Consider the following 72,089-nt stretch of genomic DNA (forward strand, 5'->3'; position numbering starts at 1 on the left):
TGACCGCAAACTCAAAAATAACACACTCTGGACAAAACAGCAGAATTGTGTTTCAACAGTGTGTCACACAGGCCAAAAAAGAGGAAAAATCAAAAAACAAAAACAAGAAATTTGATCTAATGTAAACACTGTCACAGTGCAAATATAAAACTTCTGTTATTCGTAATTTCTTTACATGGAATAAGCAGCTTCAGAAAAGCTTATTGATGACAAAAAAATCATTTTAGAAAATTGAACACAACTGAAAACAGATTAAACCTTCAATACAGACTTTCATAAATGTCAACAAATTTTTTCTCTGTCAGTACTTAAAAAATGTAGCATAACTGTAAACAGGACTGTATACGACCACATCTAGAACCCGTGGTTCTCAATGGGTCAGCGTCCTAGTAAATTCATACACATACATAGTTGCACAGAGACCAACATGAAACATAAGAGAGTACACCTCCAGCAGCATCACTAAAGTACACAGTAAATTTGCAGAGTAAAATTTACTCTGCTGGGATAAGATTTGGTCCCATTCCAAATACACTTATATATACACTCTATCACTGGTGGTTGATTTAGCACTGGTTAGCTAATCTGCTAACCAGTGTTGCTAACTGGTTAGCCGGTTAGCTAACTGCTAATTATCAAAGATAATGTTTTCATTATCAGATTAGCTTTTCAGATAACTTTGAAAACCATCATCACTTTGAAAACCATCAAGTTTTGGTCTGATAACTTTTAAACCACTAACATTTTTGCTGATGTGGCTTTTTATAGTAGATACGCAGTTATATCCTCTACAAACAGAAGAGAGCTGGTTCTAGAGAAAACCACTCTATCCTCTGCAGGCAAAAGACAACTGGTCATAGGAAAGAAAAAAAATAATTTCTTTTGACCCCATACTAATACACTGGCAATGGCACCCAAGTTATCCAGAGGCATACAGCTTTAACTTATGGTTAGAATTTTAGATCTGACAGGTTTAGTTGTACAGTGTGTGTCAGCCACATGGTAAAAACAAGATTTCACACACGAACATTCCTGGGTCTGACACCTCGCTTTCTGATTGACTGCATGTCACATTTAGCTCCTCACGTCCTTTTGAGCAGATGGTTATCTGTAGTTTCCGATAAGTTTTTAGGCAGTTTATCAGTTTAGCAGGGGCGGTCGTGGAGGCGGGCCAATCGGGCAGCCGCCCGGGGCGGCATCGCGGGGGGGAGAAAAAAAAAGTAGTCATTAAAACCAGAAATTTGTTCTTGAAAATAGCTGTTGTGAGTTAATTTGTGGGATTGTGGGTGTTCTGGACGAAGTTAGTGTTTTCATGGGTGGTGGGGCGGAGGTGGTGGCCATGTTAGTGTGCGCGGGGGGGGGGGGGGGGGAGCACGCAGGGGGTTTCGCCCGGGGAGTAAATCACTCTAGGACCGCCACTGCGGTTTAGCGTTAAAAAAGATAATTTTTCAGTTAGCTGATTACCACTTATCGAAGCTAACTTTTTGATTAGCTGTGCAAGAGTTGTGTAAAATCAACTCTTATTAGAGTAGAAACACTTGATTTGGCAAGACAATAGAGGTGATTTCACTCTATAATAGTGTATTTTACTCTATTTAGACTGGGACCAAATGTTATACCGGCAGAGTAAATTTTACTCTGCAAAATTACTGTGTATGAAGGTGGATATGTAACTTTGTAACTGAATGACATATTTTTGGCCATAGCCACAGTGAGGTTCAAACACCAGATTGCTCTTACTTGAGACCAAGGCTCTACCAGCTCAGCCAAAGGGGAATTCCAGTCCCCACTAATCAAGATAGTAGGAACATCTTTTCAATCTGGACTTCACTTTGTTACATCTACACAAGGTCACAAACAGCAATTCATATTTTCTAAACATAAAACTAAGGACCCCTTCACACATAGCACAAATAAGTAGGAATCAGGACGAATAACAGCAATCTGACATCGCGAGGGACACATGGTCGCGCAGGCGTGAACGATCCCGCTGTTCAATGTTTTTGTGCTGAGAGCGTGAATGGCCACACATTTTCTAAGTGTCAAGCGAGCAGTGTTAGATGTTCATGTGTGTCACCTAAAATTTGGCCCGACACCTGCTGCAAGAGGGATTCGAATGGGCTCTCACAGGGCACTCTCTGTCTTTCAGCCACTGATGTGCACAAATTGTTGTAGTGACACATGTACGAGGCGTTGGAGGCAGCTCCGATTTTTCATGAATGGCATGCAATTCTTCCTTCATGCGCTAGTTGGCTTAAATCGTGTTACATGTGAAGGGGCCCTAAGGCATCACTTTAAAAAGTGCTTCATTTTGCAACATACACATTTGATATTCACTAAATTACATTTTTTCACAATGCAACAGGTTCTGTCACCGTTTCCACAAAAAAGGAACAAAAATAGATCTTAGAAAATTGAAACATTAAAATGAATAAATGGCTCAACATGATAGGATTCAGAGCTTGTCTATTCTGAGCTTTGTGAGGAGGAACCGATTCAGGAAATGAAGCATGAAAGCAGATTTTAAAAACACTGAGCTATTATGTACAATATAATCATCACCATTAGGTACATAACCTTGTGTCTTTTCTTCTGGTTGGATTTAGTAAAAGACATTTTCCAGTCAATATATACCAAAAGGCTTCTTACATTTCTTTTTTTTTTTCATCAGTGTACAAATGAAGGATTGTTCATCATACTGTCACATCACAGCTAAACCTTCCAATAACTGGCAAAGGTGCAGAAGACAAGTGTGGATAAATGGTGTGTGGAAAATGTATAAAGTATTTTGTCTTTCAGGACAGCTCTAGATGAATTATACAGTAAGTGCTAGGACCTTGTCACACCTTGACGATTTAGCCAGTGTATGCTGACCGTAGTAAAAACACTGGAATACGCAGGCATATGTCTAATAAATTATGTAGCTGTCACACCCTTACAATTTAGCCAGCTTATGCTGACAGCCCCATTTCCACCAAGTGGTTCGGGGTCAGTACTGCATGGTATGATACGTGTCGGAACAGCTAAGTCTGGCATGGTTTGTGTTTCCACTGTTGGCAGAATCCTTTTGTTTGAGAGGTGGAACACTTAAATTTTGACAAGCACACCATCGAGTGCGCGTATGCTGGGGCACGGCATCTCTTCTCCACACAGAGGCAAAACAGAGTAATTTAACATTATTTTATTTTGTCTGGGTGGATCATGGGATTTATTTTCATTGCGTGCAGAATGCTGAAGAATTGACTGATGTCTGTTGGAACAATTAATTTAAATAAGTTAATTGTTTTGTTTTGGGACAAAGCACCAGTGCTCTCTGATTCAGGCTGAGAAACGCACTGGAAGCAGAAAAACGATAGAGGGCTTGCTTTAAAATACTATGTTTCTTCAGCCAGACAAGGAACTAAAGTATTTTCAGATGTAGTTTTCTAAAATTAGGGACGCATTATATGGATAGGTTTTTGTCAGGCTGTGATAATGAATCTGACTGAATCAAACAGGTCAGATTAAGACTTTATATTTTTCTCAGTGTGTGAATGGTTTAAATATTTGAAACAGTCTGAACTGTTTGCATGAGGGACTGCAGCTTTGAGCCAGTCAATGGACGCATCAATGGATGTATTTAGACTTAGGGAGTAACTTACAAAACATGTGTGTCAACAATCACATAACTTACCTACAACTTATGCTCTGCGTATGGGGACATATTAGTCAATGCTGGCATACGTCACAAATATAGTGCTTTGCTGAAAATGTTTTGAGATACTCGCATATTAAGACGTATATCAGCATGCTCCTAACTTATACAAAACTTACCCATAACGTATTAGACATAAGCCAGCGTATGCCAGTGTTTTAATACGGTCAGCATAGCTGGCTATATCGTTCAAGGTGTGATAGGGGTGTTACTTCACAACGTGTTAAGTTCAGGATGATGTGTAATCTTCCGCGCCTAGCTTTGCTCCACAGAGAAGTTTGACTCCATCCTGTGAAACACAAAAATGAATGATTTATGTGAATTCATGCTGTAAGTAAGAATGTACGGTTAGTGATCTTACATGTCTTGGTGCTTGTGAATCATGTGGTTATACTCCAAAACAGGAGGGATGGTCTCCTCTTCCTCCGGAACCTGAGACAAGTCACATAAGCAAAAAAAAAAAAAAAAACAAAAAAAAAACATTTAGAAAGAAAGACAGAGAATTTCACTTTTTAAACAACTCAAAAAGCACTTAAAGGGGTGAGGGGGAAAACATTTAGGCAACATAAAAAGCATTCTCACCTCCCAGTAAACTTCATCATCAAAGCAGTTGTCATCAGCAGGGTCACCCCAAATAGGAATCTTCAGGATTAAACCTGGGGGGGGGAACAAAAGGTCAATCTGGCAATTCTGCTTCTAAATCACCTGATGATACAGTGATGTGAAAATATTCAGCTGTGGTAGGCCCACTTCTGTTAATCAGCTAACAGCTAATTAGAGATGCTAATGTTTTTGTAACCAGATTAGCTTTTCAACTAACTTTGAAAAACCATTGGCAGACCAGTATGCTTCTACTAAATTTATTTCAGCTAACTTTAAAACAGTTAACATTTTTTAAAGAACGTTTAATGAACAAGCTTAGTCCTATGGTTGTTTATGCACTAATTCCAATGGGTTGCCGTGGACTTTACATTGGGCGCCCTCTGGTGGACATATTTGGCCCCCTGAAAACATCACCAAGCTCAATACAAACATGTAATTTGGTCACCTTTCAAAGGGGTCAGACTCGTGAATAAAGTCAATTTAATGTACAATGGTTAATTTCAGCTCAGCTTGGTGTAAACATCTCATTGTTCCAGGCAGTGATAGCTGTTAGCTGTCTCTTAGAAGCAAGCTTGAGACAAAACAAAACCAGCTGATTTCAACAGACAATCAATGCAGCCTGTGCTTGTTTTCATCGGGCGGCCAGTCGTGGAGGTACGAATTCTCTCCTTCAGATTGGCCACTTAGTTTAGTGCAGCAGATAACTGAAACAATCGTGCAAATGGTGATACAAGCACCAGAGTTGGCACAAATACTCCTTAGACATTACTCTTTTGAAAAAGCCGACTGGCCACTTGAATTTTCAATAGGCGGCCAGGTCGGGGTCAGTTGAAGAATTACACAGGGGTCAAAATTAAAAATGCTCAAATCATTTTGAAAACTACACCACCTTATTTGTCTGATCGTAAAGATCCCAAAAGGTATAGTTTGGACGATCTGTGACTGAATGATCAGGAGTTATGGGGTAAAAACAGAAAAATGGTGACAAAGGTCAGTTTCAGTTTGTACACAGGTCAAAAGATAAAGTTCCTTCAATTTTGGTAAAAAGTGATGCAAATTATTGGTTGAGCTAATAGGATTAATAAATGGAATAGTTTTGATTGTGTTGAATGTTTGGTCTCCAAAGTAAAGGTCAAACAAGGTCAATGTCCACTGGATTCTATGACAGGTGACATATGTTACCCCATAACATGATAACTAAGGACCCGGTCCCACTGGTGTTTAGGAGGATTTGCGTATGGATTGCTCACAAAATTGGCTCATATTCGCTTAACATCCGCAATATGTGTGAAACATGCTTGTATGAGTCGGCTGACACCCGCAGACGTCCGCAATGATCCGCAGAGGCACGTTTTTCCGTTACCAGGATTTTTGGCTGTGGATGACATCCGCCTTACATACTCCGTACATACTCAATACATACAAATACTCAATCTATGCGCTGTATATCCGCCGTTATCCGCAACTAAAGGGGATTTGTGGCTCGGCAACAGACTGGGACAGTGTGTAAAATGGATATTTTGCGTGCCCATCATGTCCACATCATGAACTAAAAGAAGTTGTAGCGACTCACACACCAATTGACACACACCAATTAGCTAAACTGCAGGATTGTCTTACAGACATAAAGACATGGATGACCTCTAATTTCCTGCTTTTAAACTCAGATAAAACTGAAGTTATTGTACTTGGCCCCACAAATCTTAGAAACATGGTATCTAACCAGATCCTTACTCTGGATGGCATTACCCTGACCTCTAGTAAAAAGTAAAGTAAGTAAGTCCCTTCGGCTGCTCCCTTGTTTGCACTTGGGGTCGCCACAGCAAATCCAAGGTGGATCTGCATGTTGAATTGGCACAGGTTTTACGCCGGATGCCCTTCCTGACGCAACTCCACATTACATGGAGAAATGTGGCAGGGGTGGGATTTGAACCCGGAACCTTCTGCACTGAAACCAAGCGCATTAACCACTTGGCCACCACCCCTGCATACCCTGACCTCTAGTAATACAACCTGATAATAATGAATTACAATAGTCCAGCCTAGAGGAAAAAATGCATGAATTAGTTTTTCAGCATCACTCTCACACTCCAAGATTTCTCACAGTATTACCCTGACCTCTAGTAATACTGTGAGAAATCTTGGAGTCATTTTTGATCAGGATATGTCATTCAATGCGCATATTAAACAAATATGTAGGACTGCTTTTTTGCATTTGCGCAATATCTCTAAAACTAGAAAGGTCTTGTCTCAGAGTGATGCTGAAAAACTACTTCATGCATTTATTTCCTCTAGGCTGGACTATTGTAATTCATTATTATCAGGTTGTCCTAAAAGTTTCCCTGAAAAGCCTTCAGTTAATTCAAAATGCTGCAGCTAGAGTACTAACGGGACTAGAAGGAGAGCATACCTCACCCATATTGGCCTCTCTTCATTGGCTTCCTGTTAATTCTAGAATAGAATTTAAAATTCTTCTTCTTACTTAAGGTTTTGAATAATCAGGTCCCATCTTATCTTAGGGACCTCGTAGTACCATATCACCCCAATAGAGCGCTTCGCTCTCAGACTGCAGGCTTACTTGTAGTTCCTAGGGTTTTAAGAGTAGAATGGGAGGCAGAGCCTTCAGCTTTCAGGCTCCTCTCCTGTGGAACCAGCTCCCAATTCAGATCAGGCAGACAGACACCCTCTCTACTTTTAAGATTAGGCTTAAAACTTTCCTTTTTGCTAAAGCTTATAGTTAGGGCTGGATCAGGTGACCCTGAACCATCCCTTAGTTATGCTGCTATAGACTTAGACTGCTGGGGGGTTCCCATGATGCACTGAGTGTTTCTTTCTCTTTTTGCTCTGTATGCACCACTCTGCATTTAATCATTAGTGATTGATCTCTGCTCCCCTCCACAGCATGTCTTTTTCCTGGTTCTCTCCCTCAGCCTCAACCAGTCCCAGCAGAAGACTGCCCCTCCCTGAGCCTGGTTCTGCTGGAAGTTTCTTCCTGTTAAAAGGGAGTTTTTCCTTCCCACTGTTGCCAAGTGCTTGCTCACAGGGGGTCGTTTTGACCGTTGGGGTTTTTCGGTAATTATTGTATGGCCTTGCCTTACAATATAAAGCGCCTTGGGGCAACTGTTTGTTGTGATTTGGCGCTATATAAATAAAATTGATTTGATTTGACTGCATACAGATTGGACATGAATAAAGTGTTTTTATTACATCAGCTTTGCGTCTGCTTTGCATCTGATTTGCGGTGAGCAAATCAGATGCGGTGTTCACAGCTGACGCCATTCTTGTTCTACCGGCTGCCACGCGCTCTGTGGGATGCTACGTACATAAATAATTATTTTGTGGCGGATTAATCATTTTATTCTGCAAATTGCCTGTTGAAAACGGCTCTAATCACCTCCTGAATCACAGAGGAAGCTGCGCTGGGCTGTGCGAACGGCTAACAAGCTGCAGAAAGCTTTTGAGCCGTCTAAAAAGGTAATTCTATTGACTTGTTTGCATTGTCAAGGCTTGATGAAACAGTTGCATGTTTTTTCCTTCTTGTCTGCAGCTGTTACAGCATTTCTTCCTATGTTTATAACAGATTTACCTTCTTGTTATAATCGTTCAGACGAGCTGCGCTCTGATGCAATCCGCTGATGTCACCACTCGCCCGGTTCACTGCTTATTTACTCCAATCAACTTGTCCAGCAATTGCTCCAGAGGCTGTAGTGTTGGTGTGAATAGTGATGCCGATGGCCCGGGTGCACTTCTTTTATAACCGCAATGCAGATGGCGCGCACGCGCAACACGTGCGTGATGCATTCATAATACACCTGTAATACTGCCGTGATAATCGCAATGCGTCGGATGCATTTCCTCACTACATGCACTATACAACTGTGATTGTTCATCATATATTCGCTACATTATTAATATATCTGTAATTCATACTGGGACATTTGTCATTTTTGGCCATTTTTGTTGCAGACAACAACGAATGCCCGTACTCTGTGTACTCAATTCATGCGCAACTAATCCTCTCCCCAGTGGGACCGGGCCCTAAGCATGATACACTGTGCACGGATTCACTCCTTGAGCCAATACTTTCTTTGCTTTATGTAAATGATATTGTGTCTGTCTCAAAATTACTTAAGTGTATTCTGTTTGCAGACGATACCACTTTATTTTATTCTGGAGAAAATATAAAAGATGTAATGCAAATAGTAGAGAAAGAATTTCACAAAACTATGAAATGGTTTAATGCTAATAGATTGTCTTTAAATATTAGTAAAACTAAGGGCCCTGTCCCACTGGGGAGAGGATTAATTGCGCATGAATTAAGTATACAAATTGCAGGTGTTCGTTGTCGTCCGCAACAAAAATGGCCAAAAATGACAAATGTCCCAGTATGAATTACGGATATATTAATAATAGATAGAGAATATATGATGAACAATCACGGTTATATAATGCATGTAGTGAGGAAACTGATCCGACACATTGAGATTATCACGGCAATATTACTAGCGTATTATGAATGCATCGCGCACATGTTGCACGTGCACGGAATCTGCATTGCGGTCATAAAATAAGCTCACTCGGGCCGCCGGCATCACTATTCACACCAACTATACAGCCTCTGGAGCATTTGCTGGACTTGGACAAGTTGATCACAGAGTGTTGTCATGCGAGGGTTAACTGTTCATGAGTTTGGGGAGTGGGAGGGGTGTTTTTTTTTTTGAGAGTGTCACAGAAAACAGACTTCAGCCTGAGTTGTGGCTAAACAGCAACTCTTCCTTTTGTTGGTGTTAAATAAAAGTCCTGGATTGCAGCAGCTATTATGTCTTTGTGGATCTACACAGCTGGACCGGCACTGACTGGCAGGTATGTTGCTTTCTGCCACATATAATACTCTGGGTTTACGTGATGTGTTTCTTATGCATTCACAGATTGTCCGCAAATCAGCAGCAAAGCAGATGTAGTAAAAACGCTTTATTCGTGGCCAATCTGTATGCATTTGCTACAACTTATTTTAGTTTGTGATGTGGACATGATGGGCAGGCAATATATCTGTTTTACACACTGTCCCAGTCCGCTGCCAAGCCACAAATCCCCATCAGTTGTGGATATCAGTGGTTAACGGCAGATATACAGCACATAGAGTGACTATGTATTGTGTATGAATTGAGTATGTATGGAGTATGTAAGGCGGCTGTCATCCGCATCCAGCTTTTTGAGCTACTCAAAAATCCTGGCTGCAGACATGCGTGCCTCTGCGGATGCTCACGGGTGTGTTCAGATGACAGCCGACTCAAACAGGCACGTTACACGGATATTGCAGATGTTTGGCGAATATGGGCCAATTTTGTGCGCAATCCATACCCAAATCCTCCTAATGCCAGTGGGAAAGGGCCCTAAGTTTATGATTTTTTTGTAATAAAAAGAAAGAAATCGATGCATCATTATTGGTTCAAGGATCAGAGATTGAAAGAGTACATGAGATGAGAAGTTTTTAGGTGTTATGATCGATGAACACTTGTCATGGAAATTTCACACTGATGATGTCAAAGTAAAGGTATCCCAAATTATAGCTGTGATTCTCTAAATAAAAGTGCATTGTTTCTATTGTATAACTCATTGATTGTACCATATCTGCCCTATTGTATTGAAGTGTGGGGAAGTGCATGTAAAACCTATGTTAATCCACTTTTCCTTTTACAGAAAAGAGCCATTAGAGTTGTCAGTGGAAGTGAACATAGAGAGCCAAGAAATTCATTATTTAAAGAATTAAAGACTTTGAAATGTAATGAATTGGTTGAATACAACCTTCTAAACGTTATGTATAAAGCTCATAAAGAAAAATTACCAGACAATTTGCAAAATAAATTTGCTAAAAGAGAAAGTAAAAGGAACTGAGGTTTTTACCAAACCCAGATTTAGAACAACTTTAAAGGAACGATTTATTTCAATCAAAGGTGTCAGTTTATGGAACAGTCTCGGTTGTAAAATTAAAACTTCCAAGTCCATTTATATATTTAAAACATTTTGAAGTCTTCTTTGTTGCAAAAATATAACTCTGTAGAGTAGTATTGTTGTTATTATTATGTGTTGTTTGTTATTGTTATTATTGTTATGATTACTTGTCATTTTTTTTATGTTGTATATTCTGAAACTGATTAGATGTCTGTGTGAACACCTCTGATGAACTGGAGCTGTTGATTTTGTATCTTAAAGATAAGCTTTGCTTCTTTCTGCTCCTTTTTCATGATGAATGCTGCTGTTGCATTTGTCTTTTAAATGAATGAATAAATAAATAAATGAAATGAAATGAAATCCGCAGCAACCCATTGGCAGAGTAGGAGTTAAAGCCAGAGTAAATATATTCATTAGATTATTGAAATTGTTTTTAGTGTTTACTTTTATTTCATAATTACCTTGATGGAATACCTATTATATTTTTGCCCCTGTTTGTTTGTTTGTCTGTTGTGTGTGTGTGTGTGTGTGTGGTGTGTGTGTGTGTGTGTGTGTGTGTGGGTGTGTGTGTGTGTGTGTGTGGTGTGTGTGTGGTGTGTGTGGGTGTGTTTGTGTGTGTGTGAACAGCTCGGAGCCCACAATTTTTCATATATCCTAATGACATTTTTACTGAACATTCATATCTGGATGGGAAAGAACTGATTCAATTTTCAAGGCCAAAGGTCTAAGTCAGGAAAACTATGTACATTTCTGCACAACAAATTTGTCATTATTAACTTTATAGTGTTAAGGCATGTTAGTGTAAACTGTTAAGTTTCTGGTGTTATTTTCAAGCAAAATTTTCAGATGTGCGTCGATTCGATTCTGATGCCATTCTGCGTGATTGTGGCTATGTGTGACGGGGGTATTAGTGTTTAAATAACTATTTAGTCTGGACATATGCAGACCCTTTGTTCTGTTGTTAGGTATGATGACACAGACGCCATTGTGAAGCGGAGACAGCAGAGAATTTTCAGTGAAACACAGAAACAGGCTGAACAGCATTGTTAAAATCTGTTCAAAGATCATCTGAGTGAAACAAAGAGATTTAAACTTGTTCTGTAATCAACAGATCTTCCGGGAGGCTGAAAGCATCTTGTCGTTGTCAGGTCATGTTCTTTCACGGGAGTTTTCTCTGCTTCCAACAGGATGCTGTTACGAGGTCTGTCCAAAAAGTAAAGGACCTTTTTATTTTTTTCAAAAACTATATGGATTTGAATCATGTGTGATTGCATCAGCCAAGCTTGAACCTTCGTGCGCATGCGTGAGTTTTTTCACGCCTGTCAGTTGCATCATTCGCCTGTGGACAGGCTGTGAGTGAGCACTGGTCCACCCCCCTCGTCGGATTTTCATTGTCAGGGAAATGTGTGAATGATTTGGAGTTTTGCTGCATCAAATTTTTCCAGAAACTGTGAGAGACAGCCAGGTGGACACCATTCGCTAAATTCAGATGGCTTTCAGGGATGATTTTATGGGGATCACACAGATTGAGGAGTGTTACAGCCGGTTTAAAGACCGCCCACAGCAGCTGAGAGCGCGCCGCGTTCCGAGCGGCAATCGACAGGCTAAAATGACCAGATCATTTCCAAACTGAACGCTGTGTTGATCCGGGACGTCGTCTGACTACCACAGAAATGGCAGAAGACGTGGACATCAAGACTTTTTCAACACATTCCACTGTTACAGGAGTTTTTGTCATGGAAAGAGGAGTGGAGGAATGCGCCACCGTGCCGTGAATGGCGCGGGACAAAACCACAGGAATTCGCGCGTCGTGATGGAGCCGCATGGCGCAAAGCAACGCTGTGATGAAGCCTCACAGGACATGTTCTGGCATGTCCAGCTAATCCACAATTTCTCGGATAGTCACACGACTGAAAAGCCACCGAAAGCCGTCTGAAAGCCATCTGAAAGCCATCCTGTGAGACCAACACGGAGGTGGTTTTGTGCCGCACCATTCACAGCTCTGTGGCGCATTCCTCCGCTCCTCTTTCCATGACAAAAACTCCTGTAACAGTGGAATGTGCCGAAAAAGTCTTGATGTCCACGTCTTCTGCCATTTCTGTGGTAGTTAGATGACGTCTCAGATCAACACAGCGTTCAGTTTGTAAATGATCTGGTTTTGAGCCTGTCGATCGCCGCTCGGAACGCGCCGCGCTCTCAGCCGCTGTGGGCGGTCTTTAAACCGGCTGTAACACTCCTCAATCTGTGTGATCCCCATAAAATCGGCCCTGAAAGCCATCTGAATTTAGAGAATGGTGTCCACCTGGCTGTCTCTCACAGTTTCTGGAAAAATTTGATGCAGCAAAGCTCCAAATCATTCAGACATTTCCCTGACAATGAAAATCCGCCAAGGGGGGTGGACCAGTGCTCACTCACAGTCTGCCCACAGGCGAATGACGCAACCGACAGGCGAGAAAAAACTCACACATGCGCACGAAGGTTCAAGCTTGGCAATCACATGTGATTCAAATCCATATAGTTTTTGAAAAAATAAAAAGGTCCGTTACTTTTTGGACAGACCTCGTATGCTTCACCAGTTTGTAGAACAAGCGTTTTGTTGTTTGCTTTTTAAAAGTCGTTTATCCCTTCAGCGATTTGACTTTTAAATGCTCTGTAGGTTTGGCGTGTTGCTACCCATTTTAACTCCTTCTTAAGTCTATTTTTATCTGTTTTTATTAGTTTTATTGTTCTTGTATCTTGTTATGTTATTGTGTTTTTTTTATGGGCTACTCAAATTTTATTGCCCCTTGTGGATTAATAAAGTTGTTTGATTGACTGATTACGTGTTCTCCAAACTCACCAACAATAGCTCCCCCAACAAGCCCAAATGCAATCGCCACACACGTGCCAGCAGCCTGGAAGCCTCCCTGCGTGTTTACACTTCTGTCTGCAAAGGGTCCTTCAAAGTCAAATACCCGTACCAACCTAAAAATTTAAAAAAGACCCTCTTTTAAAAGGTTTTTCATACATTAATTTTTTGCTTTAATCATTCCATGAAGAACAGCAATATTTGTTATGAGTTACAGTAAACCAGCAGCAGTGTAGAAGACCTCTGCTGAGCAGTTTTAGTCACTACTCTGGAGTCACAAATAAGATTTTTAACAAGCTTTTTGACATCACTGATCTGACTCACCCTTCTGTACCGTATACACCTTCAGTTGCAGCTGCAGCAACGATGGCACCTGTGAAACCACCGAGCATCCCAGGTACTGCATGAAGGTTATGGATGCCACAAGTATCCTGGAGCTTCAGGTACTTCTCCAAGAAGGGCTGAGGAAAAGAAAAACAGTTTATAGTTGAATCAAAGTAGGCAGTAACACAATTTTGAGTTTTAAATTCAGTGTCTTTCTCAAGAACAAGTTAGCACTCAGGCTCGACACTTGACTCATCAGTTAGTGGACAACCTGCTCTATTAACTGAGCTACAAATGGCCAAGAGTGCAACCATTTAACACTGAGACAGAGACAAATGTCATAATTACTCTCTCTGTGGGTGAAGGGGCGATTGCATTGTATTTTATTTTTTTCATTGGCATACGTATGTATTGTCTGTGGAAAAGATGGCTAAAAACAGCTGGACAGATTCTCTTCAAACTTGGTGAGAATATTACAGTATATGGGTAGACAAAGAGTTTTGGAGTAGTATAGTTTCAGGTCAAGGAAAACATGGTTCAAAAAATGCCCTTTTTGGTAAATCTCAGGAACCAAGAAGTCTACAGGGATCAAACTGCCTGTCTGTCTGCCTACCTGTCTGTCACAACAGCTTACATCAGTTCTCCAGACTGTCTTCAATCAATCAATCAATCAACTTTTTCTTATATAGCGCCAGATCACAACAAACAGTTGCCCCAAGGCGCTCCAAGGCGCTTCACATAACTTTAAATGTATTATGTCAGTATGATTTTTTAATAATGTAGTTATATGCCTAAATTTTAATTACTGAATAAATTACCAGATTTTCAGTTGTTTCAGTTTACAGTACTGAAGTTAATTGAACTTAACAATTTTAAGTACAGAAACAAAACTTTTAGATAAAGCTGCGGCAGCAAGATGAAGTGTGAGCATTCCCTTGGGCTTTTCCACCCACTGGGGTCCTCATATTAACACTCAGGCACCTGTGTGGCACCAGTCACAGGCACTAATGGGTGAAGTTTCCAGATTAGTTTGAACCTAAATAAAATTCTTATTTATAAATACAGAAACTTTTTTTTTAATTCTCATATCAGAAGTTAGAAAAGTGTTGCCACAGTTACTTTGAAAAAGTAATCTAATCACTGATTACTCCTTGAAAAAGTAGCTTAGTTACTTTACTGATTACTCAGTTTTAAAAGTAACTAAGTTACATTACTACTTACTTTATTAGTTACCTTCAGCAGCTGCCGACAACACCTCCCTGCCACAACATGAAAATGATAACCCGTTTTTCCAATACTCACTTTATAGTCTCCTTTTCAATATAAATACTTGTTTTATAAAAAATAAAATAAAGACATCCTTCTTGACCTCAGATTTAACTGCTGACAGCACTGTAATGGTAAAACTTACCATTTCTAACCAACATTGTTTATAAATGTAACTATTCAATTCTTTCTAAACATTTTATCTGTTGAAATTATTATTATTATTATTATTATTATTATTAGTAGTAGTAGTAGTAGTAGTAGTAGTAATGTATGAAAAATGTCTTCAAAAGTGGATCTTTAATCTAGGGCTGTTGTAGGGAGCCACACCCCCCCACGCCCCTTTCCTACATGGATTTGCCCCTGACTTGCTGTTTCAGCCAAAGAAAGGATAACATCGATTTATGCAGAAACCATGACCAGATCAACAGGTAAGAGTTTTATCAGCGTTGTTTTTTACATCATGTCGTCCTCAGAAAGAGACTTTAGGTGCATTTGAGTGGAAAAAGCGTTAATATTTGTAACGTGTCATGGATCCGCTATTGTTAGTGAGGAGACAGAGAGCGGCTGAATTTTAAAGAAAAAAAATGTGTAAAACTGATTTGTAAAACCATAGCTCTGAGTGTCACTGTGCTTTGAGAGACAACTGTTTTTTCAACTTGGAGCTGCTGCCCAGCAAAGGAAAAGCTGCAGCTCGCTGAAAGTGGACGAAGTAGTAACACACACTGACTTGGAGAAGTAACTTTAATTTGATTACTGATTTGGACACGTTAGATTACTCATTATTGAAAAAAGTGGTCAGATTAGAATAACACGTCACCAGCATCAATGTTAGGGAATGAAGGCCTGCAGGCTTACCGTGACAACGAGGAAGCCAAAAGTGGAGATGACGCCACAGCAGAAGCCCACAATCAGTGAGCCATAGGGTGTGATCATGAACTCAGCTGCTGTTCCCATGGCTACACCACCAGCCAGCGTGGCATTCTGAATGTGGACCTGTCGGGTGAAAAAGAGCCTAAGTTGATAGAAAAGCAGCTTGGCTATGAGTTTGCATCCTCCTTATTGTTGTTTTGTGTGTGTGTGTGGTGGTGTGTGTGTCTCAGAGGTAGAATATTACCATGTCTAGTTTGCCTGTTTTCTGAGACATACTGGAAATGGCCACAGTGGTGAGCACAGAGGAAGCCAAGGCAAGATAGGTGTTGATGGCTGCTCTGTGTTGTCCGTCACCATGGTCTGCGATGGCCGAGTTGAAACTGGGCCAGAACATCCACAGGAAAAGTGTACCTGTGAGAACACAAAACACACAACAGATTCACAGAAGCAGTGTTATGCATATGATGTCATCATGTTTGTGTTTTATGTTGACTATTTATATGGATGCAATAACTTCAGATCAAAACAGGTTAATCAGCTGATATTTAAAATATGGGTAGTCTTTAGAAAGAATTTGAGCCGATTAGATTTGGGGGACGTTTATGCATAAAAAGATCATTTAGAACTAGAATATGTCATTACTATTGAATAGTAGATAGTTCAGATAAAATAATAGGTACCTCGTGTGGCGTAGGTGGTGCAATATGAGTGTCACTAACATAATTTTGTACATTTTCATTCCCTGCCGCCATAAGGTCAGAAGACGAATGTAGAAAAACTCCATTCATCACACTTTCTGGAGTCTATGATAACTTGGACAAACTGTATCAGATTGTCACCAAATTTAAACTGGACATCCTAAATCTGTGTTTCCTGGTGTAGTGTTGTGGTTCTGTTATTTCCAAATTCAATGTCATAACACAAAAGATGTGCTTCACTGGCTATTTCTCAGTGTGTGTTCAAAAGTGATAAAGGCCGCATCACCACAGAGGAAAAGAAGGTTAGAAATGAGATCTCAAAAATGTTTCATTTATTTCTCATAAACAACGATGTAGTCTGTGTGAAACCAAAATGAGAGTAATGACTTATTTCTCCTGTCTCTTTTGTCAGCAGAATAGAAAAGCACACAAAATCTCCTCAAAATAGTCTGCTGTTATGTCAAAAGAGATCTCAATCGGCTCTAAAATAATTATCAGAGACAAAATAGAAACTAAAATGAGGTTTAAGTGAGAATCTCTTTTGTCTCCCAAGCTGAAGACTAAACTTTGAGCAGTAAAATTTTCCTCTGAGATGGTACAAATTACTGGTGAGGGAGGCACCTTCTTGTTATTGTATTATGTGATTTTGGTAACCTACACAGTGTTTGGCATATTTATGTCACTGATACTTCACACGGTGGAGACTTTTAAATCAAGACTGGAGACCCACTTTTTTAGACTGTCTTATCATCAATTTAATCTGTTTGTGTTTGCTTTGTAATTTCTTTTTATTCTACTGGTTTATCTTTTTTTGTGGTTTTCTTGCTTTTTATTTTGATTTTAGATTAATTTGTGTTGTTGTGAATTGTGTGAAGCGCCTTGGGGCGACTTTGTCGTGAGTTAGCGCTGTAAATCATAAATTGAAATTAAATTGAATTGACTTCATGTGGAATAGATGTACAACAGGTAGGTCACTATGACATTTGTAGGAATTTACATAATAGAGATAACTACAGATTAACCATTACCATTTTCTTCATATATTACACTACTTTTGTGTGCCAAAGACTTTGGGGAATTTCTAGCACCAAAACAGTTCATCCACATGCATAAACGCATATATCAATAAATACTACCATTAATTAATGGTTCGATCTTAAATATGATCAATCTATCTTTATTAGTTGGCTATGTACCACAGGCTTTTAAGGTGGCAGTAATTAAACCATTACTTAAAAAGCCATCACTTGCCCTTCTTAGCTAATTATAGGCCAATCTCCAACCTTCCTTTTCTCTCAAAAATTCTTGAAAGGGTAGTTGTAAAACAGCTAACTGATCATCTGCAGAGGAATGGTCTATTTGAAGAGTTTCAGTCAGGTTTTAGAATTCATCATAGTACAGAAACAGCATTAGTGAAGGTTACAAATGATCTTCTTTTGGCCTCAGACAGTGGACTCATCTCTGTGCTTGTCCTGTTAGACCTCAGTGCTGCTTTTGATACTGTTGACCATAAAATTTTATTACAGAGATTAGAGCATGCCATAGGTATTAAAGGCACTGAGCTGCCGTGGTTTGAATCATATTATCTAATAGATTACAATTTGTTCATGTAAATGGGGAGTCTTCTTTACAGACTAAGGTTAATTATGGAGTTCCACAAGGTTCTGTGCTAGGACCAATTTATTCACTTTATACATGCTTCCTTAGGCAGTATTATTAGAAAGCATTGCTTAAATTTTCATTGTTACGCAGATGATACCCAGCTTTATCTATCCATGAAGCCAGAGGGACACACACCAATTAGTTAAAACTGCAGGATTGTCTTACAGACATAACTACATGGATGACCTCTAATTTCTGCTTTTAAATTCAGATAAAACTGAAGTTATTGTACTTGGCCCACAAATCTTAGAAACATGGTGTCTAACCAGATCCTTACTCTGGATGGCATTACCCTGACCTCAAGTAATACTGTGAGAAATCTTGGAGTCATTTTGATCAGGGTATGTCCTTCAATGCGCATATTAAGCAAATATGTAGGACTGCTTTTTGCATTTGCGCAATATCTCTAAAATTAGAAAGGTCTTGTCTCAGAGTGATGCTGAAAGACTAATTCATGCGTTTATTTCCTCTAGGCTGGACTATTGTAATTCATTATTATCAGGTTGTCCTAAAAGTTCCTGAAAAGCTTCAGTTAATTCAAAATGCTGCAGCTAGAGTATGACGGGACTAGAAGGAGAGGGCATATTTCACCATATGGCTTCTCTTCATTGGCTTTCTGTTAATTTAGAATAGAATTTAAAATTCTTCTTCTTACTTATAAGGTTTTGAATAATCAGGTCCCATCTTATCTTAGGGACCTCATAGTACCATATCACCCCAATAGAGCGCTTCGCTCTCAGACTGCAGGCTTATTGTAGTTCCTAGGGTTTTTAAGAGTAGAATGGAGGCAGAGCCTTCAGCTTTCAGGCTCCTCTCCTGTGGAACCAGCTCCCAATTGGGATTAGGGAGACAGACACCCTCTCTACTTTTAAGATTAAGCTTAAAACTTTCCTTTTGCTAAAGCTTATAGTTAGGGCTGGATCAGGTGACCCTGAACCATCCCTTAGTTATGCTGCTATAGACTTAGACTGCTGGGGGGTTCCCATGATGCACTGTGTTTCTTTCTCTTTTTGCTCTGTATGCACCACTCTGCATTTAATCATTAGTGATTGATCTCTGCTGTCTTCCACAGCATGTCTTTTTCCTGATTCTCCGCCCTCAGCCCCAACCATTCCCAGCAGAAGACTGCCCCTCCCTGAGCCTGGTTCTGGAGGTTTCTTCCTGTTAAAAGGAGTTTTTCCTTCCCACTGTCGCCAAGTGCTTGCTCACAGGGGGTCGTTTGACCTTTGGGGTTTTTCTGTAATTATTGTATGGCTTTTGCCTTACAATATAAGCGCCTTGGGGCAACTGTTTGTTGTGATTTGGCGCTATAAAAAAAATTGATTTGATTTGATTTTTTTAGACTTTTTAAAAATGAGGAAAGCTCAAAATCCTTATAATACTTTTTATTTCCACACATGCAACGCATTTGGAGCTCTGCACATTCTATTCCAAATCAAAACATGAAAAAATTATCAAATTTGTGATTACTTTACAGAAAGTGAAGAAAAACAAATTGGGCTGTAGCTTGCATTTTTCTTTGCAAACTCAAACATGTCACACATAGCAAGAATGTGCAGGAACTAGGCCAACAAATATGGTCATAATCTGGATGGAGTCAGAAGGAATAGAAGTGTGGTCAGCCGTGTCAGAAGGCAGCCTGACTGCCTCGTGCACACCTGCACAATGCAGCCCAAACATTTTAGACAACAATCAGATGACACAGATTGCTGTCAGATGCCACCGATACTGGTGCTGTCATCACTCACTCATTCACGCATGCAATCACATGTTCACCATTCCTCAATTGCCAGCGCTCACTGACCACTCATCAGGAGCAGGGTGTGCTAGCAGGAGTGTGTGTCTCTCACATGATGGAGTGCGCGCGTATGCGTGCATAGAACAGGTGATCAAGCAGGGTGCGAGTGTGTAGCTGAAATGTTCACTCTGCTGTGTGTATGTGTGTTCATAATGGCTGAATGAGCCGCTTTGCGTGTACACGTGGGGCGTGCGCGTGAGCCCAGGAGCTGTCCATCCACACTGTATGCACACACAAAATGGCTGATGACTGTCAGTGATCACCTGCTGTTGTACAGTCCAGCAAAAAAAATCCCTTTAGGTGTTTGATCAGTATAATACTCCGATCACTGGAGCATTGCTAGATTTTATTTGTCCGGCTGAACTCCATAACTGCTGAACTGTGCTGGCAGTGTGCAACATCTTCAGGCACAGCCAGTGAACTTTTTCTTCTTTTTTGTAACTCTTTTTTTTGCCAGTCCACCATTTCCTTTTTCCTTTTACGTGTGGCCATTACAGTGTACTTGATACGCATCTTAACACAACTCCAGTGGGATTCTCGATGCCTGACGACGCTTCACATGGGATGTATTTATGCCAAGGTGGATGATGCATTTGTGAGCTGATCAATGTTGCCAGCACACACCGCAGCCGGGTGAAAGGGACTTCACCACATGCTGTGGTCCCTGGCTGCTTTCTGCGTAGTTGAACAGAGGTGAGTTGCATGTTTATTTATGTTGTCATGGGCTCAGTTCCATGTCATACCTGCTACAGAGTTCGGAGGTGAACATGTAATAATATGTGTATTACAATGGTGACATCCCGTTCAGCTGTGTTGCGGGGCACTGCATCGAGCCTCACGCACAATGACGTACATCAAAGTGTCACATACATGTTATTGTATATCAACATTTCCTTTGCCCTCTCTGGTTGGGATCCAGTGGAGGTGGACATACGTGACACAACATGCCGTCAGGCTTTGCTGTGACGATCCATCTCAGAGCTCAACCACAATCAGATTGTTTCAAATGCTGTTATGATGCCGTCAGAATATGTAGACTGCAATGAGATCATGCAGAAACTGCACATAGACCGCCGTCGTATGTGCGTCCCATCTCGATGGCGCCAAGAGTGTTTTGAACATGTGCAACACTTAGGACAGCTGAGCAAATGGGACCAAATATGGAGATTGCTCATAGACTGCCATCCGTTGGTCTTCAGACCGCACCTCAATACTTCGTGACTGTGGCCGGATCCGGATGTGTCATTCTGATGCCATTTGGCCTCAATTGGCGTACGTGTGATGGGGGCTTTATGTATAAACTGAAAAATGCTTGAAGATTTATCTTTCCTGTGAATCACTGCTGTTTCTGAGAACTGCTTCACATCTGTGTTGCATGGAGTTGACCTTCTTGTGGCACCTGTGAACAGGTATTCCAGCCCTGGTAGATTGCACTACATTCCACAATTCCTCTGCATTTCTTGGTTTTAAAAATGAGAATAAGATCAACTTTATTTATCCTGAAGGAAATTATTTTGCCAGATTACTGAAACAGTAACAGTAAACAGGAGTTATACAGTCTGATTGCCACAAGTAGACCTGTGGCATTCTGTGGTGCACCTCAGTGTTGTTGTGGATGCTGAGCAGTTTCCTCAACATCCTCCTCTCTGACACCTCCACCACAGACTCTAGCTCAAACCCCAGGACAGAGCCCTCTTGATGATCTTGAGTCTGTTCGTGTCACCTGCCTTCATGCTGCCCCAGCACACTACAGCATAGAAGATGATGCTGGAGACCACCGTGTGATAAAACATCTGCAACATATTTCTGCAGACATTGAAATATCTGAGCCTCCTGAGGAAGTACAGTCAGCTCTGGCCTTTCTTATACACATCTGTGTTTACAGTCCAGTCCAGTTTGCTGTCGATGGGGACACTCATGTACTTGTAGTAGTCCACAATGTCCACCGCAGTTCTGCTGATGGTAACTGGGTTTGTACGGGTCTGCCCTCTTCTGAAATCCACCACCAGCTCCTTCGTCTTAGATAAGTTGAGTTGCAGGTGGTTGAGTCCACACCACTTGACAAACCTGTCCACTACATTCCTGTACTCAGTTTCTGGGGCCTCATGTACAAAGACTTGCGTGGACTTCCAATTAAAAGTTGGCATACCCCAAAACCCTGAATCTGCCATAAGCACACATATATTCAGATGTATGAAAGTGTGCTAGGTCAGGTTCCTTTATTCGTACCCGTAGGTAAATTAGGTTTGCAGTTCAGAAGAGAGGGGCATCCCCAAACCATGCACTCATACATACAATACAAAATGAATAAATAAACAATAAAACAAACCAGGACTTAAAGTGTTCAGAGTCAATTGTTCTTAGTGGCGCTGATTTTTGTTTAGCACAGATATTGCTGCAGGAACAAACTGTTTTTAAATCTCTTTGTTCTACATTTTGGAACGGAAAATCAGACGGCAGGAGCACAGAGAGTTCAGAGGGTGGGATTGATCCTGGCTGATACTAGAGCCGAGCCGCTGTAACTGTCTGATGTACAGTGAATCTAGGCTCAGCTATGGTTGCCCAGTCAGCTTACTCGCCCATGTAACTATCTTATTTAGAGAGTTCCTGTTCATCATAGATAATGACCCAAACCAATCCACTAAAGAAAATGATAAAATGGACTCAATAAAAGCACGATAGAACAAGGATATAAGAGTTCGATCAACATTAAAAACAGCCAGTTTCCTGAGACAGTACAGGCGCTGCTGTCCTTTCTTGAAGACTTCCTCGCGGTTGGCTACAAAGGTCAGTCAAGACTCAATTACAGTTCCAAGGTATTTGTATGTGGTGACCTGCCCCACAGTCTCACCTTTGATTGAGGTGGTCATGCTATGAGTTTGACCACTCTTCCTGAAGTCCAGTGCGTAGGCATGAATTCACGCACATTCCATTTGTACATCCCACTGAAAATTGAATCAAGCGTGGAACCAAACTCCTCCCTGGCCACGCCCTATTTAAATATGCATTTTCATGTAAATAGGCCCTTTGAGCAGGTTCACCATGATGCCACATCAGACAACATGAACACAGAAAGGAAATTATACTTTAGATGGCTGGAAATTACGTGGAGACACACAGGGACAGTTTATTCAGTGCGTTGTTAAATGGATTAATTGTGAAACTGGATCAATATTCGTGGGAGCTATGAAGCATGTGGATGTGAGGCCGCACACACACCCACACACACACACACACACACACACACACACACACCACACACACACACACACACACACACACAGAACAGTGCACACACTGAAGTTAAAAAGGTGAGGCGCAACTCCGCTGACCATTTACAATTTACACAAGCGTTTATTGACAAATATGGAACACAAGCTCTGCAGCTCACCATCAAGTGAAAATTTTAAAAAGACATGAATAATAATAATAATAAAACATATTTGAATGCACACATCCCCAAATGTGCGCGCACTGGTTTACCTTTCAGAAGAACTACATGAATAAACTATTTAAACACAAGCACCCCCCCATCGCACACCATACACCCTTGGCAGCACATATGATGGAATGAAAATGTTTCCTACTAACAGAAACACATTAATCATGTGATGGCGCCTTTATAGCAAAATGTGTGCAGTTAATAGCTCCGGGAAACCGGTTCTCACTGCAAAATGTGTTGTAATATTGGAATGTACCTGATGACATTTGGATGATTGCGGCTCAGCGCAAGGTTGACTGGCACACGCCTGACCGATCAGCCAGCTCACGCTGGAATGCCCCTGATGCCGAAGCACAGCGTGGTCAGCACCACTGTGGGCACAGACAACCCCTGGGTCCTCACCGCGTTGCGCTCTGGGCCGACCGCAGTTCTGTGCGCACCTCCAGTAACAGTGGCCTTGGTAATCAAAATCGGCATTGTCCAAACACACTCACATCGGATTGTGCCATTTGCAAGGTTCTCCCTCTAACAATGCCATTGTCAGTTCCATTTTACACATCACTTTGCACGTGCTTTTATATCCATCCATATTGCAAACATGTGGGTGTGTTAATTGTTCATCAGTGTGTTGCTGACGCACATCCAAAATGTCCTTGTAACTATCTGATCTTAACCTAACTGCTTTTCAAAATGGCTGACGCACTAAATGTCCTTGTATTTGGTAAAACTATCTGGCCTTTTTATAGATGTTTAATTGCTAAAACCAGTCAGCATGATGGAACACTCTGCTTTATTGTGTGACACTACATTACATAAACACACTCTTTACAACATCTAAACTTTGAAGTCCGTTTCCTGTCCAATTCTTTGAAGATCACTCACCATGATAAAAGAAACTAACACTGCGTCACCTCTACGTGTTGGCGGTGGAACAATAGCTGAGGAAATGTATGCACACCAGCCTGGATTTTTGTGTGGTGTACCGCACATTTCTATGCTCATGTCACTTTTGATCCAATTGTACGTGGACATGGAGATGGGCGTATGCCAGGTTTTTGTGCGTAAGCACACTTTGTACATGAGGCCCCTTGTCACTGCTGATGCAGCCCACAGGAACAGCATTTTTCACAGCACCCCACAAGTTTTCTGTTGGATTAAGGTCCCAGGACTGGGCTACTATGCCATAATATTAATCTTGTTGGTCTGGAACCAAGATGATGCTCGCATGCTGGTGTGTTTGGGGTTGTTGTCATGTTGAAACATTTGTTTCAAGGGTGTTTCCTCTTCGACATAAGGCAGCATGACCTCTTCGAGTACTCTGATGCATTCAAACGTATCCATGATCCCTGGTATGCGATAAATAGGGCCGACACCATAGTATGAGAAACATCCCAAAACATGATGTGTACTCCACTGTCTTCACAGTGTATTGTGGTTTGAATTCAGTTTTGGGGGGTCATCTGACAAACTGTTTGTGTCCCCTAGACACAAAAGGAACAATCTTGCCTTCATTAGTCCACAAAATGTTGAGGCATGTCTCTTTAGGCCAGTCAATGTGCTGTTTATAAAATTATAACCTCTTCAGCACGTCATTTTTTTAACATAGGACTTTACGGGGGCCTCTTGCCCATAGCTTGGCTTCAGATAGGTGTCTTCTAATTGTTATAGTACTCACAGGTAATTTTAGACCGTCTTTGATCACCTTGGAGATGATCATTGGCTGAGCCTTTGCCATTCTGGCTGTTGTTCAGTCTTTTTGAATGGTGGTTTTCAGTTTTCTTCCTTGTCTTTCTGGTTTTTATTGCCATTTTAAAGTATTTGAGATAATTTCAGCTGAGCAGTCTATTATTTTCTGTGCTTCTTTATATGGTTTCCTCTCTCCAATCAACTTTTTAATCAAAGTACACTGTTATTCTGTACAATATCTGGAATGAGCCATATTACTGATTTTCAGAGAGAAATGCACTACAACCAGCTTGTACAACATTTGCTGGCTTCATCAAAGGCCACCTGTAAGGGTGTAATAAGCGTCACAGAAAGAAAAATATAGACACTGCAATTTTTTTTTTTTTTTTTGTACAGCGTAATATTCCTTTTTCTTCAATTTCTGTAAAGTAACAAATTTAATAAATTTTTCTTCGTATTTTGAATTGGAATAGACTGTGCAGTGTTTCCAATGCATTTGCATGGGTGGAAATAAAAGCTCTTATAAAGATTTTGAGCTTTACTCAGATATTTTGAACACAACTGCATGTGTGGTTTTGAAGATACAGGTCACTTGAAATGAGCTTCTCCATCACTTTGTTTCACTTCCATTGCCTAGGTCTGGTGGCCACTGCTGCTTGTAACATATTTTTTGTAATGCCACATATTTCTGTATTTGTGTATGATTAACGCCACACTGAAGAATCAACAGCTACAGCACAACATTTCCAGCCTTACACATAACAAAGAAGACTGTCATCAAACTTTTGAAATTTAACATTAATAAAATAATGTAAGTGCTGAAGTAACACTGTTGAAAATTAGGAGAAAGCAAACAAAAACATAATGATGTCAGGTTTGTGTTCTATAAAGTTAATTTCTTCACTTAATAATTTAAATACAATGTAATATTTTTATATGTTCCTGTGCAACTCTTTTCAGTTCAAATGTGAGCTAGTGCTCACTCAGTGTACAAATAGGCTTACAAATAGGCTTACGTTTCATTAGTTTTTAAAATTTAATCACTTAAATAATTGTGTAAATAACTAGTTGTAGATGTTATATACCATAATCACTATGAGCTCTGTAAATGTGCAGTGGAAATGCTGTCACTCTTAATGTTTCTGCTCCATCATGTTATTTTCGTGAATTCACTGTAATCAATCAATTGTAATGTCATTTTTTAAATCTCAAACATGAACAATCACAACAAAAGATAAAAATAACTTTAATGATCAATTCCAGCTATACAGATAAACATCTGACAAATATCTCAAATACACAGATTGTCATGCTGTTGCTTTTAACAATGAATTTGCTTGGAAGAAGTGATGAAAGAAATTAAAGAAATAGCTGGCAATTGTATTATAGATACAGTTGTGCTCAAAAGTTTACATACCCCGTCAGAAGTTTTGATTTTATGGCTATTTTGCAGAGAATATGAACGATATAAAAAAAAAAACACTCTTGGTTAGTGGTTGGGTGAACCCATTTATTGTGAAACAACTGTGTTTACTCTTTTTAAATCACAATGATAACAGAAACTAAAGTCCAAGACATATTCATTTGGAGCTTTACCATCAGAGAACCTCGTCCACAACTACCACAAGACTCCAAGCTGTCATTGATGTTAAAGGGGGCAAAACACAGTATTAAGAACAGGGGTATGTAAACTTTTGATCAGGGTCATTTTGGTAGTTTCTGTTGTCAGCTGTTTGACAATAAACGACCTCACCCAACCACTAACCATGAGTGAGTGAAAAAAGGTTTTCGTGTTATCATTCATATTCTCTGAAAAATAGCCACAAAAAAATTTCTGCCAGGGTATGTAAACTTTTCAGCTTATCAGGCATGTAAAGAAAATATTACAAAAGCCTTTAAGCAGTCAAGTTCATTCACGCTAATGAACTCATTTTCATAAAATTAGGTAGACTCAGATATGCTAGGATAAGGACTGATATATGACCTCGTTGACCTGTCTAGCCAAAATCACAACTTCTTCTCATCTGTGGCCCCAGTGTGACTGCGAAGTTTGATCAAAATCTGATTAGGTGTTCTTAAGATATTTTACTGACATGCATACATCCATATAATAAAAAGGGAAGTGGCCTCTGTGTGTTTGTGTGTCTGGAGCATCAATTGAAATCCAGACAGAGTTGACGTTCATCCTTTGGCTTAGTTATGTATTTTTTCATGAGGATTCAAGTCAGCAAGGTGATCAGACCAATAGTTTTTGAGAAATCAGTAATTTTTGAAAACAACAAGCCTGCTTATTTCTACAATAAGAGACTGTATTTCAAAATAAAAACCTGTGAGGTTGCTGCAGTACAGACAGATTTTATCAGTCTGTCCATCCTCTAACTCCTAAACATCAGATTCCATCTGGACATTTTCTGTAGTATGTGACCGCAAACTCAAAAATATACACACTCTGGACAAACAGCAGAATTGTGTTTCAAACAGTGTGTCACACAGGCCAAAAAAGAGGAAAAATCAAAAAACAAAAACATAGAATTTGATCTAATGTAAACACTGTCACAGTGCAATATAAAACTTCTGTTATTCGTAATTTCTTTACATGGAATAAGCAGCTTCAGAAAGCTTATTGATGACAAAAAAATCATTTTAGAAATTGAACACAACTGAAAACAGATTAAACCTTCAATACAGACTTTCATAAATGTCAACAAATTTTCTCTGTCAGTACTTAAAAAAATGTAGCATAACTGTAAACAGGACTGTATACGACCACATCTAGAACCCGTGTTCTCAATGGGTCAGCGTCCTAGTAATTCATACACATACATAGTTGCACAGAGACCACATGAAACATAAGAGAGTACCCTCCAGCAGCATCACTAAGTACACAGTAAATTGCAGAGTAAATTTACTCTGCGGGGATAAGATTTGGTCCCATTCCAAATACACTTATATATACACTCTATCACTGGTGGTTGATTTAGCACTGGTTAGCTAATCTGCTAACCAGTGTTGCTAACTGGTTAGCCGGTTAGCTAACTGCTAATTATCAAAGATAATGTTTCATTATCAGATTAGCTTTTCAGATACTTTGAAAACCATCATCACTTTGAAAACCATCAAGTTTTGGTCTGATAACTTTTAAACCACTAACATTTTTGCTGATGTGGCTTTTATAGTAAGATACGCAGTTATATCCTCTACAAACAGAAGAGAGCTGGTTCTAGAGAAACACTCTATCCTCTGCAGGCAAAAGACAACTGGTCATAGGAAAGAAAAAAAATAATTTCTTTTGACCCCATACTAATACACTGGCAATGGCACCCAAGTTATCCAGAGGCATACAGCTTTAACTTATGGTTAGAATTTTAGATCTGACAGGTTTAGGGTTGTACAGTGTGTGTCAGCCACATGGTAAAAAACAAGATTCACACACGAACATTCCGGGGTCTGACACCTCGCTTTCTGATTGACTGCATGTCACATTTAGCTCCTCACGTCCTTTTGAGCAGATGGTTATCTGTAGTTTCCGATAAGTTTTTAGGCAGTTTATCAGTTTAGCAGGGGCGGTCGTGGAGGCGGGCCAATCGGGCAGCCGCCCGGGGCGGCATCGCGGGGGGGAGAAAAAAAAAGTAGTCATTAAAACCAGAAATTTGTTCTTGAAAATAGCTGTTGTGAGTTAATTTGTGGATTGTGGGTGTTCTGGACGAAGTTAGTGTTTTCATGGGTGGTGGGGCGGAGGTGGTGGCCATGTTAGTGTGCGCGGGGGGGGGGGGGGGGGGGGAGCACGCAGGGGGTTTCGCCCGGGAGTAAATCACTCTAGGACCGCCACTGCGGTTTAGGCGTTAAAAAAGATAATTTTTCAGTTAGCTGATTACCACTTATCGAAGCTAACTTTTGATTAGCTGTGCAAGAGTTGTGTAAAATCAACTCTTATTAGAGTAGAAACACTTGATTTGGCAAGACAATAGAGGTGATTTCACTCTATAATAGTGTATTTTACTCTATTTAGACTGGGACCAAATGTTATACCGGCAGAGTAAATTTTACTCTGCAAAATTTACTGTGTATGAAGGTGGATATGTAACTTTGTAACTGAATGACATATTTTTTGGCCATAGCCACAGTGAGGTTCAAACACCAGATTGGCTCTACTTGAGACCAAGGCTCTACCAGCTCAGCCAAAGGGGAATTCCAGTCCCCACTAATCAAGATAGTAGGAACATCTTTTCAATCTGGACTTCACTTTGTTACATCTACACAAGGTCACAAACAGCAATTCATATTTTCTAAACATAAAACTAAGGACCCCTTCACACATAGCACAAATAAGTAGGAATCAGGACGAATAACAGCAATCTGACATCGCGAGGGACACATGGTCGCGCAGGCGTGAACGATCCCGCTGTTCAATGTTTTTGTGCTGAGAGCGTGAATGGCCACACATTTTCTAAGTGTCAAGCGAGCAGTGTTAGATGTTCATGTGTGTCACCTAAAATTTGGCCGACACCTGCTGCAAGAGGGATCGAATGGGCTCTCACAGGGCACTCTCTGTCTTTCAGCCACTGATGTGCACAAATTGTTGTAGTGACACATGTACGAGGCGTTGGAGGCAGCTCCGATTTTTCATGAATGGCATGCAATTCTTCCTTCATGCGCTAGTTGGCTTAAATCGTGTTACATGTGAAGGGGCCCTAAGGCATCACTTTAAAAAGTGCTTCATTTTGCAACATACACATTTGATTATTCACTAAATTACATTTTTCACAATGCAACAGGTTCTGTCACCGTTTCCACAAAAAAGGAAAAAAATAGATCTTAGAAAATTGAAACATTAAAATGAATAAATGGCTCAACATGATAGGATTCAGAGCTTGTCTATTCTGAGCTTTGTGAGGAGGAACCGATTCAGGAAATGAAGCATGAAAGCAGATTTTAAAAACACTGAGCTATTATGTACAATATAATCATCACCATTAGGTACATAACCTTGTGTCTTTTCTTTCTGGTTGGATTTAGTAAAAGACATTTTCCAGTCAATATATACCAAAAAGGCTTCTTACATTTCTTTTTTTTTTTCATCAGTGTACAAATGAAGGATTGTTCATCATACTGTCACATCACAGCTAAACCTTTCCAATAACTGGCAAAGGTGCAGAAGACAAGTGTGGTATAAATGGTGTGTGGAAAATGTATAAAGTATTTTGTCTTTTCAGGACAGCTCTAGATGAATTATACAGTAAGTGCTAGGACCTTGTCACACCTTGACGATTTAGCCAGTGTATGCTGACCGTAGTAAAAACACTGGAATACGCAGGCATATGTCTAATAAATTATGCAGCTGTCACACCCTTACAATTTAGCCAGCTTATGCTGACAGCCCCATTTCCACCAAGTGGTTCGGGTCAGTACTGCATGGTATGATACGTGTCGGAACAGCTAAGTCTGGCATGGTTTGTGTTTCCACTGTTGGCAGAATCCTTTTGTTTGAGAGGTGGAACACTTAAATTTTGACAAGCACACCATCGAGTGCGCGTATGCTGGGGCACGGCATCTCTTCTCCACACAGAGGCAAAACAGAGTAATTTAACATTATTTTATTTTTGTCTGGGTGGATCATGGGATTTATTTTCATTGCGTGCAGAATGCTGAAGAATTGACTGATGTCTGTTGGAACAATTAATTTAAAATAAGTTAATTGTTTTGTTTTGGGACAAAGCACCAGTGCTCTCTGATTCAGGCTGAGAAACGCACTGGAAGCAGAAAAACGATAGAGGGACTTGCTTTAAAATACTATGTTTCTTCAGCCACGACAAGGAACTAAAGTATTTTCAGATGTAGTTTTCTAAAATTAGGACGCATTATATGGATAGGTTTTTGTCAGGCTGTGATAATGAATCTGACTGAATCAAACAGGTCAGATTAAGACTTTATATTTTCTCAGTGTGTGAATGGTTTAAATATTTGAAACAGTCTGAACTGTTTGCATGAGGACTGCAGCTTTGAGCCAGTCAATGGACAGCATCAATGGATGTATTTAGACTTAGGAGTAACTTACAAAAAATGTGTGTCAACAATCACATAACTTACCTACAACTTATGCTCTGCGTATGCGGGACATATTAGTCATATGCTGGCATACGTCACAAATATAGTGCTTGCTGAAAATGTTTTGAGATACTCGCATATTAAGACGTATATCAGCATGCTCCTAACTTATACAAAACTTACCCATAACGTATTAGACATAAGCCAGCGTATGCCAGTGTTTTTAATACGGTCAGCATATGCTGGCTATATCGTCAAGGTGTGATAGGGGTGTTACTTCACAACGTGTTAAGTTCAGGATGATGTGTAATCTTCCGCGCCTAGCTTTGCTCCACAGAGAAGTTTGACTCCATCCTGTGAAACACAAAAATGAATGATTTATGTGAATTCATGCTGTAAGTAAGAATGTACAGTTAGTGATCTTACATGTCTTGGTGCTTGTGAATCATGTGGTTATACTCCAAAACAGGAGGGATGGTCTCCTCTTCCTCCGGAACCTGAGACAAGTCACATAAGCAAAAAAAAAAAAAACAAAAAAAAAAACATTTAGAAAGAAAAGACAGAGAATTTCACTTTTTAAACAACTCAAAAAGCACTTAAAGGGGTGAGGGGAAAACATTTAGGCAACATAAAAAGCATTCTCACCTCCCAGTAAACTTCATCATCAAAGCAGTTGTCATCAGCAGGGTCACCCCAAATAGGAATCTTCAGGATTAAACCTGGGGGGGGAACAAAAGGTCAATCTGGCAATTCTGCTTCTAAATCACCTGATGATACAGTGATGTGAAAATATTCAGCTGTGGTAGGCCCACTTCTGTTAATCAGCTAACAGCTAATTAGAGATGCTAATGTTTTTGTAACCAGATTAGCTTTTCAACTAACTTTGAAAAACCATTGGCAGACCAGTATGCTTCTACTAAATTTATTTCAGCTAACTTTAAAACAGTTAACATTTTTTAAAGAACGTTTAATGAACAAGCTTAGTCCTATGGTTGTTTATGCACTAATTCCAATGGGTTGCCGTGGACTTTACATTGGGCGCCCTCTGGTGGACATATTTGGCCCCCTGAAAACATCACCAAGCTCAATACAAACATGTAATTTGGTCACCTTTCAAAGGGGTCAGACTCGTGAATAAAGTCAATTTAATGTACAATGGTTAATTTCAGCTCAGCTTGGTGTAAACATCTCATTGTTCCAGGCAGTGATAGCTGTTAGCTGTCTCTTAGAAGCAAGCTTGAGACAAAACAAAACCAGCTGATTTCAACAGACAATCAATGCAGCCTGTGCTTGTTTTCATCGGGCGGCCAGTCGTGGAGGTACGAATTCTCTCCTTCAGATTGGCCACTTAGTTTAGTGCAGCAGATAACTGAAACAATCGTGCAAATGGTGATACAAGCACCAGAGTTGGCACAAATACTCCTTAGACATTACTCTTTTGAAAAAGCCGACTGGCCACTTGAATTTTCAATAGGCGGCCAGGTCGGGGTCAGTTGAAGAATTACACAGGGGTCAAAATTAAAAATGCTCAAATCATTTTGAAAACTACACCACCTTATTTGTCTGATCGTAAAGATCCCAAAAAGGTATAGTTTGGACGATCTGTGACTGAATGATCAGGAGTTATGGGGTAAAAACAGAAAAATGGTGACAAAGGTCAGTTTCAGTTTGTACACAGGTCAAAAGATAAAGTTCCTTCAATTTTGGTAAAAAGTGATGCAAATTATTGGTTGAGCTAATAGGATTAATAAATGGAATAGTTTTGATTGTGTTGAATGTTTGGTCTCCAAAGTAAAGGTCAAACAAGGTCAATGTCCACTGGATTCTATGACAGGTGACATATGTTACCCCATAACATGATAACTAAGGACCCGGTCCCACTGGTGTTTAGGAGGATTTGCGTATGGATTGCTCACAAAATTGGCTCATATTCGCTTAACATCCGCAATATGTGTGAAACATGCTTGTATGAGTCGGCTGACACCCGCAGACGTCCGCAATGATCCGCAGAGGCACGTTTTTCCGTTACCAGGATTTTTGGCTGTGGATGACATCCGCCTTACATACTCCGTACATACTCAATACATACAAATACATACTCAATCTATGCGCTGTATATCCGCCGTTATCCGCAACTAAAGGGGATTTGTGGCTCGGCAACAGACTGGGACAGTGTGTAAAATGGATATTTTGCGTGCCCATCATGTCCACATCATGAACTAAAAGAAGTTGTAGCGACTCACACACCAATTGACACACACCAATTAGCTAAACTGCAGGATTGTCTTACAGACATAAAGACATGGATGACCTCTAATTTCCTGCTTTTAAACTCAGATAAAACTGAAGTTATTGTACTTGGCCCCACAAATCTTAGAAACATGGTATCTAACCAGATCCTTACTCTGGATGGCATTACCCTGACCTCTAGTAAAAAGTAAAGTAAGTAAGTCCCTTCGGCTGCTCCCTTGTTTGCACTTGGGGTCGCCACAGCAAATCCAAGGTGGATCTGCATGTTGAATTGGCACAGGTTTTACGCCGGATGCCCTTCCTGACGCAACTCCACATTACATGGAGAAATGTGGCAGGGGTGGGATTTGAACCCGGAACCTTCTGCACTGAAACCAAGCGCATTAACCACTTGGCCACCACCCCTGCATACCCTGACCTCTAGTAATACAACCTGATAATAATGAATTACAATAGTCCAGCCTAGAGGAAATAAATGCATGAATTAGTTTTTCAGCATCACTCTCACACTCCAAGATTTCTCACAGTATTACCCTGACCTCTAGTAATACTGTGAGAAATCTTGGAGTCATTTTTGATCAGGATATGTCATTCAAAGCGCATATTAAACAAATATGTAGGACTGCTTTTTTGCATTTGCGCAATATCTTTAAAACTAGAAAGGTCTTGTCTCAGAGTGATGCTGAAAAACTAATTCATGCATTTATTTCCTCTAGGCTGGACTATTGTAATTCATTATTATCAGGTTGTCCTAAAAGTTCCCTGAAAAGCCTTCAGTTAATTCAAAATGCTGCAGCTAGAGTACTAACGGGGACTAGAAGGAGAGAGCATACCTCACCCATATTGGCCTCTCTTCATTGGCTTCCTGTTAATTCTAGAATAGAATTTAAAATTCTTCTTCTTACTTATAAGGTTTTGAATAATCAGGTCCCATCTTATCTTAGGGACCTCGTAGTACCATATCACCCCAATAGAGCGCTTCGCTCTCAGACTGCAGGCTTACTTGTAGTTCCTAGGGTTTTAAGAGTAGAATGGGAGGCAGAGCCTTCAGCTTTCAGGCTCCTCTCCTGTGGAACCAGCTCCCAATTCAGATCAGGCAGACAGACACCCTCTCTACTTTTAAGATTAGGCTTAAAACTTTCCTTTTTGCTAAAGCTTATAGTTAGGGCTGGATCAGGTGACCCTGAACCATCCCTTAGTTATGCTGCTATAGACTTAGACTGCTGGGGGGTTCCCATGATGCACTGAGTGTTTCTTTCTCTTTTTGCTCTGTATGCACCACTCTGCATTTAATCATTAGTGATTGATCTCTGCTCCCCTCCACAGCATGTCTTTTTCCTGGTTCTCTCCCTCAGCCTCAACCAGTCCCAGCAGAAGACTGCCCCTCCCTGAGCCTGGTTCTGCTGGAAGTTTCTTCCTGTTAAAAGGGAGTTTTTCCTTCCCACTGTTGCCAAGTGCTTGCTCACAGGGGGTCGTTTTGACCGTTGGGGTTTTTCGGTAATTATTGTATGGCCTTGCCTTACAATATAAAGCGCCTTGGGGCAACTGTTTGTTGTGATTTGGCGCTATATAAATAAAATTGATTTGATTTGACTGCATACAGATTGGACATGAATAAAGTGTTTTTATTACATCAGCTTTGCGTCTGCTTTGCATCTGATTTGCGGTGGATGCAAATCAGATGCGCTGTGTTCACAGCTGGACGCCATTCTTTGTTCTACCGGCTGCCACGCGCTCTGTGCTGGATGCTACGTACATAAATAATTATTTTGTGGCGGATTAATCATTTTATTCTGCAAATTGCCTGTTGAAAACGGCTCTAATCACCTCCTGATCACAGAGGAAGCTGCAGCTGGGCTGTGCGAACGGCTAACAAGCTGCAGAAAGCATTTTGAGCCGTCTAAAAAGGTAATTATTTGACTTGTTTGCATTGTCAAGGCTTGATGAAACAGTTGCATGTTTTTTCCTTCTTGTCTGCAGCTGTTACAGCATTTCTTCCTATGTTTATAACAGATTTACCTTCTTGTTATAATCGTTCAGACGAGCTGCGCTCTGATGCAATCCGCTGATGTCACCACTCGCCCGGTTCACTGCTTATTTACTCCAATCACTTGTCCAGCAATTGCTCAGAGGCTGTAGTGTTGGTGTGAATAGTGATGCCGATGGCCCGGGTGCACTTCTTTTATAACCGCAACTGCAGATGGCGCGCACGCGCAACACGTGCGTGATGCATTCATAATACACCTGTAATACTGCCGTGATAATCGCAATGCGTCGGATGCATTTCCTCACTACATGCACTATACAACTGTGATTGTTCATCATATATTCGCTACATTATTAATATATCTGTAATTCATACTGGGACATTTGTCATTTTTGGCCATTTTGTTGCAGACAACAACGAATGCCCGTACTCTGTGTACTCAATCATGCGCAACTAATCCTCTCCCCAGTGGGACCGGGCCCTAAGCATGATACACTGTGCACGGATTCACTCCTTGAGCCAATACTTTCTTTGCTTTATGTAAATGATATTGTGTCTGTCTCAAATTACTTAAGTGTATTCTGTTTGCAGACGATACCACTTTATTTTATTCTGGAGAAAATATAAAAGATGTAATGCAAATAGTAGAGGAAAGAATTTCACCAAAACTATGAAATGGTTTAATGCTAATAGATTGTCTTTAAATATTAGTAAAACTAAGGGCCCTGTCCACTGGGGAGAGGATTAATTGCGCATGAATTAAGTATACAAATGCAGGTGTTCGTGTCGTCCGCAACAAAAATGGCCAAAAATGACAAATGTCCCAGTCTGAATTACGGATATATTAATAATAGCTAGAGAATATATGATGAACAATCACGGTTATATAATGCATGTAGTGAGGAAAACTGATCCGACACATTGAGATTATCACGGCAATATTACTAGCGTATTATGAATGCATCGCGCACATGTTGCACGTGCACGGAATCTGCATTGCGGTCATAAAATAAGCTCACTCGGGCCGCCGGCATCACTATTCACACCAACTATACAGCCTCTGGAGCATTTGCTGGACTTGGACAAGTTGATCACAGAGTGTTGTCATGCGAGGGTAACTGTTCATGAGTTTGGGAGTGGGAGGGGTGTTTTTTTTTTTTGAGAGTGTCACAGAAAACAGACTTCAGCCTGAGTTGTGGCTAAACAGCAACTCTTCCTTTTGTTGGTGTTAAATAAAAGTCCTGGATTGCAGCAGCTATTATGTCTTTGTGGATCTACACAGCTGGACCGGCACTGACTGGCAGGTATGTTGCTTTCTGCCACATATAATACTCTGGGTTTACGTGATGTGTTTCTTATGCATTCACAGATTGTCCGCAAATCAGCAGCAAAGCAGATGTAGTAAAAACGCTTTATTCGTGGCCAATCTGTATGCATTTGCTACAACTTATTTTAGTTTGTGATGTGGACATGATGGGCAGGCAATATATCTGTTTTACACACTGTCCCAGTCCGCTGCCAAGCCACAAATCCCCATCAGTTGTGGATATCAGTGGTTAACGGCAGATATACAGCACATAGAGTGACTATGTATGTGTATGAATTGAGTATGTATGGAGTATGTAAGGCGGCTGTCATCCGCATCCAGCTTTTTGAGCTACTCAAAAATCCTGGCTGCAGACATGCGTGCCTCTGCGGATGCTCACGGGTGTGTTCAGATGACAGCCGACTCAAACAGGCACGTTACACGGATATTGCAGATGTTTGGCGAATATGGGCAATTTTGTGCGCAATCCATACCCAAATCTCCTAATGCCAGTGGGAAGGGCCCTAAGTTTATGATTTTTTTGTAATAAAAGAAAGAAATCGATGCATCATTATTGGTTCAAGGATCAGAGATTGAAAGAGTACATGAGATGAGAAGTTTTTAGGTGTTATGATCGATGAACACTTGTCATGGAAATTTCACACTGATGATGTCAAAGTAAAGGTATCCCAAATTATAGCTGTGATTCTCTAAATAAAAGTGCATTGTTTCTATTGTATAACTCATTGATTGTACCATATCTGCCCTATTGTATTGAAGTGTGGGGAAGTGCATTGTAAAACCTATGTTAATCCACTTTTCCTTTTACAGAAAAGAGCCATTAGAGTTGTCAGTGGAAGTGAACATAGAGAGCCAAGAAATTCATTATTTAAAGAATTAAAGACTTTGAAATGTAATGAATTGGTTGAATACAACCTTCTAAACGTTATGTATAAAGCTCATAAAGAAAAATTACCAGACAATTTGCAAAATAAATTTGCTAAAAGAGAAAGTAAAAGGAACTGAGGTTTTTACCAAACCCAGATTTAGAACAACTTTAAAGGAACGATTTATTTCAATCAAAGGTGTCAGTTTATGGAACAGTCTCGGTTGTAAAATTAAAACTTCCAAGTCCATTTATATATTTAAAACATTTTGAAGTCTTCTTTGTTGCAAAAATATAACTCTGTAGAGTAGTATTGTTGTTTATTATTATGTGTTGTTTTGTTATTGTTATTATTGTTATGATTACTTGTCATTTTATTTGTTATGTTGTAATATTCTGAAACTGATTAGATGTCTGTGTGAACACCTCTGATGAACTGGAGCTGTTGATTTTGTATCTTAAAGATAAGCTTTGCTTCTTTCTGCTCCTTTTCATTCATGATGAATGCTGCTGTTGCATTTGTCTTTTAAATGAATGAAATAAATAAATAAATGAAATGAAATGAAATCCGCAGCAACCCATTGGCAGAGTAGGAGTTAAAGCCAGAGTAAATATATTCATTAGATTATTGAAATTGTTTTTAGTGTTTACTTTTATTTCATAATTACCTTGATGGAATACCTATTATATTTTTGCCCCTGTTTGTTTGTTTGTCTGTTGTGTGTGTGTGTGTGTGTGTGTGTGTGTGTGTGTGTGTGTGTGTGTGTGTGTGTGTGTGTGTGTGTGTGTGTGTGTGTGTGTGTGTGTGTGTGTGTGTGTGAACAGCTCGGAGCCCACAATTTTTCATATATCCTAATGACATTTTTACTGAACATTCATATCTGGATGGGAAAGAACTGATTCAATTTTCAAGGCCAAAGGTCTAAGTCAGGAAAACTATGTACATTTCTGCACAACAAATTTGTCATTATTAACTTTATAGTGTTAAGGCATGTTAGTGTAAACTGTTAAGTTTCTGGTGTTATTTTCAAGCAAAATTTTCAGATGTGCGTCGATTCGTCATTCTGATGCCATTCTGCGTGATTGTGGCTATGTGTGACGGGGGTATTAGTGTTTAAATAACTATTTAGTCTGGACATATGCAGACCCTTTGTTCTGTTGTTAGGTATGATGACACAGACGCCATTGTGAAGCGGAGACAGCAGAGAATTTTCAGTGAAACACAGAAACAGGCTGAACAGCATTGTTAAAATCTGTTCAAAGATCATCTGAGTGAAACAAAGAGATTTAAACTTGTTCTGTAATCAACAGATCTTCCGGGAGGCTGAAAGCATCTTGTCGTTGTCAGGTCATGTTCTTTCACGGGAGTTTTCTCTGCTTCCAACAGGATGCTGTTACGAGGTCTGTCCAAAAAGTAAAGGACCTTTTTATTTTTTTCAAAAACTATATGGATTTGAATCATGTGTGATTGCATCAGCCAAGCTTGAACCTTCGTGCGCATGCGTGAGTTTTTTCACGCCTGTCAGTTGCATCATTCGCCTGTGGACAGGCTGTGAGTGAGCACTGGTCCACCCCCCTCGTCGGATTTTCATTGTCAGGGAAATGTGTGAATGATTTGGAGTTTTGCTGCATCAAATTTTTCCAGAAACTGTGAGAGACAGCCAGGGGACACCATTCGCTAAATTCAGATGGCTTTCAGGGATGATTTTATGGGGATCACACAGATTGAGGAGTGTTACAGCCGGTTTAAAGACCGCCCACAGCAGCTGAGAGCGCGCCGCGTTCCGAGCGGCAATCGACAGGCTAAAATGACCAGATCATTTCCAAACTGAACGCTGTGTTGATCCGGGACGTCGTCTGACTACCACAGAAATGGCAGAAGACGTGGACATCAAGACTTTTTCAACACATTCCACTGTTACAGGAGTTTTTGTCATGGAAAGAGGAGTGGAGGAATGCGCCACCGTGCCGTGAATGGCGCGGGACAAAACCACAGGAATTCGCGCGTCGTGATGGAGCCGCATGGCGCAAAGCAACGCTGTGATGAAGCCTCACAGGACATGTTCTGGCATGTCCAGCTAATCCACAATTTCTCGGATAGTCACACGACTGAAAAGCCACCGAAAGCCGTCTGAAAGCCATCTGAAAGCCATCCTGTGAGACCAACACGGAGGTGGTTTTGTGCCGCACCATTCACAGCTCTGTGGCGCATTCCTCCGCTCCTCTTTCCATGACAAAAACTCCTGTAACAGTGGAATGTGCCGAAAAAGTCTTGATGTCCACGTCTTCTGCCATTTCTGTGGTAGTTAGATGACGTCTCAGATCAACACAGCGTTCAGTTTGTAAATGATCTGGTCGTTTGAGCCTGTCGATCGCCGCTCGGAACGCGCCGCGCTCTCAGCCGCTGTGGGCGGTCTTTAAACCGGCTGTAACACTCCTCAATCTGTGTGATCCCCATAAAATCGGCCCTGAAAGCCATCTGAATTTAGAGAATGGTGTCCACCTGGCTGTCTCTCACAGTTTCTGGAAAAATTTGATGCAGCAAAGCTCCAAATCATTCAGACATTTCCCTGACAATGAAAATCCGCCAAGGGGGGTGGACCAGTGCTCACTCACAGTCTGCCCACAGGCGAATGACGCAACCGACAGGCGAGAAAAAACTCACACATGCGCACGAAGGTTCAAGCTTGGCAATCACATGTGATTCAAATCCATATAGTTTTTGAAAAAAATAAAAAGGTCCGTTACTTTTTGGACAGACCTCGTATGCTTCACCAGTTTGTAGAACAAGCGTTTTGTTTGTTTGCTTTTTAAAAGTCGTTTATCCCTTCAGCGATTTGACTTTTAAATGCTCTGTAGGTTTGGCGTGTTGCTACCCATTTTAACTCCTTCTTAAGTCTATTTTTATCTGTTTTTATTAGTTTTATTGTTCTTGTATCTTGTTATGTTATTGTGTTTTTTTTATGGGCTACTCAAATTTTATTGCCCCTTGTGGGATTAATAAAGTTGTTTGATTGACTGATTACGTGTTCTCCAAACTCACCAACAATAGCTCCCCCAACAAGCCCAAATGCAATCGCCACACACGTGCCAGCAGCCTGGAAGCCTCCCTGCGTGTTTACACTTCTGTCTGCAAAGGGTCCTTCAAAGTCAAATACCCGTACCAACCTAAAAATTTAAAAAAGACCCTCTTTTAAAAGGTTTTTCATACATTAATTTATTTGCTTTAATCATTCCATGAAGGAACAGCAATATTTGTTATGAGTTACAGTAAACCAGCAGCAGTGTAGAAGACCTCTGCTGACAGCTTTTAGTCACTACTCTGGAGTCACAAATAAGATTTTTAACAAGCTTTTTGACATCACTGATCTGACTCACCCTTCTGTACCGTATACACCTTCAGTTGCAGCTGCAGCAACGATGGCACCTGTGAAACCACCGAGCATCCCAGGTACTGCATGAAGGTTATGGATGCCACAAGTATCCTGGAGCTTCAGGTACTTCTCCAAGAAGGGCTGAGGAAAAGAAAAACAGTTTATAGTTGAATCAAAGTAGGCAGTAACACAATTTTGAGTTTTAAATTCAGTGTCTTTCTCAAGAACAAGTTAGCACTCAGGCTCGACACTTGACTCATCAGTTAGTGGACAACCTGCTCTATTAACTGAGCTACAAATGGCCAAGAGTGCAACCATTTAACACTGAGACAGAGACAAATGTCATAATTACTCTCTCTGTGGGTGAAGGGGCGATTGCATTGTATTTTTATTTTTTTCATTGGCATACGTATGTATTGTCTGTGGAAAAGATGGCTAAAAACAGCTGGACAGATTCTCTTCAAACTTGGTGAGAATATTACAGTATATGGGTAGACATCAAGAGATTTTGGAGTAGTATAGTTTCAGGTCAAGGAAAACATGGTTCAAAAAATGCCCTTTTTGGTAAATCTCAGGAACCAAGAAGTCTACAGGGATCAAACTGCCTGTCTGTCTGCCTACCTGTCTGTCACAACAGCTTACATCAGTTCTCCAGACTGTCTTCAATCAATCAATCAATCAACTTTTTTCTTATATAGCGCCAGATCACAACAAACAGTTGCCCCAAGGCGCTCCAAGGCGCTTCACATAACTTTAAATGTATTATGTCAGTATGACCTTTTTTAATAATGTAGTTATATGCCTAAATTTTAATTACTGAATAAATTACCAGATTTTCAGTTGTTTCAGTTTACAGTACTGAAGTTAATTGAACTTAACAATTTTAAGTACAGAAACAAAACTTTTAGATAAAGCTGCGGCAGCAAGATGAAGTGTGAGCATTCCCTTGGGCTTTTCCACCCACTGGGGTCCTCATATTAACACTCAGGCACCTGTGTGGCACCAGTCACAGGCACTAATGGGTGAAGTTTCCAGATTAGTTTGAACCTAAATAAAATTCTTATTTATAAATACAGAAACTTTTTTTTTAATTCTCATATCAGAAGTTAGAAAAGTGTTGCCACAGTTACTTTGAAAAGTAATCTAATCACTGATTACTCCTTGAAAAAGTAGCTTAGTTACTTTACTGATTACTCAGTTTTAAAAGTAACTAAGTTACATTACTACTTACTTTATTAGTTACCTTCAGCAGCTGCCGACAACACCTCCCTGCCACAACATGAAAATGATAACCCGTTTTTCCAATACTCACTTTATAGTCTCCTTTTCAATATAAATACTTGTTTTATAAAAAATAAAATAAAGACATCCTTCTTGACCTCAGATTTAACTGCTGACAGCACTGTAATGGTAAAACTTACCATTTCTAACCAACATTGTTTATAAATGTAACTATTCAATTCTTTCTAAACATTTTATCTGTTGAAATTATTATTATTATTATTATTATTATTATTAGTAGTAGTAGTAGTAGTAGTAGTAGTAGTAATGTATGAAAAATGTCTTCAAAAGTGGATCTTTAATCTAGGGCTGTTGTAGGGAGCCACACCCCCCCACGCCCCTTTCCTACATGGATTTGCCCCTGACTTGCTGTTTCAGCCAAAGAAAGGATAACATCGATTTATGCAGAAACCATGACCAGATCAACAGGTAAGAGTTTTATCAGCGTTGTTTTTTTACATCATGTCGTCCTCAGAAAGAGACTTTAGGTGCATTTGAGTGGAAAAAGCGTTAATATTTGTAACGTGTCATGGATCCGCTATTGTTAGTGAGGAGACAGAGAGCGGCTGAATTTTAAAGAAAAAAAATGTGTAAAACTGATTTGTAAAACCATAGCTCTGAGTGTCACTGTGCTTTGAGAGACAACTGTTTTTTCAACTTGGAGCTGCTGCCCAGCAAAGGAAAAGCTGCAGCTCGCTGAAAGTGGACGAAGTAGTAACACACACTGACTTGGAGAAGTAACTTTAATTTGATTACTGATTTGGACACGTTAGATTACTCATTATTGAAAAAAGTGGTCAGATTAGAATAACACGTCACCAGCATCAATGTTAGGGAATGAAGGCCTGCAGGCTTACCGTGACAACGAGGAAGCCAAAAGTGGAGATGACGCCACAGCAGAAGCCCACAATCAGTGAGCCATAGGGTGTGATCATGAACTCAGCTGCTGTTCCCATGGCTACACCACCAGCCAGCGTGGCATTCTGAATGTGGACCTGTCGGGTGAAAAAGAGCCTAAGTTGATAGAAAAGCAGCTTGGCTATGAGTTTGCATCCTCCTTATTGTTGTTTTGTGTGTGTGTGTGTGTGTGTGTGTGTGTGTCTCAGAGGTAGAATATTACCATGTCTAGTTTGCCTGTTTTCTGAGACATACTGGAAATGGCCACAGTGGTGAGCACAGAGGAAGCCAAGGCAAGATAGGTGTTGATGGCTGCTCTGTGTTGTCCGTCACCATGGTCTGCGATGGCCGAGTTGAAACTGGGCCAGAACATCCACAGGAAAAGTGTACCTGTGAGAACACAAAACACACAACAGATTCACAGAAGCAGTGTTATGCATATGATGTCATCATGTTTGTGTTTTTATGTTGACATATTTATATGGATGCAATAACTTCAGATCAAAACAGGTTAATCAGCTGATATTTAAAATATGGGTAGTCTTTAGAAAGAATTTGAGCCGATTAGATTTGGGGGGACGTTTATGCATAAATAAGATCATTTAGAACTAGAATATGTCATTACTATTGAATAGTAGATAGTTCAGATAAAATAATAGGTACCTCGTGTGGCGTAGGTGGTGCAATATGAGTGTCACTAACATAATTTTGTACATTTTCATTCCCTGCCCGCCATAAGGTCAGAAGACGAATGTAGAAACATACTCCATTCATCACACTTTCTGGAGTCTATGATAACTTGGACAAACTGTATCAGATTGTCACCAAATTTAAACTGGACATCCTAAATCTGTGTTTCCTGGTGTAGTGTTGTGGTTCTGTTATTTCCAAATTCAATGTCATAACACAAAAGATGTGCTTCACTGGCTATTTCTCAGTGTGTGTTCAAAAGTGATAAAGGCCGCATCACCACAGAGGAAAAGAAGGTTAGAAATGAGATCTCAAAAATGTTTCATTTATTTCTCATAAACAACGATGTAGTCTGTGTGAAACCAAAATGAGAGTAATGACTTATTTCTCCTGTCTCTTTTGTCAGCAGAATAGAAAAGCACACAAAATCTCCTCAAAATAGTCTGCTGTTATGTGTCAAAAGAGATCTCAATCGGCTCTAAAATAATTATCAGAGACAAAATAGAAACTAAAATGAGGTTTAAGTGAGAATCTCTTTTGTCTCCCAAGCTGAAGACTAAACTTTGAGCAGTAAAATTTTCCTCTGAGATGGTACAAATTACTGGTGAGGGAGGCACCTTCTTGTTATTGTATTATGTGATTTTGGTAACCTACACAGTGTTTGGCATATTTATGTCACTGATACTTCACACGGTGGAGACTTTTAAATCAAGACTGGAGACCCACTTTTTTAGACTGTCTTATCATCAATTTAATCTGTTTGTGTTTGCTTTGTAATTTCTTTTTATTCTACTGTGTTTTATCTTTTTTTGTGGTTTTCTTGCTTTTTATTTTGATTTTAGATTAATTTGTGTTGTTGTGAATTGTGTGAAGCGCCTTGGGGCGACTTTGTCGTGAGTTAGCGCTGTATAAATCAATAAATTGAAATTAAATTGAATTTGACTTCATGTGGAATAGATGTACAACAGGTAGGTCACTATGACATTTGTAGGAATTTACATAATAGAGATAACTACAGATTAACCATTACCATTTTCTTCATATATTACACTACTTTTGTGTGCCAAAGACTTTGGGGAATTTCTAGCACCAAAACAGTTCATCCACATGCATAAACGCATATATCAATAAATACTACCATTAATTAATGGTTCAATCTTAAATATGATCAATCTATCTTTATTAGTTGGCTATGTACCACAGGCTTTTAAGGTGGCAGTAATTAAACCATTACTTAAAAAGCCATCACTTGACCCCTATCTTAGCTAATTATAGGCCAATCTCCAACCTTCCTTTTCTCTCAAAAATTCTTGAAAGGGTAGTTGTAAAACAGCTAACTGATCATCTGCAGAGGAATGGTCTATTTGAAGAGTTTCAGTCAGGTTTTAGAATTCATCATAGTACAGAAACAGCATTAGTGAAGGTTACAAATGATCTTCTTTTGGCCTCAGACAGTGGACTCATCTCTGTGCTTGTCCTGTTAGACCTCAGTGCTGCTTTTGATACTGTTGACCATAAAATTTTATTACAGAGATTAGAGCATGCCATAGGTATTAAAGGCACTGAGCTGCCGTGGTTTGAATCATATTTATCTAATAGATTACAATTTGTTCATGTAAATGGGGAGTCTTCTTTACAGACTAAGGTTAATTATGGAGTTCCACAAGGTTCTGTGCTAGGACCAATTTTATTCACTTTATACATGCTTCCCTTAGGCAGTATTATTAGAAAGCATTGCTTAAATTTTCATTGTTACGCAGATGATACCCAGCTTTATCTATCCATGAAGCCAGAGGACACACACCAATTAGTTAAACTGCAGGATTGTCTTACAGACATAACTACATGGATGACCTCTAATTTCCTGCTTTTAAATTCAGATAAAACTGAAGTTATTGTACTTGGCCCCACAAATCTTAGAAACATGGTGTCTAACCAGATCCTTACTCTGGATGGCATTACCCTGACCTCAAGTAATACTGTGAGAAATCTTGGAGTCATTTTGATCAGGGTATGTCCTTCAATGCGCATATTAAGCAAATATGTAGGACTGCTTTTTTGCATTTGCGCAATATCTCTAAAATTAGAAAGGTCTTGTCTCAGAGTGATGCTGAAAGACTAATTCATGCGTTTATTTCCTCTAGGCTGGACTATTGTAATTCATTATTATCAGGTTGTCCTAAAAGTTCCCTGAAAAGCCTTCAGTTAATTCAAAATGCTGCAGCTAGAGTATTGACGGGGACTAGAAGGAGAGGGCATATTTCACCCATATTGGCTTCTCTTCATTGGCTTTCTGTTAATTCTAGAATAGAATTTAAAATTCTTCTTCTTACTTATAAGGTTTTGAATAATCAGGTCCCATCTTATCTTAGGGACCTCATAGTACCATATCACCCCAATAGAGCGCTTCGCTCTCAGACTGCAGGCTTACTTGTAGTTCCTAGGGTTTTTAAGAGTAGAATGGAGGCAGAGCCTTCAGCTTTCAGGCTCCTCTCCTGTGGAACCAGCTCCCAATTGGGATTAGGGAGACAGACACCCTCTCTACTTTTAAGATTAAGCTTAAAACTTTCCTTTTTGCTAAAGCTTATAGTTAGGGCTGGATCAGGTGACCCTGAACCATCCCTTAGTTATGCTGCTATAGACTTAGACTGCTGGGGGGTTCCCATGATGCACTGAGTGTTTCTTTCTCTTTTTGCTCTGTATGCACCACTCTGCATTTAATCATTAGTGATTGATCTCTGCTGTCTTCCACAGCATGTCTTTTTCCTGATTCTCCGCCCTCAGCCCCAACCATTCCCAGCAGAAGACTGCCCCTCCCTGAGCCTGGTTCTGCTGGAGGTTTCTTCCTGTTAAAAAGGAGTTTTTCCTTCCCACTGTCGCCAAGTGCTTGCTCACAGGGGGTCGTTTTGACCTTTGGGGTTTTTCTGTAATTATTGTATGGCTTTTGCCTTACAATATAAAGCGCCTTGGGGCAACTGTTTGTTGTGATTTGGCGCTATATAAATAAAATTGATTTGATTTGATTTTTTTAGACTTGTAGAAACATACATTTATTTTTTCAGATTCAGCACAAAATTATTTCTACATACAGTGTTCTAGACAAATATGTCTCATATTCTGAAAGCTGAGATTGTTGTGAACATTTAGATTTGAAATATATGGACATTATACTATATATGTGGGAGATAAGTGGAGATGGTTGTAATACCAGCATTATTCACCCATAGTGCCAGCTGTTATATAAACAAGCACATCTGAAAAATACTAAAATAAATATGCCAGATTCTGCTCTAAAGACAACATAAGATTAAATAGGTGAAATATAGAATAGAAATAGTCTTTAACTCACCAATCATGGCAAACACATCAGAGTGGTACACAGATCCGTTGAGACGATTGCTTTGCCACAGATTGGGTCGGTAGAGGACCCACGAGATGGCCAAACCATAGTAACCTCCAAAGGCATGAATGACCATGGAACCACCAGCATCTCTGCACTGTGGAAACATGGAGATGTTGCTGTCAGAGAAAAATGTACACAGCAGCAACATGAAGAAGGATGTGACACAACATGTACAGCAGATGTCCCTGTGGATGACTGTGCTCGGGTGGACCTACATGAAGAAGGCTGATGATGATGTATTCTTCCACTGCAAACAACGTAATCCCGAATAGTGTGACAACCATCAGCTGGACAGGACTCACTTTTCCCAAGAGGGCTCCGTAGGCAATTAAACAGCCGGCGCAGCAAAAGTCTGCATTGATCAGGCTAAATTGACAGGATCACAGTGAGGTGAAGAACAAAGGTCGTTGTGATCGCTCAACAATAAGTAATGGTGTTTTAAGTAGACAAACTTGAATTTTGACACATCGCTATGTGAGATTAGAGCATTTGCCTCAAGGACAACAGAACGTATTCCTTACATTAGCTCATTAAATACATTTATTTAGTTAGATGAGACACCTGCACTTATCAGAGACAACAGCAGTCAGAGTGTGCATACCACAGAGGCTCAGCAGTCCTCTGAACTGACTGTGGAGGCACTGTTTCACATGATCGGTCACAAAGAAACCAATAGCACATATACTGTATAAGAGAGATGTCCTTGGTGGAGATAATAATGCTTATTCTTTTTGCTTACTGTTCCCAAAACTTACCTCTCAACTCCAATGCTAATTTTTCCTGTGGTGTGGTCCAGAGAGTGGAACCAGCCCTGCATTAGAAGAGCCCACTGCAGCCCAAAGGATGCAATCAAGAAGTTAAAGCCAACACCACCAAAGCTGTAGCGTTTCAAGAAAGTCATGAGGAAACCAAACCCAACAAAGATCATGACATGGACATCCTGAAAACCTGGACAAAAAAAACAAACAAAAAAAACATGTAGAAGACGCATGGAAAGAAATTAGGTGTTTGCAGACTTTCAAACAAGTAGCTTTATCATTCTTCTAAATGCTTTACCTCATATATTGTTTTGTGAAAGACAGAAATTACCTGTTACTGCCAGTGATGCTGGTAACGCGTTACTCTAATCTAACCACTTTTTTTAGTAACGAGTAATCTTAACGCATTAATCTTTCCAAATCAGTAATCAGATTAAAGTTACTTCTCCAAGTCATTGTGCGTTATTATTATTTTTGCATTGTGGGTCGATAGCAGCATTAAACTTGGTCCGTGGGCAGGGGGTCAGGGTTTGACTGAACTGTCCACTTTAAGCGAGCTGTGAGCTTTTCATCCGTGTTTTTTTGCAGCAGCTATGACTCGTCCTCACCTCTTAAAGCGCGGTGACAACAGCACACCTGCACTGAGCTTTAAAAAGACATTTTTATGCTTTTTTTTCTCCTTTATTTAGATCTCTAAGCTGAGCCGCTCTGTATCTGCTCGCTTAAAACAGCTGATCCTCCGCGACGCGTCAACTAACACTATTTTCCACTCAAATGCACCTACACTCTCTTTCTGAGGACCACATGATGTGAAAACACAATAAAACTTTCTTACCTGTAAATCTGGTCATGTTTTCTGCATAAATAAATGTTATCCATTCTTTGTGCTCAAACGCCAAAGCAGGTGCGAATCCAGATGGAATGGGGGCGTGGGGCAGGGATGTGCCCCCCCCCCCCCACACACAACACCCCTAGATTAAAGGTCCAGTTTTGAAGCCTTTTTTTTACTACAACTACTTAAAATAATAATTTCAACAAGTAAAATGTTTAGAGAGAATTTAAATGTTAGAAAAATGTTAGAAAGAATTTAATAGTTACATTTATAAACAATGTAGGTTAGAAATTGCACGTTTTACTGTTACAGTGCTGTCAACAGTTAAATATGAGGTCAAGAAAGAGGTCTTTATTTTACTTTTTATAAAACAAGTTTTTATTTTCACTGAAGTCAAGAAAGGGTGACTATAAAGTAAGTTTTGGCAAAACAGGTATCATTGTCATGTTGAGGTGGCAGAGGTTTGTTGTCGGCAGCTGGGGAAAGTAACTAAAAAGTAACTAGTAATCTAACTTAGTTACTTTTCCAACTGAGTAATCAGTAAAGTAACTAAGTTACTTTTTCAAGGAGTAATCAGTAATTGGATTACTTTTACAAAGTAACTGTGGCAACACTGGTTACTGCCCTCTTTGACAATCAGTATTATACAAGGCAATTGCAATTACAATTGTCTTTTAAAACATATTTATTTAGTAATGAAAATTGTTGCAGTGTTAGTAAGGAACAACGGCAATGTTTTTTTTTTATGTTTGACTGGTGGTAGAATATTAGAAAGGGAGGAAAGGAGGCCTGTTAAAACTTCTGAAAAATCTGGTGGCATTATTTATTGTTGTGTGTTGGGGGGGCGTGGCTGGATGTTTTGGTGTTCTTTTCTTTTCTTTGCTCTCCAGGTGGCATGAGGGCTGATTTGTCTGTGAAGAAGGTGCTGGCTGAAGAGTCTTCAACCTCATCAACATCATGGAAAGCACCTGTGCTTGGTGCTCACGTGCAACCTGGACGACTTGCAGCTGAAGCAGATAATTGGATGGCGTTCTGCATTTAAGTCATGTGTGATTCAAGCAGAACTGCCGGGAACTCGACCTTGTGACATTCGTTTGTGAGACGCTGAGGACCGCGCCTGGGTTTGACACATCGAGCCCGTGAAGCAGGGAGGGGTGAGGACACATGCTGTCAGCACACACGAAAGGTAATTAAGTGTTTAGGTACTTGTTGATAGTAACTTGGTGTTTTGTTACACAGTATACTGGAATTGTAAAGAGAATTGTGCAGTTTGCTTCTCACTGCTGTGGCGTGAAGGATAAGTGATCCTCCACTTGTTGTGAGAAGCTGCTCATTTGCATAAAGTAAAAGAAAGGACACTGACCTGAGTGTGTTGCTGGCAGCGTGTGTTTATTGGAAGATATAGTTGTATCTGTTGACTTACCTCACCGTCTCTTTGCTTCACAGAGAATCAGTTTGTCGTGTCCACCTGGGGGGTGTTTGGCGGTGGTAGGAAGTCCAGGAGCGCCGGCTTTAATCCTTGCGGGCGCTGGAGAGCGAGCCGCGGATCACTCCACCAGAGGGACGTTGTTTTTTATGTTTTTACACTTTTAAACACAGGTGTATAATAAATAGTTTTTGTTTGGAACCGCTTTCTGGTTATTTTTAGCGCTGGGTCCTGTCTGACGCAGGTTCGCTCCTCAATCCGCGTCGACACATAACAATTTATACTATAATACAGATCAGAAAAAAGATCTGTAAGATCTGTTTAAAAGAAAAAAAAAAGTCTGGCTGCATGCATTAGTTCCTTGTTCTCTGCTCAAACTCTCACATCACAGTTAAAAAAGGACATAAGTCCTGAGACAGGACATGTCAACATCAAGTAGAACTCCAGACATCTCCACATTTGCTTGACGGTTCGCTCGCGCGCGCATCTCGCGGTCAAGGGAGGAAAGATAAACTATAACAGAACTCAGAGCGCAGCCCTGCAGGTCAGCACAACACCAAGTAGAAGAGAAGTCAGAGTGCACAGTCTGTCTGTAGCCAAACTGTGCACTCTGACTTCTCTGTGCAGCGAACCTGCAGGCTGTGTTCTCACCTCCTCTCTGCCCCCTGCTGCGCACACCTGACTCAGATATTCCTGCGTCGTCATGACGCCACAGGGAGCAACTGGGAGCAGCCCAGGTGTGAAAGCAGAGTGTGTTACTATTTGCATTTGCACCGTCACAATACGGCTTGTAACTAGAAAGCAGTTTCATGTGACAATTCAAGATATTTTGATGGTCCTATCATCTACAAAACAAAACAAGTTGCTTCATTGCAAAAAAGTAAAATATTACCAAACATATGAATCTAATTTTTAGTCAAAATACCTAATCTACACTTAAAATAAAAGAAAAATTACTTTACAGGTTAAATTTCACTAAGATATAATTACTTATTTTTGGGGAAACATATCTTACAAAAGCAAAAGTCACATCTGACAAAACAGGCTTTTCTTTTTTTTTTTAAACTCTCCCTAAGATTTTTTCAAGCTATTTGTAAAAGACCTACCAGTTCCTAATAGGTACAAAATGAAGCTTAAAATTATGATTTCAAGGCCTTGTTACATTGGCAGGTCACTTAATTTTTTAAATGTATTTTCTGAAAGCATGTCTTTATATCTTATTAAAATGTGACTTAAGCGATTTTGTCTTATTTGTAAGTGTAATTGTATTTTGATAGGAAATTTTACAAATATACTTTGTAAGATTTTGCATTTTTTTCATAGTTTACAAAACTACACAAGGGTAAGTCTGAGTAAAATAGTCACAATCAGGTTCAAAAGAAGAAGTTTAATTTGTAGATAAGTGTTTTAAAAAATGGAAATTCACCCAATTACTGAAGGTCAGGTCTAAGAAATGACATGAATAGGTTATACCCTTACAACATTGAATTGAATTAATCAAAATTATACACATATGAAATGGATGCCTTCTACTGAATTTTTGAATGAAAAACAAGACGTGTCCACTGTTGTACTTACTGGGATATCTGAAGTAGAAATCATTTTCAATGTCACTGGTGATGTTTTCTTTTTTGGTGAATTCAAGCCACAAGCGCACATCCGACTGTTCATCATATCGGATGAAAACTCCAAACAGGATGATCATAGCAATCTGCCAGACGAAGCAGACAGCTGGCAGACTGATTCGTACATTGGTGTTTCTTTGGTGCCCGAAAAAGTTACCCATGTTGCTGATGGTTTGCAGAGAATGCCGTGATAACTTGTCCACCACACTGTGACTTCCAGCAGCATCTCAGCAGAATATTTAAGGATGCTTGAATGGGTGTTCCCCATATCTGTGATGACAGAGGGTTGACACGTCATACCTGTTATACCAGGCAAACTACTCTGTTAGACTCTACACTATCCAGCAGTGCAGGAGGATGTAGTGTTTGTGAAAGAAATAGTATAATCTCAACAGGGCTATATAGTTAAAAATCATTGCTGTTGTGAGCGTTTTAAATATTTTTTATATTAACTTTAAAATCATCAAATGAATCACAATTTTTTATGCTGTCTGGAATAACGTTCCATTGTGTAACAGCTTTAACAGAAAAAGCTGCCTGCCTAAATGCTGATCGAGTGGCAAAAGGGTAGGACACAGTCATGTATGGAGCTATTCTTGTGGACCTTACAAAGCCACGATAACAGACAAACTTGTACAAACAGGCAGGAGCCAAGACTTTTAAGATTTTGTAAACAACACATGAATTTGAAAATATCATAAAATATTCAAAAGATAACAGATTGTACTTGTGTAATATGCTACAATGGTGATACCTCTGGCTTTTTGTCAAAAATTTTCAGGGCCTGTTTGTACAGGGATTCTAACACTAGAACTACCAGCCTTTTCTCATGACTCCTTTTTCTACTGGAGGGTGCCAAATGCAGTGTTGTATAGTAACGAAGTAAAAATACTTCACTACTGTACTTAAGTACGTTTTGGGAGACTTTGTACTTTACTTGAGTTTTTTTTTAATTCAGCTTACTTTGACTTTTACTTCACTACATTTCCGACCTTAATTGCATACTTCTACTCCGATACATTTTCTATGCGCCATGCCGTTACTCTTTACAAAACACACACACACACACACACACGAAAGAAGTTGTGTTTTCACCCAGAGACACCACTGATTGCTAGTTACTGCAACGAAGTCAGGCCGATTTGTCATGAAGCTGTCCGGTAGGCTTTTTTGCAGTTGCGCACTTGGGGGGTGTTTGTCAGGAAAATGATCATTTCTCTGCATTGATTACAGACCTGCAGCGGGTCTGTAATCAACTTTTCTGCAGCGCGGCTTTGCTTTGAACCTTGAACTAATCAAAGCAGTGATTCACAGTTTGAAGCAGTGCTTTGATCAGTGATTCATGGATTTTATTTCACTTTATCCTAATTTTTTTCCCACACTCAGAATGTGCCAGTACCAGAGTCACCAGCAGTTTGAGCCTATTCTTTTACACGACGCCACGTGGAAGCAACTCAGTGCCGAGACGATGCAGCTCGGCGCCACAACAGCGCGAGAGGGCGCAAAGGAGGAAGCAAGTCGGGCGCTGAAAAATTAAACCTGTTTAATTTTTTTGGCGTCCTGTGCTCGACACAGAAAGGAAGTGGTTCCAGCGCAAGCGGGGGCAAAGAGGCGTTACCCGGCGTGACTTGGAGCCAATTTATGATTCCTGCTGTGTGCACTGTTCCCGCAATATAAATCACGCAGGATTGTTTTTATACCGTGTTGTGTGGGCCGCCAGAAGAGGAGGTACTGCTGGCCCACCACCAGAGGGCGCCCTGTCTGGCGTGCGGGCTCCAGGCACCAGAGGGCGCAGCCGCCTCACAGGAGCAGCCAGGATGACAGCTGTCACGCATCACCTGCAACAGCTGTTACCAATCATCTGATCGGCAGGAGTATATCAGCAGGACGACGTCTCCACCTCTTTGCCGAGATATCGTTTCTACCTAGAAGGTAACGTATCTCAGCTGACGGATTGTATCCTTTTGGATTTTGTGCGTTGTTCTGGAGATTACTTTTCCAACGAGAGGTGGAGGTAGCTTTCCTACCGTTCGGATTCCTGGGTGCAAACGCGCCCTCCTTTAATTGTTCTTTGTTCCTCGCCAGCAGTACCAGGTCCGACACGCGGAGGCAGTGGCCACCTGGGAGTTCGGGACTTGGCGGCTCCAGTATTCCCGGGGTCTGGTGGCGGAGGAAACCGTGTGGTTCCGGTTCTACTTTGGAGAGGCGTCTCCTATCTTCGAGCCTGCCCACACGACACCTTTGTGAATTGACTTTTGTCCATTATTGTAATCTGTTGTATTTGTTGTGCACATTCACAACAGTAAAGTGTTGTTATTTGACCTATTCCATTGTCCGTTCATTTGCGCCCCCTGTTGTGGGTCCGTGTACTTACACTTTCCCAACAGGATATCTCGGCCAGCGTCATGGATCCCGAGGGGCGTCAACCGGCTGTTGAATGGCCAATGGAAGAACAGGGCGCACAGGCGTCCGCAGGAGGAATGATCCGTGAGTTGCAGCGGATCCTCACCGCTTTCACGGCTCGGTTGGATTTAATGACCGAGCAGAACGTCCTCCTTAACCGCAGGGTGGAGGCTCTCGCCGCGCAGGTGGAAGCGCGCCCTCAGGGCGCTGCTGCGGCTCTCCCTCCTGTCGACCCTGTGCGTAACATTGACGTTCCACAGGTCGTTCAACGACCCCTCCCACCTTCCCCGGAAGCATACATAAGCCCTCCAGAGCCGTACGGAGGTTGTGTGGAGACGTGCGCAGACTTCCTTATGCAGTGTTCGCTCGTCTTCGCACAACGTCCTGTCATGTACGCGACTGATGCTAGCAAGATAGCTTATGTAATAAACCTGCTTCGCGGTGAGGCACGCGCTTGGGCTACAGCGCTCTGGGAGCAGAATTCACGGCTCCTTCAGACATATGATGGGTTTGTGAGGGAGTTCAGAACAGTGTTCGATCACCCAAATAGAGGAGAGACCGCTTCAGCCGTGCTGCTGTCAATGAGACAGGGGCGCCGGAGCGCAGCTGCCTATGCAGTCGACTTCCGCATCACGGCTGCGAGGTCCGGCTGGAATAGCACTGCCCTCCGCGCCGCCTTTGTAAACGGACTGTCGTTGGTCCTAAAGGAGCACCTGGTGGCTAAGGATGAACCGCGGGATTTAGATGGGCTTATTGATCTAGTTATACGATTAGACAATCGGTTAGAAGAACGCCGTCGGGAACGAGACGAAGGGCGTGGCCGGGCACGCGCCGTCCCTCTCCCTTCCGGTTCCGACCGCGTCCCGCCCTCCCCACGCTCCACGGCCCCTACGCTCCGTGTGGTTACAGCTCCCCCTGCTGACGAAGCTATGGACACGAGCAGGGCCACATTTAGGGCACCAGATAGACAGAGGAGGCTGGCCCGCGGAGCGTGTTTTGTTTGTGGCTCGATAGAGCATCAGGTAAGAGACTGCCCCGAGCGGTTAAACACCAACGCCCGCCCCTAGAGACTGGGCTAGGGGTGGGCCGAGACATTCACGTGGGACACACCCACATTGCCACACGACTCCCAGTTACAATCCTTTATGAGGATTTAACCCTGAAGGCCCCAGCACTGGTGGACACGGGCTCTGAAGGGAATCTGTTAGACAGCAGATGGGCCCGGGAGATAGGGCTCCCTCTGGTGGCGCTTACCTCGCCTGTGCAGGTACGGGCACTAGATGGCTCCCTACTCCCTCCAATCACACATAAGACACCACCTGTAACTCTGGTGGTGTCAGGAAATCACCGGGAGGAGATCGAGTTTTTTGTGACTCCTGCTACCTCCCGTGTGATTTTAGGGTTCCCCTGGATGTTAAAACACAATCCCCGGATCGATTGGCCGTCCGGGGTAGTGGTTCAGTGGATCGAGACCTGCCATCGGGTATGTTTAGGTTCCTCGGTTCCTCCCGGTTCCCAGGCTAAGGAGGAGGTCAGAGTCCCGCCAAATCTAGGGACGTTGCCGGTGGAGTACCATGACCTTGTAGATGTGTTCAGTAAGGATCTGGTGCTCACCCTTCCCCCCCACCGTCCATACGATTGTGCCATTGATTTGGATCCAGGCGTTGAGTTCCCGTCCAGCAGGCTGTACAACCTCTCACGACCTGAGCGCAAATCAATGGAGACCTACATCCGGGACTCTTTAGCTGCCGGGCTGATCCGGAATTCCACTTCCCCGATGGGTGCAGGTTTCTTTTTTGTGGGAAAAAAGGATGGCGGACTACGTCCATGCATTGATTACAGGGGGCTGAACGACATCACGGTTCGTAACCGATACCCATTGCCCTTGCTGGATTCAGTGTTCACACCCCTGCATGGAGCCCAAATATTCACGAAGCTAGATCTTAGAAATGCGTATCACCTGGTTCGGATCCGGAAGGGAGACGAGTGGAAGACGGCATTTAACACCCCGTTAGGTCACTTTGACTACCTGGTCATGCCGTTCGGCCTCACAAACGCCCCCACGACGTTCCAAGCATTGGTTAATGATGTCTTGCGGGATTTCCTGCACCGATTCGTCTTCGTATATCTGGACGATATACTCATTTTTTCTCCGGATCCTGAGACTCATGTCCGGCATGTACGTCAGGTCCTGCAGCGGTTGTTGGAGAACCGGCTGTTTGTGAAGGGCGAGAAGTGCGAGTTTCACCGCACTTCTTTGCCCTTCCTGGGGTTTATCATCTCCCCCAACTCCGTCGCTCCTGATCCGGCCAAGGTTGCGGTGGTGAGAGACTGGCCCCAACCCACTAGCCGTAGGAAGCTGCAACAGTTCCTCGGCTTTGCAAATTTCTACAGGAGGTTCATAAAGGGCTACAGTCAGGTAGTTAGCCCCCTGACAGCCCTGACCTCACCAAAAGTCCCCTTCACCTGGTCGGATCGTTGCGATGCCGCGTTCAAGGAGTTGAAACGGCGCTTCTCGTCTGCACCCGTTCTGGTGCAGCCCGATCCTAGTCGCCAGTTAGTGGTTGAAGTGGACGCCTCAGACTCAGGGATAGGAGCTGTGCTTTCCCAGAGCGGGAAGACCGATAAGGTCCTTCACCCGTGTGCCTATTTTTCCCGCAGGTTGACCCCGGCCGAACGGAACTATGACGTCGGCAATCGATAACTCCTTGCGGTGAAAGAGGCCCTTGAAGAGTGGAGACACCTGTTGGAGTGAACGTCCGTGCCATTCACGGTTTTCACTGACCACCGGAACCTGGAGTATATCAGGACCGCCAAGCGGCTGAACCCCAGGCAAGCCCGCTGGTCACTGTTCTTCGGCCGTTTTGACTTCCGGATCACCTACCGTCCCGGGACCAAGAACCAGAAATCGGATGCCTTGTCCCGGGTACATGAAGATGAAGTCAAAACGGAGTTGTCGGATCCACCGGAACCCATCATCCCGGAGTCCACTATTGTGGCCACCCTCACCTGGGACGTGGAGAAGACCGTCCGGGAGGCCCTGGCACGAAGCCCGGACCCCGGAACTGGGCCGAAGAACAGACTCTACGTCCCACCAGAAGCTAGGGCTGCAGTCTTGGACTTCTGTCACGGCTCTAAGCTCTCCTGTCATCCAGGGGTGCGAAGAACCGTGGCAGTTGTCCGGCAGCGCTTCTGGTGGGCGTCCCTAGAGGCCGACGTCCGGGATTATATCCAGGCCTGCACCACCTGCGCCAGGGGCAAGGCTGACCATCGCAGGGCTTTGGGACTGCTCCAGCCGCTGCCCGTGCCCCATCGCCCCTGGTCCCACATCGGCCTGGATTTTGTCATGGGCCTCCCGCCGTCCCAGGGCAACACCACCATCCTCACGATAGTGGACCGATTCTCCAAGGCGGCCCACTTCGTGGCCCTCCCGAAGCTCCCGACGGCCCAGGAGACAGCGGACCTCCTGGTCCACCACGTCGTCCGGTTGCATGGGATCCCAACAGACATCGTCTCCGATCGCGGTCCCCAGTTCTCCTCGCAAGTCTGGAGGAGCTTCTGCCGGGAACTGGGGGCCACGGTGAGTCTCTCATCCGGGTATCATCCTCAGACCAACGGGCAAGCAGAACGGGCCAATCAGGAGGTGGAGCAGGCCCTGCGTTGCGTGACAGCCGCGCACCCGGCGGCCTGGATCGAGTATGCCATAACAGCCAGGTGTCGGCAGCCACCGGCCTCTCCCCTTTCGAGGTGTGTCTGGGGTACCAACCACCTTTGTTTCCGGTGGTTGAGGGAGAGGTTGGTGTGCCCTCAGTCCAGGCCCACCTACGGAAGTGCCGTCGGGTGTGGCGTGCCACCCGTTCTGCCTTGCTGAGGGCCCGGATGAGGACGAAGGCCCATGCAGACCGTAGGCGGACCCCGGCCCCTACGTACCGGCCAGGGCAGGCAGTGTGGTTGTCTACTAAGGACATACCCCTTCAAGTGGACTCCCCTAAACTGCAGGACCGGTATATCGGTCCGTTCAAGATCATCAAGGTCATCAGTCCAGCCGCAGTGAGGCTTCAGCTTCCGGCCTCACTGCGGATCCATCCCGTTTTCCACGTGTCCCGGATCAAGCCCCATCACACCTCACCCCTCTGTACTCCCGGACCGGCACCACCTCCTGCCCGGATCATCGATGGCGAGCCGGCTTGGACTGTGCGCCGGCTCTTAGATGTCCGTAGGATGGGCCGGGGCTTCCAGTATTTGGTGGACTGGGAGGGGTACGGACCTGAAGAACGCTCCTGGGTGAAGAGGAGCTTCATCCTGGACCCGGCCCTCCTGGCCGATTTCTACCGCCGCCACCCGGACAAGCCTGGTCGGGCGCCAGGAGGCGCCCGTTGAGGGGGGGGTCCTGTTGTGTGGGCCGCCAGAAGAGGAGGTACTGCTGGCCCACCACCAGAGGGCGCCCTGTCTGGAGTGCGGGCTCCAGGCACCAGAGGGCGCAGCCGCCTCACAGGAGCAGCCAGGGTGACAGCTGTCACGCATCACCTGCAACAGCTGTTACCAATCATCTGATCGGCAGGAGTATATCAGCAGGACGACGTCTCCACCTCTTTGCCGAGATATCGTTTCTACCTAGAAGGTAACGTATCTCAGCTGACGGATTGTATCCTTTTGGATTTTGTGCGTTGTTCTGGAGATTACTTTTCCAATGAGAGGTGGAGGTAGCTTTCCTACCGTTCGGATTCCTGGGTGCAAACGCGCCCTCCTTTAATTGTTCTTTGTTCCTCGCCAGCAGTACCAGGTCCGACACGCAGAGGCAGTGGCCACCTGGGAGTTCGGGACTTGGCGGCTCCAGTATTCCCGGGGTCTGGTGGCGGAGGAAACCGTGTGGTTCCGGTTCTACTTTGGAGAGGCGTCTCCTATCTTCGAGCCTGCCCACACGACACCTTTGTGAATTGACTTTTGTGCATTATTGTAATCTGTTGTATTTGTTGTGCACATTCACAACAGTAAAGTGTTGTTATTTGACCTATTCCATTGTCCGTTCATTTGCCCCTGTTGTGGGTCCGTGTACTTACACTTTCCCAACACCGTGTACTTAATGCAGTAAAAACTACATGCTGAAGAAAAAAAAAAAAAGCAGACTAATTGCCAGAAATATCCAGTAAAATTTCCGGACATCTCTAGTCCACTCATGGACGTTCGTTCACGTGCGCACATGTGAACAATTAAAAGAAAAAATAAAGTCTGGCTGCAGGCATTAGTTCCTTGTTCTCTGCTCAAACTCTCACATCACAGTTAAAAAAAGGACAAAAAAAAAGGACATAAGTCCTGAGACAGGACATGTCAACATCAAGTAGAACTCCAGACATCTCCACATTTGCTTAAGGATGGTTCATGCATGCGCGCGCGCATCTCGCGGTCAAGGGAGGAAAGATAAACTATAACAGAACTCAGAGCGCAGCCCTGCAGCTCTGCAGCTCTGCACAACAAGTAGAAGAGAAGTCAAAGTGCACAGTCTGTCTGCAGCCAAACTGCGCACGCTGACACCCCACCCACGTGAAAAATTCCAGCAAATAGCTTAAATGGTTAGTGCTCCGTTTGTGCTGGTTTGTGCCGTTAAAACTGTCGTTTGTGCTGCTTTCCTTTCTGAGATATTAAGAATTATTTTTTAGGTCATCCAAAAGTCACCATCCCCCCATCTTTCTCCAAAACAAACCAGGGTGGTCTACTTTTTTAGTGCTCCGTTTGTGCTGATTTGTGCCATTAAAACTGTCGTTAGTGCTGCTTTTATTTATGACATATATACGAGGTCTCTTAGATAATAAACCGACCCTTTTATTTATTTTTTTAACTATATGGATTTGAATGACATGCGATTACACCAATCATGCTTGAACCCTCGTGCGCATGCGTGAGTTTTTTCACGCGTGTCGGTGACGTCATTTCCCTGTGGGCAGGCCTTGAGTGAGATGTGGTCCCGCCCTCTCGGCTGAATTCCTTTGTTTCACACGCTGCTCGAGACGGCGCGCGTTGCTTTATCAAAATTTTTTCTGGACCTGTGAGGAATATCCGAGTGGACACTATTCGAGAAATTAAGCTGGTTTTCTGTGAAAAGTTTAACGGCTGATGAGAGATTATGGGGTGTTTCTGTCGGTGTAAGGACTTCCCACGGAGCGGGACGTCCTGCAGCGCTTCCAGGCACTGTCGTCGGCCTGTTTCGAGCTGAAAACATCCTAATTTAAGGCTTAATTCACCCAGGACATCGTGAGAGAACAGAGAAGATTCAGAAGAGGCCGGCATGAGGAATTTATGCGGACATTCCACTGTTTAAGGACATTTTTTTAATGAAAGACGTACGCGCAAATTCGCCGAGTCGTTTCCGTGAAGACTCGGCAAATCTGTGTGCGCCGCGACAGGAAAAACACCTCCGTGTTGAAAACCATTTGTAGAATTCAGGCGGCTTTTAATGGCTTTCAACAAGTGAGTAACTGAGAAATTGTTTAACAGCTTGGGCATGTTCCAACTTGCCCGTTAAGATTTCCAACGGAGGTGTTTTTCCTGCCGCGACCCCCCGCGGTCGGGTCCAGCCCGACATGCGACTCTGCCCGCACGTTCTTTCATTACAAAATGTCTGTTAACAATGGAATGTCCGAATAAACTCCTCATGCCGACTTCTTCTGAAAGTTCTCTGTTCTCTGACGACTTACTGCGTCAACAGAGCTTGAAATGTGGAAGTTTTCAACTTGAAACGGCGAGACGCTGCCGCCTCGAAGCGCAGATCGCCGTCAGGCGCCGTGGACCGTCCTTAAAGCGACACTACCAGACCAAAATCTCTCATCAGCCGTTAAAATTTTTACCGAAAACCAGCTGAATTTATTGAATGGTGTCCACTCAGTTGTGCCTTACAGTTTTGAAAAATTTTTTATCAAACAAAGCAAGTCTCTGAGCCATTCCTAAACAATGAAAAAAATCGACGAGCGGGTGGACGACTCCTCACTCAAAGACTGCCCACAGGTGAATGACGTAACCGATAGGCGTGAAAAAACTCTTGCATGCCCACGAGGGTTCAAGCATGTCTGATGTAATCACACGTGATTCAAATCCATATGGTTTTTGAAAAAAATAATAAGGTCGGATACTTTTCTAATAGACCTCGTAATTTGCTTTCAGGCCATCACTGACGAGCTAAATTGATGACGTCTGTGGTCTGCGCTGGACATCACAAAGCAAGCAATTATTCATTTCGTATTTTTCTTTCATCATGCAAGTTAAATTCTGGTATTGCCGCTGTTGTAAAATGTGTGCCTTCTTGTATTGTTTTTTCACTTTATATCTTAATAAAGATTATGAAAAAGAATGTTTTCTCATTTAAAGAAATGTGCTTTAGATGGCAATGTCAACTACTGTCATCAAGTTCAAGTTGTCTTTATTATCCCCAAAGGGGGCATTTTGGTTTGCAGCAGCAGCAAAAATACACACCAATTCACACATCCAGTAAAACAATAACAAAAAATAGACAATTAAAAAGATGAACAACAATTACAGTTACAAAGACTGGTTTAAAACACCAACTGCAACCGGAATAAAATAATTTTTAAATCTGTTGGTTCTACACTTGGGGACAGTGAACCTGCGGCCGGAAGGCAGCAGTGTGAACTCAGGATTGGATCCACCCATGCAATGAGTAATAAACAGGAGTAAACTTTGTTCAAAATTTTTCACTGAAGAGCAGCTAATAAATGTGTTTTGATCATATATATATCCTTAGCATTTTCTAACCCTCTGTGTGACTTTTGTACAAGGTAAGTAAACTAATAATCCTGAGGTTTTAGATTAAACACTCCCTGCTGCTACTACAATCCAGCCCCAGTTTAGCAGAGCCATTAGCATGGTCGTATCCCGTGACATAAATATTTCTGTAAATCCACAACTTCTATTTGAACTCCAGACTTTTTAAACAAGTTGAAACAAAGATTCTTCAAGGCTTCTTCCTGCAGCTTTTACCTTCATATTCAGTCATGGATGCTTCGGCACGTCAGCTGATTCCACAGGGTTAAGACACATTTTTAAAGTTGAATAGTTACAGTGCATCCAGAAAGTAGTCAGCCCCTTGGTATTTCACATATTTTAATTTGTTTATGGCATTTCAAATACAAAAAGTAAACCAGGCTTCTCAATATAAAAATTTCTAAAATTATCTTACTTAAACTCAAACTGAAAGTAAATCTCTACAACCTGACATAAATTAAATAAAAATATAAAAGCCAAGATGATGGGTTGCATAAGTACAATTCATCAGCCTCTTTGGTATAATACCTGTAAATAATCAGTTATTGCCAGTTTTCTTCAGACAAGTCAGGGAATGGATACATGAACATTTCCAAGTCACTGAATATGTCTTGGACCTTATTTACATCAGTTATGAAGAAATACAAACAGTATGACACTCTGTGGTAAATCTGTGTGGAGTAGACAGTTCTGAAAAACTAAGTAACTGTGCAAGAAGGAGAAGAGTGAGGAAAGACACCTAGACTCCTTGACAACCCAGATAAAGTTATAGGCTTCTGTGGCTGTGATTGGAGAAATTATGCACAGTGCAAGTGTTGGATTTTGTATCCCCAGTTATACAGCTTCATGATGAAGATTTGATGTTTTAGTGAAAGAATATCCTCCTCTATACCACTTCATCATGAAGCTGTATAACTGGAGATACAAAATGCAGAATTTGCACTGTGTACAATTTATTCAGTCACAGCCAGAGAAGCCTAAAACTGTCTCAGAAAGACAAAAAATACTGTATAATTTGCCAGCATTAATCAACAAGAAAAACAGAAGAAATACTAAGGTGATCGCCGTCAACTAGCCCTAAGCTTCACTAAAAGACCCAGAATTTAGGTAAAGTTGAGGCCGCGGCCCACTTCAATTACTAATAACATGAATTAAAAGAGTAAAAAGCGTAAAACAAAACTGCACCAGTATGCTAGCCATATGAAAGGGAAAATAAGTGCGTCTTAAGTCTGGACTTGAAAGTCTCCACAGAATCTGATTGTTTTATTGATGCAGGGAGATCATTCCACAGAACAGGGGCACGATAAGAGAAAGCTCTATGACCCGCAGAATTCTTATTCACCTTAGGGACACAAAGTAGTCCTGCACCCTGAGAATGTAAAGCCCGGGCCGGTACGTAAGGTTTAATTAGGTCAGCTAGGTAGGGAGGTGCCAGTCCATGAATAATTTTATAGGTTAGTAGCAGAACCTTAAAATCTGATCTCACTGGGACAGGAAGCCAGTGAAGAGATGCCAAAATGGGTGTAATGTGGTCAAACTTTCTGCTTCATGTCAAAAGTCTGGCTGCAGCATTCTGAACCAGTTGGAGGCCCCTAATGCTAGACTGCGGTAAACCAGAAAATAGAACATTGCAGTAGTCCAATCTAGAAGAGATGAACACATGGATCAGGGTCTCAGCATCAGCCATAGACAGGATGGGATGAATCTTCGCTATATTTCGCAGGTGGAAGAAAGCAGTCCTAGTAATATTTCTAATATGGAGACCAAAGGAAAACGAAGGATCAAAAATATACCCCAAGGTTCCTCACTTTGTCAGTGTGATGTATGACACACGAGCCTAGGCTGAGTGTTAACTGGTCAAATTGATGCCGATGTCTCACTGGACCAAGAACCATCATTTCAGTCTTTTCAGAGTTTAAAAGTAGGAAGTTTCTAGACATCCAACTTCTCACTGATGCAAGGCAATCTTCTAAGGATTTTATGTGAACGAGATTACCAGCAGTTATCGGCATATATAACTGAGTATCATCTGCATAGCAGTGAAAGGTAATCCCAAAATGCCGCAGTATGTACCCAAGAGGTGCTATATAAAGGGAGAAAAGCAGGGGGCCTAAGACAGACCCCTGAGGAACCCCAAATTTCATGTCACTAAGGTTAGAGGTAGTGTTACTGTACAAAACACAGTGAGAACGACTGGTCAAGTATGACGTCAGCCATGCAAGGGCACTCCCAGTAATCCCAAAATGATTTTCCAGCCTATCAAGTAGAATATGATGATCCACTGTATCAAATGCAGCACTGAGATCTAACACCAACAGAACCATAGTGGTGTCCGAATCCATTGTAAGCAGAAGATCAATCACCACTTTAGTGAGAGCCGTTTCTGTGGAATGATATTTTCTAAAAGCAGACTGCAGCGGCTCAAAGAGATTATTCTCAGTAAGATAGTCTACAAGCTGCCGTGACACCACTTTTTCCAGAATTTTAGAGCAAAATGATAGATTTGATATCGGTCGATAGTTTTTCAATACACTAGGGTCAAGATTAGGTTTCTTAACTAATGGTTTAATCACTGCATATTTGAAACGTTTAGGAACAGATCCAGAAGTTAAAGAAAGATTAATAATTTCCAGCACAATCGGCCCAAGAGTGGGCCACAGGTCCTTAAACAATTTTGTTGGTATAGGATCAAATAAACAGGTTGTGCTTTTTGTTGACATTACGAGTTTCGTCAGCATGTCTAGAGAGATACCATCAAATTCTGTAAATCTAGGTAATACCTCAGTAGTGGCGCCCACCTCAATAGCAGGGTGTAGTGGCTGGGTTAAGGCATGCTGGGATATGTTCAACCTAATGTTATCTATTTTCTTCTCAAAGTAATCCAGGAAATCTTGTGCTGTAAAAGGAGAGCGAACTACAGGTGGTTGTCCATGAATAAGTGTTGCCACCGTGTTGAACAGGAACTTTGAGTTATGCTTGTTTTTGTTGATCAAATCAGAGTAATAGGTCCGCTTTGTAGCCAATAGTGCATGCTTATAGTCTAAGATAGTATCACGCCATCCGAGGCGGAATACTTCTAATTTTGAACGATGCCATTTCCGTTCTAGACCTCTTGCTTTATGCTTGAGGTCACGCAGGTAATCACTGAACCAAGGTGACTGCGATTTGGGGGAGCGCGGTTTCAACACAGGTGGTACAATCATGTCGAGTGTCGTTTTGAGCACTGAGTTTAAATTATCCACAAGTCTGTCTACTGACTGGGTATTTGTCAAAAGTGAGGCTAAGACATCAGGCAATCTAGCTTCTAGTTCAGTCTTAGTTGAGGAGTTGATGCATCGCCGTAATGATAAATAAGGTTGTTGTTCCACTAAACACGGCAGTGAAACTGTAAACTTAATAAGTGAGTGATCAGAGACCACTGATGTAAGAGACATGATGTCAATATTCGTGACAGCAATACCACATGCGAGAACCAGATCCAGGGTATATCCACTAATGTGCGTCGAATCCTGAATGCATTGCCGAATTCCTAATGCATCCACAATTTCCATAAATGATTTGCAGAGGGGATCAAAAGGCTTATTTATATGAACATTAAAGTCACCAATGTTCAGAATGTTATCTGCTCTCGTTGACAAGTTAGAAATGAACGCACCAAATTCATCTAAGAATTCAGAATATGGGCCAGGAGGCCTATATACAGTGACAAAGTAATACAGCTGATTTTTATTCCTCTGACCTTGGCAATGCGTAAAATCCTGAGCGGAGCGGAGAATCAGATGCTCAAACGAGTTATATTTGTGACCCCCAACCGCTAATAAGCTAAACCTAGATTTATAAATAAGAGCTACACCCCCGCCTTGCTTCGCATCACGAGGGACGTGACTAAATGTATATGCTGGTGGGCAGGCCTCATTTAAAGGGAGGACAGCTGTAGGTTTAAGCCAGGTTTCACATAACCCAATCATATCTAAGTGATGATCCATAATTAAATCATTAATCAACAATGATTTTGAGGACAGTGATCTTATGTTAATGAGACCCAGTCTAAGGACCTCAGTGGGGTTGACAGTTGAGCTGTTTGGGTTTAGGGGTGGTTCATACTGTTGGTTCATAACAGATGTAAATAAGGTCTGAAGAAAACTGGCAATAAAACTGATTATTTACAGGTATTATACCAAAGGGGCTGATTACTTATGCAACCCATCATCTTGGCTTTTATATTTTTAATTAATTTATGTCAGGTTGTAGAGATTTACTTATTATTATTTATTTTTATGCTTGAAATATTGATGGATTCCTGACATTGTGTTCTGTATACAGTCTGTGCTTAGAGCTGTAGTTTGTGATTTAATATATAGAACATACTCTTACAGTCTGTACAGATGGAGGCTTTAATGTGTTCCTGCATGCTGCATGCAAAACTAAGGGAAGAGCGCCCCCTGCTGGGAAATGTGTTAAAGTAGTGTTGTGTGTGAGAGGAAGGGACCCCCACCCCCATAAATGTCTTAACCTTTATTCAAATATTTTGAATAATTCAATTGCCTTGATCTGTAGTGCCGCTAATGCGCTGCTGACACTTTTATTTCATGCAACATCTGAGACAGTGTGTACAAGGTCTGTCAATAAAGTATAGGTCCTTTTTATTTTTTAAAGGAGATTTTTTTAATGAAAGACGTGCGGACGGATTGCAGCGTCGGCTCGCAGCCGCCGCGATGCTCTGCCACAGGAAAAACACCTCTGTTGGAAGCCTTAAGGACAAGTTGGAACATGCCCAACTGTTAAACAATTTCTCAGATACTCACTCCACTGAAAGCTATCAAAAGCCGCCTGGATTTTACAAATGGTTATCAACACGGAGGTGTTTTTCCTGTGCCGCCGCACTGCGCCGGCTGCGTCCCGACGCGCGGACACATCCGCACGTCTTTCATTAAAAAAATCTCCTTTAACAGTGGAATATCCGGATAAAATGCTGAAACCGACTTCTTCTGAAACTTCTCTGTTCTCTCACGACGTCCTGGATCAATAGAGCCTGAAATGTGGACGTTTTCAGCTTGAAACAGGTAGATGACGGCGCCTCGGAGCGCTGCGCGACGTCCCACTGCGTGGGAAGTCCTTAAAGCGACAGTATCACCTCAAAATCTCTCATCAGCCGTTAAAATTTTCACCGAAAACCAGCTTAATTTTTCGAACCGTGTCCACTTCGATGTGCCTCACAGGTTTAGAAAAAATTTTGATCAAACAAAGTGCCAGTCTCTCAGCAACTCCTCAGACAAAGGAATTCCGACGAGGGGCTGGACGACTCCTCCCACAAGGAGTGCTCACAGGCGGATGACGTCACCGACAGGCGTGGAAAAACTCACGCATGCGCACGAGGGTTCAAGCATGTCTGACGTAAAAACATATGAATGAAATCCATATAGTTTTTGAAAAAAATAAAAAGGACCTATACTTTATTGACAGCCCTCGTATATTTCATTCTACACAAAAAGTATACGATGGCGTTTTAGAATTTGTTTTGGGTGGGGGGGGGGTTGTTGTTTTTTTTTTTTTCAGAATGTTCAATTGTTAACATAAAGAGAATTTACCAAACCAGAAGTGTTTATTCTCCTTTGAAAGTATACTGTATTTTCAAACAGTAACTTTGTTAGGCGTGAGCTTAGAAGTCATAGTACGTTACTTTAATCAATTAATTAGAACAGAAAACTTTTATTGCCCCCTGTTTTTCAGAGGAGAGGAGAAATAAGGAGACTTACCCTATGTACCTTGCATTGAAAGCAGAAAGCAGCACAATGACCATTTTAACGGCACAAATCAGCACAAATGGAGCAGACCACCCTGGTTTGTTTTGGAACAGGGTGGGGGGATGGTGATGTGAAGTCATCAGTCGAAATTATAATTCTTATTATCTCAGAAACAAAAGCAGCACAAATGACAGTTTTAACGGCACAAATCAGCACAAACGGAGCACTAAAAAAGTAGACCACCCTGGTTTGTTTTGGAGCAGGATGGGGTGATGGTGACGTCATCAGTCGAAATTATAATTCCTAATATCTCAGAAACGAAAGCAGCACAAATGACAGTTTTAATGGCACAAATCAGCACAAAGGGATCACTAAAAAAGTAGACCACCCTGGTTTGTTTTGGAGCAGGATGGTAACAGTCAAACAATAGGTGACGTGTGGGCAGGCTCGAGGATAGGAGACGCCTATCCAGAGAAGAGTCGGGCCCCACACAATTTCCACTGCCAGCAGAGACCTGCAATAAACCGGAGCCGCCAAGTCCTGAGTCCCCAGGTGGCCACTGCCTCCAGCTTTCGGATCGGGTACTGCTGGCAGGAAGCACAAACAGATTAAGTGGGTGTGTGTACACCCAGCAAACAGTCAGTAAAGATACAGTTCCTTCCTGAGGGAAAAACCTCCACCTCCAAACACAGGAACTCAGAGTACGTGCAGTGCCTTATGTAACACTTAAATCAAGTCAGGAGTGAGGAGTGGGTACGCCAACTCCTTCCAACTTCCACAAACTCGGCTACAAGCTGCAAGTGTGCAAAAGGTTACGAATGCTAAAAGCTCTGATGCAAAAACGTGTGCGTACGGCACAGAACGGCTGAGCAAGTTTACCTGTCGGGTAAGCTGATTTCTCGGCAGGGATGTGATGTCTCTGCCAGGCTTTTATGGTGTGATGAGTGATGAGGTGAGTGGTGACAGCTGTCAGCTCCGGGCTCCTGGAGCTCCCATGCAGTCACTGCGCCCTCTAGTGCCTGAAGCCCGCCTTCAGGCAGGGCGCCCTCTGGTGTTGGGCCAGCAGTACCTCCTCTTCAGTGGCCCACACAACAGGACCCCCCCCCTCAACGGGCGCCTCCTGGGTGGGTAGAAGTCGGGGGGGGTAGAAGTCAGCCAGGAGGGCTGGGTCCAGGATAAAGCTCCTCTTCACCAAGGAGCGCTCTTTGGGTCCGTAACCCTCCCAGTCCACCAGATACTGGAACCCCTGGCCCTTTCGACAGACGTCCAGGAGCCGGCGTACTGTCCACGCGGGCTCCCCGTCAATGATCCGGGCAGGAGAGGGCGCTGGTCCAGGGGTGCAGAGGGATGAGGTGTGGTGAGGCTTGATACGTGAGACATGGAAGACAGGATGGATCCGCAGTGAAGCCAGCAGCTTCAGCTTCACTGCAGCAGGACTGAGGACTTTGAGGATTGGAAACGGTCTGATCAATCAATCAATCAATCAATTTTTTTATATAGCGCCAAATCACAACAAACAGTTGCCCCAAGGCGCTTTATATTGTAAGGCAAGGCCATACAATAATTATGTAAAACCCCAACGGTCAAAACGACCCCCTGTGAGCAAGCACTTGGCTACAGTGGGAAGGAAAAACTCCCTTTTAACAGGAAGAAACCTCCAGCAGAACCAGGCTCAGGGAGGGGCAGTCTTCTGCTGGGACTGGTTGGGGCTGAGGGAGAGAACCAAGAAAAAGACATGCTGTGGAGGGGAGCAGAGATCGATCACTAATGATTAAATGCAGAGTGGTGCATACAGAGCAAAAAGAGAAAGAAACAGTGCATCATGGGAACCCCCCAGCAGTCTACGTCTATAGCAGCATAACTAAGGGATGGTTCAGGGTCACCTGATCCAGCCCTAACTATAAGCTTTAGCAAAAAGGAAAGTTTTAAGCCTAATCTTAAAAGTAGAGAGGGTGTCTGTCTCTCTGATCTGAATTGGGAGCTGGTTCCACAGGAGAGGAGCCTGAAAGCTGAAGGCTCTGCCTCCCATTCTACTCTTACAAACCCTAGGAACTACAAGTAAGCCTGCAGTCTGAGAGCGAAGCGCTCTATTGGGGTGATATGGTACTACGAGGTCCCTAAGATAAGATGGGACCTGATTATTCAAAACCTTATAAGTAAGAAGAAGAATTTTAAATTCTATTCTAGAATTAACAGGAAGCCAATGAAGAGAGGCCAATATGGGTGAGATATGCTCTCTCCTTCTAGTCCCCGTCAGTACTCTAGCTGCAGCATTTTGAATTAACTGAAGGCTTTTTAGGGAACTTTTAGGACAACCTGATAATAATGAATTACAATAGTCCAGCCTAGAGGAAATAAATGCATGAATTAGTTTTTCAGCATCACTCTGAGACAAGACCTTTCTGATTTTAGAGATATTGCGTAAATGCAAAAAAGCAGTCCTACATATTTGTTTAATATGCGCTTTGAATGACATATCCTGATCAAAAATGACTCCAAGATTTCTCACAGTATTACTAGAGGTCAGGGTAATGCCATCCAGAGTAAGGATCTGGTTAGACACCATGTTTCTAAGATTTGTGGGGCCAAGTACAATAACTTCAGTTTTATCTGAGTTTAAAAGCAGGAAATTAGAGGTCATCCATGTCTTTATGTCTGTAAGACAATCCTGCAGTTTAGCTAATTGGTGTGTGTCCTCTGGCTTCATGGATAGATAAAGCTGGGTATCATCTGCGTAACAATGAAAATTTAAGCAATACCGTCTAATAATACTGCCTAAGGGAAGCATGTATAAAGTAAATAAAATTGGTCCTAGCACAGAACCTTGTGGAACTCCATAATTAACTTTAGTCTGTGAAGAAGATTCCCCATTTACATGAACAAATTGTAATCTATTAGACAAATATGATTCAAACCACCGCAGCGCAGTGCCTTTAATACCTATGGCATGCTCTAATCTCTGTAATAAAATTTTATGGTCAACAGTATCAAAAGCAGCACTGAGGTCTAACAGAACAAGCACAGAGATGAGTCCACTGTCCGAGGCCATAAGAAGATCATTTGTAACCTTCACTAATGCTGTTTCTGTACTATGATGAATTCTAAAACCTGACTGAAACTCTTCAAATAGACCATTCCTCTGCAGATGATCAGTTAGCTGTTTTACAACTACCCTTTCAAGAATTTTTGAGAGAAAAGGAAGGTTGGAGATTGGCCTATAATTAGCTAAGATAGCTGGGTCAAGTGATGGCTTTTTAAGTAATGGTTTAATTACTGCCACCTTAAAAGCCTGTGGTACATAGCCAACTAACAAAGATAGATTGATCATATTAAGATCGAAGCATTAAATAATGGTAGGGCTTCCTTGAGCAGCCTGGTAGGAATGGGGTCTAATAAACATGTTGATGGTTTGGATGAAGTAACTAATGAGAATAACTCAGACAGAACAATCGGAGAGAAAGAGTCTAACCAAATACCAGCATCACTGAAAGCAGCCAAAGATAACGATACGTCTTTGGGATGGTTATGAGTAATTTTTTCTCTAATAGTTAAAATTTTGTTAGCAAAGAAAGTCATGAAGTCATTACTAGTTAAAGTTAATGGAATACTCAGCTCAATAGAGCTCTGACTCTTTGTCAGCCTGGCTACAGTGCTGAAAAGAAACCTGGGTTGTTCTTATTTTCTTCAATTAGTGATGAGTAGAAAGATGTCCTAGCTTTACGGAGGGCTTTTTTATAGAGCAACAGACTCTTTTTCCAGGCTAAGTGAAGATCTTCTAAATTAGTGAGACGCCATTTCCTCTCCAACTTACGGGTTATCTGCTTTAAGCTACGAGTTTGTGAGTTATACCACGGAGTCAGACACTTCTGATTTAAAGCTCTCTTTTTCAGAGGAGCTACAGCATCCAAAGTTGTCTTCAATGAGGATGTAAAACTATTGACGAGATACTCTATCTCCCTTACAGAGTTTAGGTAGCTACTCTGCACTGTGTTGGTATATGGCATTAGAGAACATAAAGAAGGAATCATATCCTTAAACCTAGTTACAGCGCTTTCTGAAAGACTTCTAGTGTAATGAAACTTATTCCCCACTGCTGGGTAGTCCATCAGAGTAAATGTAAATGTTATTAAGAAATGATCAGACAGAAGGGAGTTTTCAGGGAATACTGTTAAGTCTTCTATTTCCATACCATAAGTCAGAACAAGATCTAAGATATGATTAAAGTGGTGGGTGGACTCATTTACTTTTTGAGCAAAGCCAATAGAGTCTAATAATAGATTAAATGCAGTGTTGAGGCTGTCATTCTCAGCATCTGTGTGGATGTTAAAATCGCCCACTATAATTATCTTATCTGAGCTAAGCACTACGTCAGACAAAAGGTCTGGAAATTCACAGAGAAACTCACAGTAACGACCAGGTGGACGATAGATAATAACAAATAAAACTGGTTTTTGGGACTTCCAATTTGGATGGACAAGACTAAGAGACAAGCTTTCAAATGAATTAAAGCTCTGTCTGGGTTTTGGATTAATTAATAAGCTGGAATGGAAGATTGCTGCTAAT

The 72,089-nt window shown here is 41.8% G+C and overlaps 2 protein-coding genes across 2 annotated transcripts; both read right to left on the reverse strand.

Annotated features, from left to right (window-relative positions):
- Positions 1–3,253: 3,253 nt before the first annotated feature.
- On the reverse strand, positions 3,254–15,998 carry LOC117527156 (ammonium transporter Rh type C 2-like). The gene is made up of 7 exons (XM_034189381.1): positions 15,805–15,998; positions 15,546–15,683; positions 13,422–13,558; positions 13,089–13,213; positions 4,277–4,350; positions 4,056–4,126; positions 3,254–3,983 (listed from the first exon to the last, which is right to left on the reverse strand). Exons 1-7 carry the CDS (start codon positions 15,952–15,954, stop codon positions 3,950–3,952), a joined length of 729 nt encoding a protein of 242 aa, XP_034045272.1. The 5' UTR covers positions 15,955–15,998; the 3' UTR covers positions 3,254–3,949.
- A 13,851-nt stretch (positions 15,999–29,849) lies between these two features.
- LOC117527160 (ammonium transporter Rh type C 2) lies at positions 29,850–51,828 on the reverse strand. Its single transcript, XM_034189392.1, has 11 exons — positions 51,560–51,828; positions 47,721–47,913; positions 47,181–47,331; positions 46,912–47,059; positions 43,096–43,262; positions 42,833–42,970; positions 40,699–40,835; positions 40,364–40,488; positions 31,537–31,610; positions 31,318–31,388; positions 29,850–31,245 (listed from the first exon to the last, which is right to left on the reverse strand). The coding sequence occupies exons 1-11, from the start codon at positions 51,765–51,767 to the stop codon at positions 31,212–31,214; spliced, it is 1,446 nt and encodes a 481-aa protein (XP_034045283.1). The 5' UTR covers positions 51,768–51,828; the 3' UTR covers positions 29,850–31,211.
- Positions 51,829–72,089: the final 20,261 nt, after the last annotated feature.

Source organism: Thalassophryne amazonica, chromosome 2 (genome assembly GCF_902500255.1).
Source record: "Thalassophryne amazonica chromosome 2, fThaAma1.1, whole genome shotgun sequence".
NCBI classification, from domain to species: domain Eukaryota; kingdom Metazoa; phylum Chordata; class Actinopteri; order Batrachoidiformes; family Batrachoididae; genus Thalassophryne; species Thalassophryne amazonica.

Coding starts and splice junctions, on each gene's coding strand:
- LOC117527160 (XM_034189392.1), bottom strand. CDS start 51,767: ATGGGTAACTTTTTCGGGCACCAAAGAAACACCAATGTACGAATCAGT. Junction 47,914..51,559: donor TTTCTACTTCAGATATCCCA/GTAAGTACAACA, acceptor TTTTTTGTCCAG/GTTTTCAGGATGTCCATGTC. Junction 31,611..40,363: donor TGTTGGGGGAGCTATTGTTG/GTGAGTTTGGAG, acceptor TTCCCCCCCCAG/GTTTAATCCTGAAGATTCCT.
- LOC117527156 (XM_034189381.1), bottom strand. CDS start 15,954: ATGTTCTGGCCCAGTTTCAACTCGGCCATCGCAGACCATGGTGACGGA. Junction 15,684..15,804: donor AAACAGGCAAACTAGACATG/GTAATATTCTAC, acceptor TTCACCCGACAG/GTCCACATTCAGAATGCCAC. Junction 4,127..4,276: donor ATGATGAAGTTTACTGGGAG/GTGAGAATGCTT, acceptor GACTTGTCTCAG/GTTCCGGAGGAAGAGGAGAC.